This window comes from Melanotaenia boesemani, chromosome 18, assembly GCF_017639745.1.
Source record: "Melanotaenia boesemani isolate fMelBoe1 chromosome 18, fMelBoe1.pri, whole genome shotgun sequence".
Classification (NCBI taxonomy): Eukaryota; Metazoa; Chordata; class Actinopteri; order Atheriniformes; family Melanotaeniidae; genus Melanotaenia; species Melanotaenia boesemani.
The window spans coordinates 7,850,631-7,922,719 of NC_055699.1; the positions used below are offsets into that span (position 1 = coordinate 7,850,631).

General features: G+C 37.0%; 3 protein-coding genes and 1 pseudogene across 3 annotated transcripts; 2 read left to right on the forward strand and 2 right to left on the reverse strand.

The window, feature by feature from the left end:
* Positions 1-3,253: 3,253 nt before the first annotated feature.
* Positions 3,254-10,469, reverse strand: LOC121628693 (ADP-ribosyl cyclase/cyclic ADP-ribose hydrolase 1-like). The gene is made up of 8 exons (XM_041967914.1): positions 10,142-10,469; positions 8,403-8,529; positions 8,168-8,303; positions 7,592-7,674; positions 5,491-5,564; positions 3,917-4,003; positions 3,706-3,789; positions 3,254-3,627 (listed from the first exon to the last, which is right to left on the reverse strand). The coding sequence occupies exons 1-8, from the start codon at positions 10,312-10,314 to the stop codon at positions 3,570-3,572; spliced, it is 822 nt and encodes a 273-aa protein (XP_041823848.1). The 5' UTR covers positions 10,315-10,469; the 3' UTR covers positions 3,254-3,569.
* Positions 10,470-10,697: 228 nt separating this feature from the next.
* LOC121628691 (ADP-ribosyl cyclase/cyclic ADP-ribose hydrolase 1) lies at positions 10,698-17,921 on the reverse strand. The gene is made up of 10 exons (XM_041967912.1): positions 17,764-17,921; positions 17,349-17,462; positions 17,120-17,243; positions 16,279-16,405; positions 16,049-16,184; positions 15,042-15,124; positions 13,104-13,177; positions 12,857-12,949; positions 12,673-12,759; positions 10,698-12,291 (listed from the first exon to the last, which is right to left on the reverse strand). Exons 2-10 carry the CDS (start codon positions 17,452-17,454, stop codon positions 12,192-12,194), a joined length of 930 nt encoding a protein of 309 aa, XP_041823846.1. The 5' UTR covers positions 17,455-17,462; positions 17,764-17,921; the 3' UTR covers positions 10,698-12,191.
* A 4,849-nt stretch (positions 17,922-22,770) lies between these two features.
* Positions 22,771-31,097, forward strand: impa2 (inositol monophosphatase 2). The gene is made up of 8 exons (XM_041967913.1): positions 22,771-23,220; positions 23,583-23,716; positions 25,966-26,070; positions 26,327-26,372; positions 26,571-26,679; positions 26,821-26,929; positions 27,756-27,907; positions 30,095-31,097. Exons 1-8 carry the CDS (start codon positions 23,158-23,160, stop codon positions 30,211-30,213), a joined length of 837 nt encoding a protein of 278 aa, XP_041823847.1. The 5' UTR covers positions 22,771-23,157; the 3' UTR covers positions 30,214-31,097.
* Positions 31,098-36,548: 5,451 nt separating this feature from the next.
* On the forward strand, positions 36,549-50,283 carry LOC121629211 (annotated as a pseudogene).
* The last annotated feature ends 21,806 nt before the right edge of the window (positions 50,284-72,089 follow it).

Genomic DNA, 72,089 nt, shown 5'->3' on the forward strand with positions numbered 1-72,089 from the left:
GTGTTGAATAGTTTTGAATCACATCATGAATCTTATCAAATCAAATTGCATTGTATAAAGTCGAATCGTCAAATCATTAATGAATCGCATCGCATCATGAGCAAAGGTGAATCGCATTGTATTGACTGGGGTCTCATTGTATCGTTAATGTATCGTATTGCTGGCAGTGTATCGAGATGCATATTGAATGGGCCTCAGTGGTGGAGATTCACATCCCTAGTCCATAGGATTGCAAAAATTCTGTGGTGCGTCTTTAAATAAGTAAGATTTATTTAAAATAACTGTCCAACTGTCCTTTGGCTGGTTCTTCATTCACATACTAGAACATTCTAGTCTATGTATAGTCTAGTGTGAATAGCTTATTTTAAGGTCACGAAGACATAAGGATTGTTATTCTTACATGATTCTACTCTAGTGAAAACATGTTTTCACTTTATTGTCATAGGTCACTGAAAAAAATGCAATTTAAGATTAAAATCTTAAATTGGTTAAGTTAGAATTCATTTATTAAAAAAAACATTTCTAAATATTTCTACTTTTGGATACTTACTTCAGCAGAGGCTTTAAACCAGAATGAAGTACCAGTATTGATTTTGCAATTTTCACAAGACAAAACATACATGCTCTCGAAACATGTTATGATCATTATGAGTTGTAATAAGTACAACAACTGCTGTCTACTACAGCACCTACTCTCACTTTTGATGCCCTTCTTTCCACACCAACTCATACAATTCATTATATGTCCCATCAGTGTGTCCTTCAGGCTGATAAAATTATCCCTCTTCATGAATTTATGGACCAGATCATTTAAAAACATCATCTAACCCAGAATATCAAGTTCAAACCTGTGCATTGAGCTGCTGAAATAATTAGATTATTTTCAATATTCACCACGCAAACAGTCCTGTAATCTATAGTGTCTACTTTGTTGAAGGAATGTGTGAATGGGTTCTCCATATAGCAACGATCAACGTTTGTCTCTGGAAAATTATACGAATTCTGACCCACAAAGGTACTCAGTACATGTTCACATCTGAAAAACAAAGTGGAAATTCTTGGTGGTTGAAACATGGAGCACATTTACCTTATTGCATAGTATTTAAGTTATTGTAGAGACAGTTTGCTGAAAATAATTGTGCTCAATCTTAAGATTGCTGATAAATTAAAGTTTAATATTTCTTTAAATAGAAATCTATTTTGAAGTCAGGAACACTTACCTTTGGCTCTCCTCTGGTAATGCCTGACATTTCTTTCAGAAAGTTGAACTGGGAAGTTCAAGGCAAGTTCAGCAGCGCTGATGATAAAATCACAATGACAACAACGATGACTCCACCAGAGATGGCAAAGGATGTTTTTTGGCCCCATTTTAGGGCTGAACCATGGTATGAAAACTTTCAGGTTGCAATCGAGATTCACATTATGTAGGAGCACCTTATCAGTGGTCAAAACTGAGGTAGAGAGAGAGACCTGGGATTGCAGATTGTGAGATGGGCTGTGTTTAGTTGAAAAGTTAAAGCAAAGGTATGAAGGGAGCAGTGAAGAAGCCTGCAAGCAGACAGGGACAGCAAACCAGCTTTAGCATACAGTGTACAGTGATGTGTTTGTGATTTATACCCAGCAATAAATCTTACAGCAGCATAGTACACAGTATCCGGCATATATAATAAGGTTGCTCTGGCATTCAGGTAAAGTACATCTCAAAATTGCCTTTTTTTCTTTTAAGAAATGGAAGAAAAACATGATTTATGTCTGAAATAGATATCCAGTCTTACTTTTAGTTGCTTGATCAGGTGATCAGTGTGAAGTAAGTAAAAGTCAATCTGTCATACATCCCCCACACAAAATTAAATTGGAAACTTAATGGGGTTTAAGGGAGAACTTGAGGCAGTCTTTGAAACACTGCCGACCATACAGAATGATTTCAGGGAGGCAGCGGTCATTCACGCTGGACATGTATTTTGCCCAGTTTTTTTTTATCTTCACTTACAAAATTGGTATGTTTTTTAGTGTATGGTGAAAATAACAAGATGCAAACGCATTCATAGACTGTATCCTAGGTAAGCCACGATGGAGCCATGCAGGAGACTGGTCAGTCAAATAAATTCCTCACTGGTTCACCCAGTGTGTGGGGTAAACATGTCCAAAACTACTGAAAAATCCCTTACATTTGTGGGCATTTTTTTTTGTTGTTCCAGCCATTCAAACATCAAACTGAAAGGTTAGTTCAATTTGTTGTGAAATCATAAAAAAGGAAGGAAGAATTATGCTAAACTGTGGTGACTGTGGGATTAACAGAAACTAAGTCAAAGCGTCCCAAAGTTTGCAGTGATCACTTGGTTAAAGGTTGGAGCTAAAATAGCCTGTTGATGTTTGTTTACACCACAAATGAAGCAACAACGCTATAAAAATACCAAAACGTGTATTTAATAAGCAAATAAAATGCAGGATTGGTTATTGGACGTCATTCTACCAACTTCACCCATCCACTTATTAGGAAACAGTAGGATTTTTTCACATTTTCAACAACTTTGTTATGTAGAAACTCAACTGAAGTACAATAAACAGGCAGTTTGAGATTTTGAGAAACTGAACTGACTGGTTTCTCCTACTCAAAGATTAAATCTTTTTTGGATAACATATTGAGCTGCGTCATCACAAAGCAAATTTTTAGAGTATTTACTTTTAGAACGTGATCTTGCATCAAACCTTTTGAAGTACCTTTTAAAGTACTCACCATCAGTATGTAAGTAATTGATGATGAGGACTGGGGTTGTTACAAAGCTCATTGAATTATTGGACTGTGTTTTTTCGGTGTTATTTTATATTACATGGTTTGTGGATTGACAAAGCCCCTCAGTCTTCTTCAGGCTGATTTTTACAAAACAGGGTTGATACATTGCGCTTATGCAATGAAATTGATCTACAGCTGTTTTGCCAGTAGTGACTTATCCTGCTGGGTGTGAGTCTCTGGGCATTAGGTTTAAGGAAACTGCACAAAGACTTGTAGAGAAATGTCTTTGTTTCAACAAATAAAATAACAAGTATTTCATTGATTTTATTTTGACAATAATGCTTGAAATGTTTCTTTCTTCTTTCAAGCTTGGACCACTTAAAGTGACTTAAAGCTTGATGTGGAATAACACGGATGAGTCAGGGGGTGGTTCAGTACTCTGTAAGTAGTATTTGCAAACTTAAGTCTGTCTTAGGTATTTGGTAAGTGGAACTTTTTCCAACAAGTATTATTTAAAATCCAAAGACAGTTTTACACCTTGTGTGTTAACATTTTATTTAAAAATGTGGCAAATTTTGCAGCCAAAAAGCGCTGACATCATCGGTTTAAAATACAGAGCAGCACAAATAGTTTACCTTTCAGTACATTTGATAAAGACAAAGTTTCCCTATCACCACCATGTTGTAAAAAATGTATCAGTAGCATTATATAAAAAAACGAAAGGATAATTTCATATTAATCCAAACTGGTCCACAGGCCCCAAAACATTTTAATGTTATTTACTATGACTTGAGTGAACTGAACACAATGACCAGTCCTTCCAGAGCTGGTTACTTTACCAGCAGCTTTCACAGGGTTTCTCTGGGTGGGAGCTGCACTCCTCGATCAGAGACCTACAAAGAGAAGTCAGTCTGCTGTGAGACAACAGAAACTTGCATGTGATCGACTGCCTTCACACTTGCTCTACTCACTCAGGCACTTCTTTGCAGTTATATTTGATTCCCTTATCCAGCACCTTCTGTAACTCCTGTAAAGAGTCAGTTGTGCAGTTTACGCTGAAGAGGAGAGAAACAACAACTTTAGGTTGAATTTTCCATGTTGAAGTTAGACATTTTTGAAAGAGATGGTAGACATTCATGTGCTCGTCATATTTAAAACACACAGCCATTGAGAAAGACTTACACAGCGTTCTTCTGCATAACCAGAAGGACATTCAAGTTTCTCACTCTTTTGGAGTTAAACCGCTTCACCTCGATGCTGCCAAAAATACTGAAGGCAAAATTAACAGACCAGTTCAGAGAGAGAAATGTCATGATGAAAACTCAAACACAGCAAGACCTTTACAGACAGCCCAACCTCAAAGACCTCTGCAAATAGCAAAATTAACATCATACGAAGTGGAATTAGGCAGGGGGTTATCTGAAAATAAATCATTAAAATATCATGAGTGATTGTATTTGTTCTTATTCATGTATGTTATCATGAATCATCATTAATAATTATTTTTCTTCCTATTATTTGTTATTATCATTTATCATATTAATAATAAGAAGAACATACTTTATTAGTCCCAATAGGGAAATTAGTCATTTATTCATTTATTTGGGACAGTTGGGGGTTAAAGGGCTTTGCTTACTGTCCCAAGGTTCTCCAGCCCCAAGTCCACCTCTGTATCCATAGGCTACCACTCCCCCTACAACCAGCGATTTAGACTGAACTAGATTACGGTTGTATAATGAATTTGATTTAATGAAAATATAATTGGATTTAATTTAGTTGGACTTTTATCAAATGTGTTTGCTTTCAACAATTCCAAAGAAGTTTGGACTGAGTGTAAAATGTAAAAAAATGCAGCTACTCAATCGTCTTGGCCCTTCTTTGCCAGATGATTCATTTCATGATGCACCAACTGAATTCAGGCAGTGAAAATTCTGGCCAGACCAGTTCAGCACCTGGACTGTTTTCCCAAGAAGCCTTGCTGTTGTGATGAATGCAGTGTGTGGTTTAGCAGTGTGTTGCTGAAATATAAAAGACCTTCCCTGAAAGAGATGTCTGGGTGGAGCATATGTTGCTCTAAAACCTCTATGTACTTTTCAGCAGTGGTGCCTTCATAGGTGTGTAAACTGCTCATGCCATAGGCATTAATGCATTAAACAAATTTTGGTTTTGGATCAAAACCAAATTTGCAGTATCACCCAGCCCTATCGCTTCTGAGCCCATGAAGAAATTTCTCACAGAGAATCAAACCTATTTTCAATGCAGTGCTACCTGAGATGATAATAATCTAATTATGAAAACCGTCCAGTTTTGACCTTTGGCCTTGTCCCCTGCACACAGAGATTCCTTCAAAGTCTTATTTTACAGCACATTGAGAAATTTTTCTGAAATTGTTACAATTTTTAGATGTTGTTTTTCTCTGACTGGTGAAATTTCAAGCGTCAATTCTAAAAATTCCCAAATGACAATTAATTACCTAGTTTGAGAACTTTAACATCACTTTGTAAGGTTGAAGAGTTTCTGGAAATTGTGCTGATTTACCGTTTTATATACAGAAAGAGCTAATAAAGATACAGAAACCATCACATCTAGAAGGGTAAAAGTAAAGAGAAGAAGGACGGGCCATGTAATTAGCAGTAGGGCTATAAGTGTTTGACTGGAAAAACAACATCACAGCATATTGGGAGACATGAAATGTGGCGTACAGATAGCCTTGTTTCATCAGTTGAAGCTGCAAGACGAACAGAAGCAGAACCTACCTCCTCGAATCAAATGGTGTCATGATGGATCCATTCAGCATCACAGTGACATTACCACAGGCCGTATCAGCAAACTGCACACATGAAGACAGGATCTTTGAGGAAATGCATTTTAGATGTATTAAAAAAATCCCATTTTATCAGGTTAATATGCCACCATTTTGTAAAACACTGACAGTTTACCATCTTTGTTTCTTCTATAAAACATATATTTTTCATTTCTGAGGCAAAGCAATCAAACACTTAGACTCAAAATAAGTACCAAGCATTTTATGACCTTGATCTTTGTTTTAAAACACCCTGCTGTTGTAATCATTTTATAGATCATGGCAAATTATTTTCTAAATTACACCTACAAGGGGTTCCCCTATGCCTTGTTCAGGCTCTTCATTTTTGGTACGCACACCTCTGCTCTTTAACTTGTACATGGACACTCTTTTTCAAAGACTTGGAAACTGTAAAACTGGTTGTGTGGTGGGAGAGAGGCTTATTAACCATCTTTTGTATGCTGACGACTTAGTTGTCATGTCTCCTTATTCTGCCAGTCTGCAGCAGCTCCTCAGAATTTGCTTAGATTTTGGTGAGCAATTTGATAGAAACACTAAAAAGTCTGTTGTTATGATTATGAGAACAAGAAGGGAGCTTTCCCTCCTTTTTTTCTGGGAGAATTTGAATTAAATGTTGTGGATAAAGTGAAATACCTAGGTCATGTCATCAGGGATGACCTTCGTGAGACAGTAGAGACAGTATTGTAAATTGTAAGCACAGTGAAATATGCTGGCACGTAAATTTAGCATGTGCTCTTATAATGTTATTATGCATTGTTTACAGCTTACTGCACACCTCTGTATAGAATAGAAATACTTTATTAATCCCTTCGGAGAGCCCTCAGGGAAACACTGCCCACTTGTGGTGCAGCTACAGTAAAGCTAAATTTAATAAGCTGCGAGTTGCATTTAATGCTGCTCTTCGTATTTTACTGAAGGTCCTTCAATAGACGAGTGCCAGCCATCTCTTTGTGCAGAATGCTGTGCCCACTTTACATGCTGTTCTTAGAAAGTTTATGTATAAATTCATCATGAGATTGGAAGATTTTAAAAATGATATTATTGTGGTTTTTAACAATCCCTAAGAAAAGCAGTGTATAACTCTGGACTCTGGAGGCACTGGAGAAAGTACTTGTGTGGATTATAGATAAAATTTTATCTCTCTGTATTTATTTTTTTCCTGTTTTGTTTTGTGTTTGTTTTTATATGGACCAAAATGTGAACCTGAAATAAAGAACTGAATTGAATTGAATCACATCTTCAAAAGGACTGTGACTGTCTTTGACCAATAAACAACTAGCAACAAAAACAGTTAAGTGGCCTCAAATGATGCACACACTGAGGAATGATTTTACATCTGGAGCAGCTTGGAAAACAAGGAGATTTTTGGTGGAAACGTCTGTGAAAGGGAAATACTTGTCCTGTCAAGTCATGGTCTTAAACTCTCAGGAGATGTGACCACTTGGCTGGGCAAAAATGAAAAACAATTTTTTTTATTTCAGTTACCACAGTTATATACAGTTATATATTTTCTTTCAGCAGAATCTAGTGTTTCTACATGGTAGCTGAACATAGTTTTAGGATATACATTCTTATCATTATCTATCCTTATCATCAAACTGCAGCTCAAGATTTAACACTGAGTTTCTACATGTCACAGCAGTGTTTTCCTGACGAGGCCACAAACAGCTAACGGTAATCTGTTTTTTATATGTTGCGCACAGTTTGCTTTATTAGTGTTTCTGCGGGCCTCTCATTTTGTTAGGTTAAATGTGTTTAAATATATGTAAATTTATCAGGAGTAAGTTGTGTAACAATAAAAACTATCCAAACCAAACCAGGGCTTCTCTGAATGTGTGGGCTGCTGCACACTCAGGAGAGAGCTGAGCAATGTGGCTCCATGGAGACCGAGACAAAGCCCTATTGATGAAGAACCAGGCAGCACCTCTGTTTTTCCTGCTCTCTATCAAAAATCCACACGTACTACTCCAACCAGGACCACAACTGTAGTGCTGCCTTCAGGTGAAACTTATAAATTGCCGCATTTGACTCACTTCAGCTGAGGCTCGGTTCCAAAAGGAGCGAACGGTGTTGTTCTCACATTCTGTCCATCCTGGGCAGCCAGTGGTCAGTGTTTCTATAACGACAGGAACTAACTTTCAGCTTCAGTAAGCTGCTCATAGAAAACAAACCAAAAGCAGGCGGGTCTGGAAACAAGCAGTCAAAAATAAATAAATAAATAAATAAATAAAGAAAGAAAGAAAAGAAAACGTAAAATAACAAATCAGTGACATGAATGGACAGGATGTCACATCTCATTGAGGTAATTAATACAAAACTGAAGTTTGAGGGTCAAAGTTACCAGAACTGACACAGAGTTATGAGCCAGTTAAAATGACTGAATGGGAATAAACAAACAAACAAACAAAAAAAAAAAAAAAAAACTTTAAACTGTAATCTCTTATGGATTGTCAACATTTTGAAGACTCGAATTTGGCATTTGGTTGGAGATTGTTTGGTTTGCTGAAACAATCTGGGGCCATGTTTGGATAATAGGGTGGAGCTACTTCAAACTGGATTGAACAAAAAACAGAAGATGTCATAACAAACAAATTAGGGGGACATCTTACCATTGCTGCCCTCCTTTCCACACCAGGTGAGCCCATCCAAGACAGATCCGAGCAAAGTGTCCTCCATGGTGAGAAAACAATCTCTCTTCTCAGTGAAGCTGTGGACTACGTCCTTAGTTTTGCTCCAGAACATTGTCTAATACACAATTACAGTTATTAGTCACCCAGTTAAAAAAATCTTTACTGTGACACATTGTTCAAACTGGATAAGATTCAGCTTGTTAGAATTGTTTACCTTGTTGCATGAAGGTTTGAAGGGGGCTGCAGTAATGAGAGGGTCATAAGCCTCCATGGGAACTTGACAAGGGTCCCGGTTCACATATATTTTCTGAAACACTTCCCATATATTTTCACAGTTGTTCCTGAAAAATATAAGACACTTTTAGGGTTCATGCTAATTGTTATAATAAAAGCTAAAGTACAGATCTGAATTTGATGAAGGCTGTGGCATATTTGTGTACTTTTAATTTAAAATGTATGGATATAAAGGAGTAAAATATAGCGGATCTACAAACTTCATGTCTAGAAAAGTTATAGATTTGTTAAAACTGAATAAAAGCTTAAATCTGCATTTCATTCAATTGTTTGAACCTTTATTTAACAGACACAATTTCAAATAATTTATTTCCAGGATGCTTACTGACCAACTTCCTGTATTCAGAAAATTTTACTTTTGAAGCCAGCTATGTACCCATTAAAAGCAGGGATAGAGGAATGTTTACCACCATTATGTTCAAATACTCTTCTTTTAAATTGCACTTTTTTAATTGAACAGTTTAGGACCCCAACTGTTTTTAAGAGAAACTTTTATTTATGATGGTTGTTGTCTGATTTCCCTTTTCATGATACTCCACATAGGAGACAGGACTGGACTGCAGACAGGCAGTCGTGCAGAATGAGGTCTCAGACTGTCCTGCTGAAATAACCACGAACCTCTCAGGAAGAGACATTGCCTTGATAGTAAATGTGCCTCTAAATTTCTAATCTATTGTCCTATTTCAGTGGTACCTGCACACTATCATCCATAGGGACACTGATGCATCTCCCATCATATATGCTGGATTTTGTAAAACCTGATGTCAGTTTTTTTAAAAAGCAGCTGAAACCTGAACTTGTATGACCACAAAACATGTGTCCACCGTCTTTCTGTCTGTCTGAGTCCAGAAAACTCTGTGGTGAATCTGGACAAAGTTAAGTTTCTCTCTTATTTGATACAGATTTATGTTTTAATAAATATATATATATATACATATATATATATATATATATATACTGAATATATAAGCATAAATAAAATAACATTTCCATACTTCTCAGAAAGGGAAATTGAAATTACATTCCGATTCAAAAGTGTTATCACTTCATCAATCATTTGACAAAAACAGGAAATGATGAGGCGTAGCTTGCGTAATTGCAGTTGAATTTCCTTTAAACGTGCATGCTCAGCTACCTTTGATCTCATTTTGTTGTAACACTGTGCTGGCATCAAAAACTGGGTCAACGCACCCAGACCACTTTGTCCAAATTCTATCTCCAGTCAACAGTGGCTTTGGAAGCAGAAATGTGTAAAATATCACCCAGAAGCAGCATTATCATCAATGATATAGTGTAGATTGAGTAATTTTTGCAACCTTGCATTGTACAGATGCCTTGATCTGACTGAAATAAGAAACTTCCCTGACCTTAAACTGAACGCCTACGAGATTGAAATGTATTATCATACATCTTTCATTTATTTATTTTATTTTTAAAACTGTATGGTTGTGATAGCAGCTCTTGTTAGTAGAGTTTTCCACATTATTGTTGACTCCTAATGATCTTTGCAACTGAATGTCTTCAGTTAGTTTTTATTGTCAATCCACTCAAGACAAAGCAAATTAAAATTTATAGTTTAACCTTGGACTCTGGTATTAGTCTTATCTGGATGTGACTCCCTCATTCAACACATAAGCTGGTAAAAACAGCAACACTTACTCTTTGAACTTCTTACACCTATCCAGAAAGATAGTTTTAAAATCACTTGTTTCCTGGCGGAGGGTCAGACTCAACACAACGGCGATGATAATGATGAGAATAACAGCGACGCATAAAATGAGGCAGCATTTCCTGCGTCGCTTCCCCGAGCCACGGAACTCTCCACGCTCCATTGAAAAGTCTGAGAAACTATATGATTCCGAACAAGTGAGCTTACGAGCTGTTAAGAGTCGCTGGTGCGTCGCACGCGCTCGAACTTATTGGCTATTTATAGAGATGCGGAAACACCGTGACGAGCGTGAACTCAACAGGACGTCTTGTAGCCGTTTGGCTCTGCTCCCCTCCAACCAGAAGTGCGACAGGTTAGAGGACAGAGACAAAGCTGAGGTGCAATCACAGAAATACCACAATGTGAAACTACTCTGTTACAAATGAACGTAAAGAGACATTAAAATCCAAATCCACGGGTTCATTATGCAGAATGTGCAGAAAAAGAAAACCATAAAAGTTGTCATTGAACCATATTTATCTAAACTTTTGACTTGTACTGCTGTATAAATTTCTTTCCCTTCAATCTGCAGTTGCTGACATATTTGTTGACATTGTTTTGTGTTTATTATTTAGACGACTCACATAGGTAAATTAGAGGTAAAACTGCTCCAACTTATCCAACATTAAAATATTTTAAAGCATCATTTCATTGTCATTAACAAATTTGATTGCAAATGTTTTTCCACTTTCACTTTTTTTGTATTTTTACTTAGTCATTGATTTGTTCTTACAGTGGTACTAGTACTAGCACAACACAGTCGGCACAAAGTTCAAGTGTGGCCTGAGGAGTAAATTAGAGGAAAGAATATGAACAATGAGCATTAATTTGAAACATGTTTAAAGTCAGCATTAACTTCAGATTAACACCAAAGTTTGGTACGGTACAATGAGATCAAATTAAATGAAAAAATACAAATATTATGTAAAATATAGTAGCACCAATCAAGCATGTCTGTTTTCAGGACAGAAATAATTAAATGAATTAAATTTATTCAAAATACAATTGACCACAGTGTCCTCAGTCTCAGCTACAGCCAGAGCAATAAGAGCCTCCTTTGTGGCTCAAGAAAGAGGCTGTATATGCGTTATTGTGCAAGCATGAACACGTTTTCAACCCTTTTATTAAAAATGTTTTGTTTAGAACAAAAAAAATAAAGTTAATATTTTAATCTCTGGTTTGAAAAGCATCCTTAAATCCAGACATATCAGAAAACTCTGAAATACAGTTAAGTCCATAATTGAAGTCAGTGGTATTGTGTTGAACTTAACTGTAATGTGCATCTTTAGACAAAAGAAAAAGCTCATGTATGCAAATGTCTGTTTTAGTTAGTACTTGGCAGAATGTCAAGATGTTTGGAATTTTTCAAAAACATTGAAAATGAAAAGAAATGGCTGCAGGGGGGGGGGGGGGGGGGGGGGGGGGGAACCAAAGATCAAATCTTTATTGGAATCAGATAAATAATAGTGAAAGGTTAACCATTAAAATAAACCAGTTTGTTATTCCTGGCTTGTGACACTCTTGTGAGACAATAATGACACAAACCCACGCATTTTTCAGGACAAGCCAAGGCCTGCAATGTTTTCTTTATGCATTCTGTGTGTTGAGACAAACTGGTTCTCAACATGTTTATATGTTAAACGAGACAAATCTTTTGTCACACACAAAAAAAAACTATTAAACTACTAAAATGTTTTAATTCCAAGGCATGATAATAACAGAGCTGATCTTTGGTGAGTTTTCTTAAAATGAACTTACACTAAACTAAGAGATCTTGATTTCAGATGACAGATACTGTTAAAACTAAATAGGTTTCCTGTGTAATGGGATTAATGAAGTGATGTGCTTTAATAGAAGGGCTGTCAGTCTCTGAACTCTACTGTATTTCAGGCTGACAGTCTTTACAGTACTGACTGTTTCTTTAATCAACTTGTGGATTTACAATCAAAGTAAACAAAAGTTTAAATATCAGTATCAGACAACATCACATGTTTTGTTGACTCAGTTGGATGTAAGGCTCTTTTGTTGCAAAAGGGTGTTTGCGCATGTCTGGCAAAAGGAGTGTTTGGGGTCCTGGATACACTGAAGGATCATCAGGGTCCTGTGGACAAAAATAATTGGTTATTTCAGGTACTGCATCAAAAAGATGTTCTGTTTTTCTTTATCTTTAATCATGCAAGTTAACGTTAGAGAGGAAGTAAAAGTGTGCAAGATAGGTCAGGCAAAGTACTCAAACTGTGAATCTATGCAACATCCTGTGAATACAACTTCATGCCATGTGGGTTGGTCAGTAGATAAGTGTTGCAGCCTTACAAACAGAGTTTTGCTACAGACCTCTGGCAGTGAAAGCTCCAAATAAGTTGTCACATGATATTGGTCCCAATTCAGTTAAGGTCCTCTACATTGGAACTGACCAAAGATTTGATTATATTTCATTCATGAAACTTTCCAGAACTGCCCAGTGTGAAAACTCCTCACTTACGGGTCTCTGTCTGTACAGGTCCAATGGAAACCTCGGGACTGAAGGATTTGAATTAGGTCTACAATAGATCCTTTGCTACATGATTCTCTGTGGGAGAGAAAAATAAAGAAATATAAAAGTGTAAATAAATTTGCCTTGCTTGGGATAATTAAAATAGGTATTTAACATAAGTTGTCATCCTCACATCTGTGGCCCCTCCAAATTAGTCACCACCTTAATGTTGACATATTCCACCCTCTGTGGATTCAGGCTGTCTAATTCAACACTTCCAAACATGCTAAGGAAGGAGGGAAGGATGGAAGGAAAGAAGAAATAAATAAATAAAGAAAGAAAGAAAGAAAGAAAGACATAAAAATAAATGGATCAATGTGCATTATCTTCACAAACTGCTAACAGTCAACAATACATTTGCATCATTCATCCCTTCTTACCTTTTTCTATTGAAGGCATTAACAATGGACCCATTCAGTAATACGGTGATGTTGCCACATGCCATCTCCGCAAACTAACAAATGAGTGACGAAAATCACATGAGAGCAATATTCCACAGTGAGTTCTGTGTGATGCTAATCATAAACACAACACAACACAATATATATATATATATAATTTTTTTTTTTATTACTGCAACCATGCGCCATGTCATATTCTCTATTCTGGGTGTATTTCTGTGGCAGCATTATAGTGCCACTTGTAGGCCTGGCATATATGCTGCATCATTTTCAGTGGTTTTGTGTGTACACACATATTTCTTGAAAGAATTCTGTCTTTAAAGAAAAGTTTTTTAAACAAAATCAGGTCAGTCCCCATGTTGACGCACGCTAAAAGAAAGGGAATCAGACTAACTGGATCAAAACATAGCAGGCAGGGAGGCAACTGGACCAGAATCCTGATAACAGAATTCAGAATGAGATGAGTTTTGAAGAGGAGGAAAACAGAAGTCACAAGGCATGATTCCCAGACACAGAATAAAAGCAGGTATAATGACAATATCTTCCTTAATGAGCTTAGGTGTAAGTTTAATTTCATCCAGATGAAAATAAAAAAAAATTAAACTGAATAGGCCTCCTATGATTTCATGTTTTTAGACCTGTAAATGAAACACCATAATATTATGTTGCAACATTGATTTAGATCCTCTTATTACACATTTTCTGAAAGTGTAAGCTATGTATAAAATATGTACCTGAATTCATTCTCAGTAAACTGTCACAACTGCCCAATGATATTAAAGGGATATTCTCTGGAATGTACAGGATAAATGCTTAATGACTGACAAGTTTATATACTTTTATGTTAAATATGATCATATCATGCAACCCTTGTAAAGATCCAATAAATGTCTCATTAAGCCTGGACATTAGTGTGTTGCAGCCTCTGTAGGCCGTTGTATTACTGCTATCATTATACACCAGTTTGGGAACAATCAGATGGAAAAGTTTAGGCTGCAGAGAGCAAATTAAGTATGAAAAATAGCCTCAAGCTGACAGCTAAATACAACTATCTGGCCAAGGGGACAAGTTGGGGCCCCCAAATGGCCATATCAGCAAAGGTGAAGAGTAAATATTTCCAAAGGATAGACATGAAAAAGTCACTGTACAGTCTAATCCTTACTGGTATGTTTCAAATTGTGAATTGCTGAGGTATCATGACCAGCCAGTATTTATTTTTAGAGCATGAAATCTTAAATGTTACAGAGAAAAATATATAAATGAGGTATATCCACTGTAATTTTAACGTTTCATTTCCAAAGAATATATCATTAAGACTTTCCTCTGGAAATTCATAAATAGTTTTTCTCTCATTAATTTAATTACTTTGACGAATATATATATATATATATATATATATATATATATATATATGAGAGAGAGAGAAGACAAAAGAGCTTATTATTGATTTTAGGAGGAAGAAAGAGGATCCCTAATTAATTTTCAGATTGAGGTGGTTGAATCCAAGTACCTTGGTGTTCTTCTGGATTATAAATTTAATTTTAAAAAGCACACAGAGGTGGTTTTGCAAGAAGGCTCTTCTTTCTTAGGACACTTCGATTTTTTAATGTCAGCAAAAACCTTCTTTATGTGTTTTATTGGGGAATTTTAGCCAGTATTCTTTTCTATGCTGTTCCTGAATTGGGGGAGCAGCATTTGTGTCGATGATAAAAATGAGATCAATAAGTTGACTAAAAAAGCTGGGGCTGTGATCGGCATCACCCCTGACTTTGCACTTCACACGGACAAAAAAAACAAGGTCCTCTACTTGACGTTTTTAATAGTATTAAAAGCTCCTTTCGTGAATGTCTTGTCATTCCTCAGTGATGCTAATCATAAACACAACACAAGGTACAACATTTGAGAAATCAGACTCACGTTTTGTGATGCCTGCCTCCACAGGGAAAAGACCGGATGATTTCTACATGTTGACCACTCAGGACAAGAATTAAAATCGAAATCTGCATCAGATTAACAAATATTACTTCCTCACGCTGGAAACATGTAAAATGAACCACCTGAAGGAACAGCTAGCAGTCAGTTAGCTTATTTTAGCGGAGAGAAAAGGCCTGGAAAACAGCTAACTTGGTTAAAAATCAAACAAAGCACCACCTCTACAACTCAGTCATCATTTTATATCATAGTTAATACAACTTTAAACAAGAAAGCTATAGTTTTTTTTTTATTTACATTAAGCTGTTTATGTCTATTTATCAAGTTGCAAAGTGCTAGCATTAGGCCTACTAGGTTCACATTAAACAGGCTTTAAGGTATTAGATGTGCGGTACAGTATAAGTGTTTGAAATCATAACAGAAATAATAATATCAGTAAATTAGCATCCAGTGTAGTATTTATAATATATTTAAAAATAAATATCCTAAATTTTGAAGAGATGGTCTTATGTGGCAAGCTAATGCTGCTAGTGAACTAGCTTGTAACTGTGACAATGCTTTGGTGCTTTAAAGGAGAGATAGGAGAAATAAGTTAATGTTTAATTTAAGTAGTTTAGGCTATTTGGGATAATTACGGAGTTAAACTAACTGGAATGGTTACATACAGGTATACAATATCAGAAAACTTGTCTGGAATTCATATTTCTGATATAAAGAAGATAATTTACTGAATGTCAACCAATGTGACAGAAGAAAATTTCTTGTCTATAAAACACTATTCATTTTTTAAATTATTATTATTATTATTATTATTATTATTATTGTTTGCACTCCTTTTGTAGAAATATTTAAGGGGACAATCTCTCTTAGTGTAACTGCTCACTTTGCAAAATTTATTTATGTCCCCTGTCAGGGGTTTATCTTATCAAGAATCAGCATCGTGTTTTTTTTTCTGAGATCTTTGTTTTGTAACACTGAGAAAAGAGATCTACCAGAGTCCGCTTCTTGGCCACACCAAATGAGGTCGTTGAACATGTAACCAACCAGCGTGTCCTCCAGGGTCCAGAAGTGACGAAAAACACCTGCATAGCTATGCATCAACGCTCTGGTTTTACTCCAGAAAAGGAACTAGAACCATAAAGAAAAAAGACAGGTTAACATAAAGATTATTGAAATACTGTAATATTTCTTGTTATGATGCCAGAATCCCAAAACCTCTCACCCTATTGCAAGGCCAGATTTGTGGCATCACATTAAACATGCGATTATAATGTTCCACTGTCACATTACAAGAAGACTGTTTAACAACTGCCTCCTCAAAATGTCTCCAAATCTTTTCACAGTCATACCTACAGAGTAAAAAGTGTACAGTAGTTATTTTAATGTGTCATTTTTATTCTATCTATCTATCTATCTATCTATCTATCTATCTATCTATCTATCTATCTATCTATCTATCTATCTATCTATCTATCTATCTATCTATCTATCTATATATATATATATATATATATATATACATAAAGAATATGCAATATAAAGTAAGGACAATGCACAGGCTTTTATGACATAATGTTTCATAATGTGAAGCAAAAAACTCACTTGGCTCACTTACATATGTGAAGACTATATATATACATGGCTTTTGTTTGTTTTTATAATGTTCTTTTTTTATGTTTTATTATTGTATACATAGTTCTGTTGTACCCCTGGAAGAATAGCTGTGGTTTTACTCCAGCTAATCGGGATCTTACTAAACTAAACTAAACTAAACTAAACTAAACTAAACTAAACTAAACTAAGCTAAACTAAACTAAGCTAAAAAAAAAAAAAAAAATAAAAAATAAGTCATTCAACTCCATTCATTGAGGATTACATCAAAAAAGGCTTTCATGTGCACTTCAATAAACAACTTATACACTTCAGCCATTGCAAACTAAACCTTCGGCGTCCGAGTTCTGATGCTTAACTGAGGTATGATTGTTGTGTCAAGTCGGTAAATGTACACACTGTCAAGTTTAAAATGTTGTGCCATGACAGAAGATAAATGCAAGGTAAATTACCTTGAGTTGGGGTTGACTACTGTGGTGTAAGTAAAGCATCTTCCAACCACAATATGTTTAATGTTGGGGGTTGTTCCAAGCTGTGCATGCACTTGCACAGGACAGAATTGAGGCATAATAAACCCTTTCAAATATGCACAAACAATAAAGAAAGAAGACCTTATTCACAATTGAGAATGGTAGGGGAAATAAAGTTAAAAAAAAAGGAATATCAGAGGAAAATACTTACATATTGTGATGCTGATCATGGCAAAGAAAACAAATGTTTCAGAAGGCAGGATGTTCACACCCTGGAGCACTCCACTATTCCTCAGAAAAGATACGTGTTTGTTCATGTTTTAAACTGTCAATGATAAACGAAAAAAACCGTTACACATCCTACACACTAAAACAAGTGCGTGGGATGTTATCCACAAAAGGTCCTTTCCCTTTGTTTGTGGTGAGGGTGTGTATTTAAGTACAAAGCTGACAGTTTGTCAGACACTTGCAAAACATCCACGGAAGCATTTCACTAGCTAACATTTGGGAGATATACCAAAAAAACTACCAATTCTTTAAACATTTGTAATTCCCGATTACAGAAGACAACATATGCAATCAAAAAGCAGATGAATGAGCAATAAATAAAAAATGCAGATGCTCACCATTTTCCATTCAGAATATTAAACTGCAACAGATGTTTCCATGACTGATGGTAAAGGCTTGGCTCCAAGAAGATTTCGGCTTTAATTATCCCTGTTGTGGCGTAATGTGATCTGTCCTCGCTGGACTAACCGTGGACATGCCAGAGAGGCTAATGTTCATAGGTCTATTGGCCTCTCCTTACCAACCCAGAGACATCCTTAAAGAACAGCTTTTTTTTTTTTCCTGGCCTCCTGTTGCAAAGAGAGGATCCACATGACACCCATTATAGTGCTTGGTAGGAATTTCCCTGAACAAAGTACATGCTGTTCTCTAGGACACTGTGGACAACATCTAAATTCTCTTACGACATAAACTTAATTATAATAAGCAAAATATTAAAATAGAGTATGTGAAGCTTCATTACTTTACAAGCTCTAATTTGTACATGACGTGCATTTGTCATTAGTTTGTTTCTCATTGTCATCCCATTGGGTGCGACTAAATTAGATTTCAAGTGAATAGAAGCAAGATATACCTGTTTTTTATACGAATTTCCTTTTTATAAAGACACTGCAATCAAGCGTAAGATCAGCAACAGAGGTAAGACTTCAGGCAACACTGGGATATTGCAATTCTAGCAGCAAATTCTGTAATAATTAACAGCTTTATATATATTTTTTTTACAACTTTTTTTGTTTAGTGGAAATTCAAATACTACAATAGCCTGATTTGTAACATCAGGGTGAAACCTTTATAATGTGCTGAATTTAAACAGTTTTTAAACAAATCCTGGAAACTTACAATAACCTCATAGCATTAGTTTTTAGCTTTTCAACAATTATGGTTAATTATACATTGCAGTCATCTACCTATAATTTTAGCTTACTATTTCAGCTATTTTGGAAGCTATTTAGAGCTCTTAAAAAGTTAACTAAAAGCTAAATGTGTTAAAAGTAGCTAAAAAGTTCATTGTACACAAGCAGTTTTATTAGCAACAGCTTCTAACAAGTCAATCTCTCTGTTGACTTAGAAATTCCTCTTTACATGCACATACATTACCTAACAATTTCAGTTGTTTACAGCATATTTAGCTGAAAATATCAACTTTTTTTTTTATATGAAATACCTAATATTTTCCACCAATTATATCTCACTGTTTGCTAATAGTTTCATTATCCATATAAGTTTCAAGTAAACTATAAACTTTAAACTATTTATATCTATTTATATAGCTTTTATAAAAAAAACTTAAAGCAAAGTAAATTTCATTGCTGGTGCTAGAACTGCATGCAAAGTATGACAAAGTGCAAACCAGACAATAAACACTTTAGGTACTGTTGTGGAGTACTTTCTGACTCTTGATGCCATGGTGGGGTTTATTTTGTGGAAGCAGGTGTTGTGGAGAAATAGTCTGTGGTGGCATTTTGTAGTTTATTGTCCTTAATACCATTCTATAGTTTTGTGAAACCATCGTCTGGTTGACAACTTCTCCCCTCTCAGTGCCATACAGTTGTTTCCCCTTTAGTGTACTTGGTGTCTTCATTGCCATTTCTGTGATATGATGATTTCATCATATGAGGATCTTCTTCTCTGGATCATACTATTTTGTAGTAAATTGCTTTAAGCTTATGATGTGACAAAAATCCTTTTAGGTAAAAGAAGAGCTCCGGACATCAGCTTTATGTAAAAATAATTATAGTTTATTACAAAAAGTGACATCGTAAACAGATATGGATCTCTGTGAGGTCTCTGAAGCCAATTGTAGAAAAACCCCCAGACCAGATCTGTAAGCCTCTCTTATATAGCTTTCAAACAAAGAACATTCCTCAGTCCTGCATCTTCCCATCATAAATCAGACACAAGTTTACAAATAGGATGTCGGTGTGTTCTTTTCCGAATGTTATGTTTATATCCTGTGCTAGGAACTTTTCTAATTGCAGAGTACAGTCCTTTAAGACAGACCCTTATAAGGAAACAATCTACTGTACTCCTAGAAGCTTGTCCATGCTTGGATACTTGGATGCTTACAGCTGCAATGAAGTATAGTCCTGATCTATATATTTTAAGTAATTCTAATTATCAAATGTTGAGAAAAAGATACTAAAATACTTAAGACTAGTGAAGCAGATTATAACAAAGATAATTAAATTATATTCATGATTCTTACAAAACTCTTAATTACTTCATATAACATGCTTTGATTCCAGACTTAGTTGTGGTTTGTCTTGGTTTAGACTAAGTTAGAGTAAAGTAACTATCCCTAACACAATATTTGCTCCTACATCAAGTATTGCTGCTGCCACCTTGTGGCTTAAAGAGGTTTTGTATATTTAAAGGCACCAGCACATCACTTTGTAAAACCCCAAACAATCTAAGGCGCTTATTTGTGTCTGTGCCAGATTTCATGGTCACAAATGTACAGCATGACTACCTATTATAAGGACCTTATTGACACATGTAAAAAATATAGAATAAAATAAAATGCAACTGTGAGACATTTCTTTCACTGGTAAAGTCATAACATATAACAATCGTTCTTATTGCATTTACAGGTCAGTATAGAAAAAATGATTAATGGTCACTTAATTGCTTGAATGCTTTATTGCCTGATTGATTTAATTCATTCCAGACATGTCAAAATCATTGTATGAAATATAATACATACCAAAGCAAACAAACAAACAATCTTTAATACAAAAGTAAAACTATGTATACATAAATACACATACAGATACAGTACATACGTGCACATATATACATATGCATACATGCACATCTATATGTACACAAACACATACATATACACCTATGTACACATTTGTACAGAATCCTTTATATATAAATAAATTATTCTGTTTTATACGAGTGTACACAAACTAAATAAATTAATGAATAAATCTCTGCCCACTATGCATACACCCACATATATACATACATAGCCCCCACACATACAAACGTATAACAATACATATCTATACCAACTATTTCATTCATGAAAAGTTAACTCAAAATCCTGACTCAAATACTGCTGTCACCGAACTTACCAGTGTATTATACTATTTATTATTATTATTATTATTATTATTATTATTTCTAAATGAAGCATAATTGGTTTCTATACTGTTCTGTGAAAAGACGCATTATGTGACTGAGAGCTATTGTGTAGGGGAGACTGGGGACAGTTGCAACAATTTTTTAATTTCTCTCAGTTAATCAGAGACCATTTGGATTAGACGTGCCAACTTTTTATATGTTGAACTTACATCTGTCTACTATTATCCCATACCATTTAAAGACGAGTACATATGACATATCGGTCACAGTATTTATTTGAATGGAATAAGTCAGATGTTGCAACTGACCCCAACCATGGGGACGGTTGCAACACCAATCAGGGACGGTTGCAACATTTTAAAAATACAGTAAATTAACTTTAGTTTCGTATTTTGAAATTATGTATGGTTTTACAATATTGTTTTATGATGATACTTTATAAAATTAATCAAATATTAGTGGAGTTATGTTTGTTTATGTGTGGAACAAAGGCCTACCTTGGGTCAATGTGCAGATGTTACAGATGCTATTCAATCTCTCCATATTTAATTGTTAGACAGGAAGAAGAGAACAATTTGCAATGCAACTTTTATTGAACATGTATCTATTGTACAAAACTGCAACTGTATAAAAACAGATTTTTGAACCTTGGGTTTCCTAAAAGGTGAACAGATACCCCAAAATGACACAGCTTTTAAACAATAACCAACCCTCATTCCCCCAACATATCTGCTGGCTCAATGATTTTTTAACTGGTTCATTCTGAGTCACAGTTGTGGTATGTGTAAAAATCACCTCCACCTGTGCAATCTTTATGTGCCCAGGACTTGCACATCCAGCATTGCAGCCACACTTCCCTGGATTTCAAGTAGCTTTCCAGGCACACAATGCAGACATGCAGAGTCTGACTCTTCTCTCTTTCTTTTTGGCTGATCTTTTGTTTTCTTTACACTTGTCTTTGTGGTTTTCTTTTCTCCGATTCTTTTTTTTGACTTCTGCTGATGATGTTTGATGCTTCTTCCAAAATACTGAGGGGAACCCCTCTTTCAGTAACCTTCTTCCTTACTCGTGGCATACTGAATACCAACATAATACATTTAAAATGATTATTTATTATTATAATTATTATAATATACTATTATAAATTATTAAATATATTATTATATTTTAAAAAATACTGTTGTGTGGTCTGTTTTGATATGGCTGCTTAGGTTGGGGACAGTTGCAACAACTTGTTGCAACTGTCCCCAACCTGACAACTGTGACAGAACATCATTTGCTAGCTAGACACACTGTCCTTGACGCATGCTAACAATGTGACTTAGAAGTCAACAAAACAATGATTCAACCTAATTAAGTTTTGATTAATTCATACAAAAGGCCAGGACAGTATGACAAAAACATAGCAGATGAAAAAGATTACTTTCATACCTCCAAAACAAGTTTTTTTCCATAAAATGAAGCAGCAGATGTTAAATGTGACATCTGTGTTTCTGGTGGGGGGAGGGTCTACCTGAGCATGTGCAGTATAAGTGTTATCACTCTGGCATGTTTCTGATTGGAGGAATAAGACTTGTTGCAACCGTCCCCTGTTGCAACTGACCCCACCCAGTCTCCCCTACCTATAGATATTTTACTTATTTTAAAAGGTTAAGATGTAACACTTTACTGTTCCTGATGCCCTGGAAAATGCCCCTTCTGAGTTTTTTTTTTTTTTTTTTTTTTTTTTTTTTTTTTTTTTATCTAATAGTCTCGAATGGGATGGAGTGGAAACAAAAACTCACACCGGCATAGATAACTCAACTTTTCTTCCGTACAAGACGGTAAAAGTTGTGCTACGCTATTTCAGTCCAAGAGCTAGCGCTTTACATCCGAGGGAACTTATTGGTTGTTGTTAAGACACGTGACGGTATTCAAGCCAACGAACCAATGAAATGACCAATGAAAGTGAGCGTTTACATTAAGGCCCGCCCATTTAAAGCTGTCAATACTGTCTTCAGTCAGATCGGAAGTGTATGGATTTAGCTTCGGGGCATTGAAAATCTCAAATACTATATCATTTTTTAAAAAAGCTGTCGTCGAAAATATTACTCCATTGCGTGAGAAAACTGTCAGTGTTATTTTTATAGCTACAGCTGTCATTTAGTTCACCGCTCTTTTATTCCTTCTCTGTCATGTTAAGCTGCATGCTAACTTGGGGAGCTAATGCATGCTATCTAACTGATGCTTTAGCTTAAGTCATTGAGTGAAAAGCTCTGCTCATTCTTGTATCCTGCACGTATTGTTACAACACGAGCTGCTGCGAATGAAAGCTTTTTCCTACAGGTTTTTTCATTAAATTTGCTACCTTCTGTATCAACATGAGTGATCCTTGGCAGGAATGTATGGACCTTTGCATAGAGGTGACAAAACAAGCTGGGAAGGTAAGGATGCACAAAAAATAACCTAAAAATTAAAGAATAAAGTTAATGCCCAAATATTTTTTATCTATTTAGCTAAGAACTGTTAGCATGCCTTAACCTTTAAGTTTCTTTACAGATTTCTTTCATTCTGGGTGTAATTTGTCAGTCAGTAAACTTCTGCATGAGGATGTGTGCATCTGTGTTGCAGTCAACACAGCAGGAACAATGAACCCATAAAGAAAACACCTTTTCATCTGTGACTAATCATTGCCAACAATATGTCACACTTAGCACATACCATTTCAAACTAATTAAAGCAGCAGATGTAGTCAGTCATCCAAATAATCCCCTTGCTGTCATTTTTGTGTTTTTTTTTTTCCCAGATGATCTGTGAGGCACTACAGAAGGACATAGCTGTCATGCAGAAGAGCTCACCGGTTGACCTGGTGACCGAGACTGACCAGAAAGTGGAGCAGCTCATTATATCGTCCATCAAGGAAAAGTACCCCACACACAGGTAGTTCGCTTCACTGGAGTATCTGGATGTGTGGGGCGACACATGATAGCGTGATCAAGTTTTGAGAGTTTTCATTCAATCTGACAAAAGTAAAGACCACGTTTTCATGATAACTTTGTTTAAAGTTCCTCTCATTTTACTTACAGTGAGAATAATAGTTAAGGATGAGTCTTTACAGCTTTATTCTTGACATTGTTCCAGAAAAAGACCTAATTTAAATAAGACACATAATCAAAAATAATATAAAACATCTTCAGTAACTTAGGGTCCTTTTTTAAGTATTGAATTCATTCAGTTATCTGGTAATATTGAGATCTAAATGCTGCTGCAAAATTTTCTCCACTGCTTTGGATAACACGTTTTAATAAGAAATTGTATTTATTTGTTTCACGATGATTTAGCTCTAAAAGGTAAATGTTCCAGGTTTGAGAAGACTGAAATTCACATTTTAAATGTTATCTAAAGGTAAATACAAATTGAAAATGTAGTCCATACACAAAATTTGTCTTTGGTACATAAATCTTTTTTCCCGAGGTGTGTTTATGTGGATGGAATATTTTCTTCATTGTAGATAGATAATGAGCTTTTATCTTGTTCGTTTACTGTCAGATTAAGTGCCATTTTCCTCCTTTGTTCCCATGGCAACAACTCAGATGGCCAAGTCTTTTTGCATGTTTACATACATGCTAGTTTGTAACAACATCAAGAAAGGGAGACTACATAAAGAGCTTTGAAGGTCACTGCTTTACAGTCCTACACAGAAACAGCTGCTAGCTTTACTGGTTTAGGATGAGACCCCTTTAGACTTCTAGTAGAGAGAATAAAGTAGTTGTTGCTGCAGATGGAAGATAATTTTTCATGCTAAGGTCTTTGAGTGTTCTGCTTTGCCTGCACATTGAGAGGAGACAGCTGTAATGAGCTCACCAGTTAGTGTTGTCAGAAAAGTTGATTGCACACCGAACTTTTTCTAGAGGTTGCACATTACAGCAAATGTCTAGAGATTGTCAAGATAAGCATTTTTTTTAAAAATAAGTAAGTATATAAAAACTTATTCAGAATGAAATGTACCCTTTCCAGTTTTTCTGGAGGAATGTTGGCCCATCCTTTTTACACTGTTACAATGCCGGCAAACCCCCACAGCGTTTCACTCAGGTTGAGGTCTGGCCTTTGAATAGACCACTGCAACACCTTGACTATTTACTTTTTCATTCTGTTGTAGATTAGCTGCTGTGTTTGGGATAATTGTTCATTTTCATGACCTCGTTTGAACCAAGCTTTAGTTGTCAGATGGCCTCACATTTCAATCTAGAACAATTAGTTCATGGTTCACTCAAAGACTGCAGGGTGTCCAGGTACAGTAAGGCCAAATACTCATCCCTCCATTACTATGTTTGGCAGTTGGTGTGAGATGTTTTTGCTGTGATGCTGTGTATTATAACCAAAAATCTCCACTTTGGTTTGTCAGTCTAAAGAACATTGTCTTAGACGTCTTGTTTTTTGTTCAGATGTGACTTTGCAAACTTAAGCTGTGCTGCCATTTTCTTTTTGGAGAGAAGAAGCTTTTTCCTGTCAGCCTCTCCAGAGAAGTCAGACTTTTTCAGTTTTTTTTTTTTTTAATTACACCATCATGAACATTTAACATGCTAACTGGGGCCTGTAGAGTATGAAGTCTGGCTCTTGGCTTTTTTTTTTTTTGCTGTTTCTCAGGCTGAACTTGCTTATGCATCTATTCTAGGGAAGATTAGCAAGTGTCTTGAATATTTTTCACTTGTAAATAACATGAGGAAAGTGTAACATCCTATATTACAGAATATTGATCACAATTGCCAGTAGCCCATAGTAGACACTGTACTGCTGGTTCCTCTCAGTTCCACCAGGCTTTCCCTAAATATATAGAGGTCAAATATTCCAGGGTTGCCAGCTGCCCGAGTGAGGAATACCACAATGAAGGTGCTGGTGTGGAAGGGTGTCTCCATTCTTTAACAACAACTTTCCCCCTCAGCATAATTAGTCTGTGTTTATTCATTGAGAGGTGGGCACAGGTGATCTAATGCAGCAGGGTCCCCCAGAATAAACATTGGGGGGTAAAAGGGATTTTTCTACTGAGGTGTATATAGCAACCAAAACTGCTGAATTTTAGAGCAGCACCAGGTCAACTCTGTTCACTTTGATCAGTCTAACTCAGCAGTGTTATAATCCGTCAAAAGTACCATTTCTTTATCTTTTTCCCCCTGTACTTTATTTCAAAGCTTCATAGGTGAGGAGTCAGTAGCAGCAGGAGCCCCCAGTGTTCTAACCAACAATCCCACATGGATCATCGACCCCATCGATGGTACCACAAACTTTGTTCACAGGTACTGCTTTTATGCATGATTATATATTAAGAATCTCTGAGAAGCCTGTCGTTGCACTGGATTTGTTTTTTATCTTTGTCCCTTTTTAACTATTTTTATCTTTTAATTAGCTTCCCTCTTGAATTGTCCTCTCTGTCAGGGATAATTAGGCAACCCATATGAAACTGAACTGATAATAGAAACCGATTCCTCTGAGTTTGGATCTAAAGGGATTTCATTAAATGGATGTTTTATATTGTACATTTCTGTTGGGCAGGTTTCCCTTTGTGTCCGTATCAATCGGTTTTGCGGTGAACAAAGAGGTAGGCTTTAATGTATGCAAATATGTTTTTTCTGCTGTGATTTCTCAATTATAAGAGACATTAACCCAGTTGTAGCCTCATGAATTTATAAATGGCAGTGCAGTAAATTTTTCCTCTTATACAGCTGCTGTTCTATTTTTAACTCTCCGCCCACCCCGCATAAATTACTGTGTTTTCTGTGCTGCTTCTCCATCCCAGATAGAGTTTGGGATTGTCTACAGCTGCATTGAGGACAAAATGTACACCGCACGAAAAGGAAAGGGAGCGTTCTGCAATGGAGCCCCGATCAAAGTGTCTGGACAAGAAGGTGAATACTCATAATCATGCAAGCTGTTAAGAGTTGCATTTATAAATAAGTCCAGCAGGTGGAGCTAAAATCCTTTGCTTGTATTAACTTCCTCAGAATTTGTTTGTTCAAGAAAAGATGATTTTATTTTTGTTTCTACAGATATTACCCAATCTATGGTGCTGACAGAAATGGGTTTCAAGAACAATCCTGAGCACTTTAAAACAATGTTGGCCAACATCAAGACCATCCTTGCCATCCCTGTTCATGGGTAAATGCAAGTTTACTGTGTGAACAAGCTGATGGTGACTGGATTTAAGTGGTTTTACTGCTGGTATAATTTTTGATAGTCTTACAGCAACACTGTAAAATATAATTGCACCACAGTGGGTCTTTTCCTTTTAACAACTTCAGTAATAGTCCAGCAGAGGAGGGTCCAACAGCAGACCTCATTCTTTAGGCTCTTTCTCTTTAAGCCAATCACATTTGAGCATGAGTTGGTGGAAAAGTGGTGGAAAATTGAAGTTTTTTTGCACTTCACTTACTTTGTGATGCAGTCTGTCTATTTTGTCGACACATTTTACATTGGATTTATATTTCTAGTCTGTAATACATTTAATCTTATTCATATGGCAAACATTATTTATTTCTGCTCAAATCCAATTAACCCAAAGCTCAAGGCCTGAGAAGTGAGATCTAGTTTGACCATGTTGGTTTATTGTAGCTGCAGCTTCTTATTTAGCTACAGCCTTAAAAAAAATGTAAAAATGCTGGTTAACTAGCCACTGATATTTTGTTCTCACTTAACTCTGACCTTATATAACATTTCCTGTGGCCTCTCTTAACATTTAAGGCTTTGTGGTCTTCATCCTATGACAGTAGGAGAAAAAGTAAGAAGCGGATCAGTGACAAAGATACAAAGAGTGACAGTAATTTAAATCACTACCAAATTGTTGGACTCTTTAATCTTTAAAACTTCTTTATTGCTAACAAAATAATAAGAATGTGAGTGAAAATGATGTCGGATGTCTGGAAAATATGCAAACTCTTTCCAAAGCTGCTGGAAGCTTGAACAAACATCAGATTTCCATCCACAGAATCCGCTCTCCTGGCAGCGCAGCTGTCAACATGTGCCTGGTAGCGTGCGGCTCAGCTGACGCTTACTACCACATGGGCATCCACTGCTGGGATATGGCCGGAGGGGCGGCGGTTGTTACTGAAGCTGGAGGAGTCATCATGGACATCTCAGGTGGGTTACTAAGAAAACAAGAGCTCTTCAAACGACACCTCCGTTGAACTTTTCAAAGGCTGCTGAGTCACCGGCTGAAATGAAGCAGGGAAGGATTGCTGGAGGAGATTGCTGTACGAAACAAAGCAGCGAGAACCGGCTGCTGCTCTCTCAGTAGAAGCGCAGCTGAAGTTATTGTAAATTAATTATTTATTGTTACCAGTAGTTCTCAGTATTGGTTTTTATCCTTCTTTCTGCTCATAAATGGCCGTGAAACTGAAAAAAGGAAAGGGCAGCTGATGTCTTTGTGCTCTGAGCAGATAATTGTGATCTTAAATTTGGGCCACAGTGCTGCCGACACACCATTTATCCTCATATTTGGTATGCTAAGAAAGAATTAGGAGTAAGAAGAGTAGCAGAGAGCTCAGCGTGCTCCTTATTTGGATGATAAATGAAGAAACAAAAATGGTATCTTGTAAAGTATGAAATGTATTGAATGTTCATGATCTTGCAAATGAATCTACCATGCCTCTACCATCTGCATTTACTTTATGCTTTTGAATTCAATCTGCTTGTCAGGACCTTAGTACAACTTCTTGTGCAAACAATCATCTTAGAGTGAGTGCACACCAATTGTTCTTATTGAGTGGTGTAATAAGAGTTTAATGGAGGAGAAAATTTCCACTGGCTCATAAAGTATGCACCGGTATGCGTTGGGTAATGGTGTAGATAGTGTTTGACTTCAGAGTCAATAAGATACAGCAGTCACCTTCACATTGCTTCTCTGTGGTCTAATTGTGCAAAATCAACGAATTATAACATTACAGAATGTTTTCTAAATCAAACACTAAACTCCATAAGCTGATATGAATGGTTATGGTTAGGGCTGCAACGACAACGAATTTACCCGTCAACTATTGTCAGATAAAAAAATAAAAAAAAAATACAGAGTGCGACATCATGAGAAATTGCACATGCACAATAAAGTCGGCCAGGGGAAAAATATGGCTGCCGACCAGGGAATAAAATGGCAGCAGAGGATGTCAGAAGTCTGAAACTTCACGTTAAACTTACAAAATAAATACATGTGAGATTTGTAAATCGGACCTTGCGTATCACGGAAGTACGTCTGCAATGCTCGAACATTTAAAGACGAGGCACGTCGGACTAACTTAACAATCTTATGCAAGATTTCAAAGCTGAAAGTGAAATAAGATCCATTTATAATAATCAGGAGATACATAATCCGATTGGTCGACTAGTCGTTTTAATAGTCGGTAACTAATCGACCATCAGAATAGTCATTAGTTGCAGCCCTAGTTATGATCATGTTCTGAAACCTGTGGCAATCCCTTGATCCATGGGTTGTAGCTGGGTACAACCTGCAGGAACTTTGGACAGGGTATGCTGCAACATTATAAAGGAACGGACCGAAGCAAGCTTAATGCTGCCATCACAGAGTAGTCATGTGACATAAGATAAGTAGGGAAATTAAATGTGGTCTGCAGTTCACATACATCAAATCACACTCACTTTCTTACAAAGAAAAAAACTGTAGAGCTACTAAAAAACACCAGCAGCACGGGTTAATAAAAACCAAGAGACTTAAAATTGTGCCTGCCGGTAATCTGGTAGTATCCCCTTGCATGTTTAACTGAAGCTTGTTCTGGTGATACCACTAACCTGGCACTAATGTTCCTTCTCTTCACCCTTCCTGATGCATGCCATTATTGCAGTACCATGAGAGAATGTCTGCATGTGACATGTATTGGAGTTGTATTGGAAGTCAGTGGTGTAAAGGGTGAAGAGGAGGGTCAGAGCATAGTCCCCTGTGAGGTTCCTGTACTGATAACCACAGTGGAAAACACAGTTTTCTCACCTCTACACATCCATGTCTATCAGCTTCTGGAAAAAAGAGCATCATAACTGCACAGCCCCCCCACATCCAGGTAGGACAGGACACAGGGGAGGACATATAGAAGACAACATCATCATCGTCATCATGGGGTATATCCCTCTGTAGCGTGGAAGTAGCCATAGCTGTTGCTGGAGGTGAGGTTGCAGCAAATGTATTTGGACTGCTCTACAAGAACAGCACCAGCTCTGGAAACTTCCTCTAAAGCCTGGTCTTCTTGCTCCTAAATTGTTTGTTTAACTAAATGCAAAGACAGAAAGATGTTCTCATTATTGTTTTTCTGCTTTAACCAGGTGGACCATTTGATCTGATGTCTCGCAGGCTGATCGTAGCCAGCAGCAGGGCGATAGCTGAGCGCATTGCCAAAGGGATAGCAGAGTTTGATGTCGGCAGGGACGACACAGACAGCTAGTAAACGTCGCTGCTTTTCTCTGCTTCCTCAAGTCACGTGACCACCCTTAGCTGTTTTCTTCCCAACAGGTCTCACGTCCATTTTTGCCTTAAGAACTAAAAAAGTTGCAATTACAACTGAGGAACAATGAACAAGCTTGTTAAATATTAATGTTTTAAGTCTTCTTTTTAAGTGTATTTCAGCGCTCTGACATTTCGATCCTTTTGTGTTGTACCATGTTTGATTAGATGAGGTTTTACTCTGTTGTTTTGAATCACTCAGCCATTTATTTACTTTTTACTAAAGGAACAAGATAAAGTAGTCTCACTGATAAAATACCTCAAGGCAGCACTGAAGATTGTAATTTTAAATTAAGCAGTTTTAAAAACAATGTAATTGTGGAAAATAATTAGTACTGTACATGGTGATTAATGCAAGTATATGTTCACCAGTTAATGAGTACATAGAAGTACTGTGCTGCATAACAGCTTCTTTTCAAATCTTAAATAAAATATAAAGATGTTGGGGAAAGGATAAAAAAAAGTGTCAAGGATGCATGTTTGATGTGTTATTTTAAGTGTGTAATAAAGAAAACAGTTAAAAACTACTATAAATATCCTTTTTACTCCTGGCCTGTCATTGTTTTTGCATAGATAAAAGCATGCAACTGCAGCCCTGAAGAGACGAATGTTGGCATGCATGCTCACGTTATTGTCATAAACTGGATACATAATAGGTTATTGGCAGCATAACTGAACTCGGAGTTTGAATGTTTCTGCAGGAAATATGCTGAGGGAGCAAATTGCAGGCTCCATAACTAAATATGGGGATTCAGTGTCATGAGTCTTCCCTGCCGAAATATGTAAATGAGCCATAAAAAGGGAAAAAAATTTAAATAGCACAATAAAATCTGTCAAGACGCCTCTTGTCTTGTGTTGCTTCATTCAGACATGCTTGTAAATTCTGCTCTGCTGCAAGAAAACAAAAGGCTGCTGTGCCTTCTTATGTCAGTTTCAACTATTGTGGCAAATTTCTAAATTCCTCATATCTTCCCAGAGGCCTGAATCCACGATGTGTTACTTTGACCTAGAAAAGATATATCTACTAACTAAAAGGATGAACAAGAAAAGTGTCTCTTGTGGCAAACAGGGAACCAAATAAACAGAAAACACTGAAATGCTAGTGGGAAAAAACCCTGCTGTTGTGATTTAGTAAAGATAAAAGCTATTACACCATGTGGAATGCTCTGCTGCATTTCCCTGCCCTTTCAGTCGGCGCTGCAGTCGCCTCCCGTGCACAGCGGCCGTCTGACATCCCATCTCAGGCTTGAATGTACTATGAAGCAACCCAGTCTTCTTCCTTTTGGACTTTTATAAAAGTTTGTTTTTTTCTGATGACCACAAAATTGATTTAAAACACTTTAAATTTCAATGTTGTTGCAGAAATTAGCGATGCACGTCTGTCTGCAGCAGGGAGTGCAGAGAGTTTAGTTCACTTCCATTTTTGTCAGTGGGTCTGCAACAAAATCCTTCCAGTTTCCTGGATATTTAAATTTTAATGTTCTTTCATTGTGAACAGAGTCATTAATGACACAGCTAACTCTGTCCTCATATTCCAACTTTGTGACTTGACTTTTAGCGAGAGGTGTCAACCATTGTTTTTTTGCAGAGACTCTGGTTTCCTGCGACATACCAAAAATGTGCTCCTGGAGAATGCAGACTCCAAAACTACTAACAGAAGAAAATCTTCTTTTTGTACCGTTTCGTGCCTTTCTTTGCTCTGCTTATTGTCAAGTTGTCTCATCAGGTGTGTTAGCAATGTCAGGTAGTGATAAATACCCAAAGAATAATTAGTTGATGTGTATTTAAATTTGAATTCAGGATCCTCAGAGGCTGTTAGTGAAATGTCTGCACAGCCATTTTACTGGCTGGCAAAGGAATTAGCTATTTGTTAGGTTTGTTAGGGTACAGTAGCTGTAAAATGGGATCATTTGATCAAAGGTCATTTAGACACCCCAGATTACATTTTATAAGTGTAATTGGATTAGTTACATGTTCCGCTGTAGTTTATTTTCCATTTTAATTAATTCTCTGCATTACACTGAGAAAAATCTAGTGGGCAAACCTGCAGATGTCGATCCCTGCATTGTACTGGTATGTATGTGTGTATGGTCAGTTGTCAAATTTTGGGAATTTTAATACTAATTCAATAATTGTAATTCCTGCTTGTGCTCTTTGAGTAATCGGGAACAGCAAGCAGTAACAAAAGCACATAAAATGGGTTGAAAAATATGTCTGTGGTACACCTGTATCTGTTAGCACTGCTTTTGTTGGAAGGATTTTTTTCTGACTTGCCATAAATGCTGGAAGTACAGTACAATTGAACTTTCGAGCTAAGTGAAAATATTCTTAAAACAAACAAAAATAAATAAATGTATGGGGGTATTTTTCTATCTTTAATCAAGAGCATTATTGTTTGCTTTGAGAACAAGATTTCTGGTTTGTCATGCAAAATAAAAATAGAGCCAAACTTCCAGGACAGGAAGCAACTTTATCTGAGTTGTGACACAAATGACAACAAAGATCTGGGACTGGATTGAGGAAACCAGGGACTATTTATACAGAGAACTAATGATAAACAAAGGGCAGATGTGGTATTGGGCTAACTGAATCAAGATTTGTGAGCAGTGAGCAAAACTACACTGCTAAATAGTTGCAACATCCATTAGGATACTCATGCTAGTTAGAACACAGCTCATAACTGTGAGTTGACTTTTTGTGATAGATTTACGTCTTGAGCATGTGCACTTTCAGTCGCTTTTGTTTGGATGATAGGACAAGTAATGTAAGTCCATTTAGCAGAACCCTGTAGTAATACTGGCAGGTTGTTAACAGACACCCTGCAGCTCTCCATCGGAAGAATTCCCACTTGCCGCAATAAACCATTGGCCTGAAGCTTTCCTCAGTGCTACTGTACTGAGCGAGCAAATTGGAGGCCACCTCCCTGCTGGTCTACACGTCCTAATTACCTCATGTAGAACCATGCAGATCTTTACTTCAGTAACTGTGGATTTTATTTTTGGTTTGACTCACCAATTTAAAGTATATGCATTTAAAAGAATGGGTCAAATTTATAGTTGGAGTCCTACAGTTTCTGTCACATATTTTATATTTATCTTTGCAGTGACCACCCACTGATCACTACTGACTGCCAACTCTTGTTATGCTGTAGTCATGTTGTCATTTTGTTTACTTTACTTGTTTGCAACCACATTTTTGAAGTACCAAAGTGATTAAACTTGAAGTTTAAAAACTTTTAAAACTTTCTAAAAGGTATTTAGAAATCTGACTACAATTTTAAATGTTCATAACTACACTCAAATAGGCTCATGTTTATTTTACTTATATACTTATCTTTAAACCTTACATAGCCTTATAGTAGGGCTATAAGATGGTCAGGGTCAGTTTTGACCAGGACCAAAAAATTTCTTCAAAGTAGGTGTCTGGGTCAAACTTTAAACTGCAGATCTATTTAGAATGTCTAAATAGCTTTTGTCACTTTAGTAAATGCACAATTTATCCTTAATAAATGGTATGAACTTTCTCGAACTGTTAGAATATACAGTATAACCAATTTCATCATGAACGTTGTCTTAATAGCTAATTTTTTCAAAGATTTTCTTGGCTCTACTGGCCTTTATTATACAGTTAGTGGACCGAAAAGGGGGTCAGAGAGAGAGAGAGGTTTGGACATGCAGCAAAAAGCCAACTTGTGGAAGAGCTGTAGCCTTTGTACATGAACTGGCTGTTCAACCAGCTGACCTAAACACCACCCCTCTATTATTAATATTAATTCAACATTTATCACTTAGAAGCCAAAACAAATAATAAAATGTTTATTATGAGCTAGTCTGTCCAGGTTTTGAACAACAGAAGTTACATCTCCTTCTTTTTGGACCCTTGTGTTGATTTCTTGTGTTTTTATTTTTATTTATTTATTTAAACATCTGCTTTGCTGCCTGCTTCCTACCATCAGTCATCTTCATCATAGGGGCTGTAAATCAGAGTTTTCTTCCATACTGTCTACCTACTCAGACACACTCTACTCCAAATTGCTATCAACCTCCTCCTCTCGGAAGATCAAAACTGGGGTTTGTTGCACATTACAGAAATACCATTCATATAACTTTATAATGTTAACCCCCCCACCATCATCCTTCCAACTCAAACAGTTTCAAATTTGTTAATTTTATTATTATTATATTATATAACAGATGCAGATATTGTGCCTGTGTCATGGCACCGTTTGACTTTTGCATGACGTCTGTTCCCTTTGTGCACCACTCATATGCTGTTTCATTATTTTAATATTTCCAGATAATCATCATGCCTCTTGAAAGACCAGCCGGCTTGTCTCTGTTTGCACACCGACAGTTCTTATGTGAGTGTCCAGGTGAACTCTGTCACTGTCTGCTCCATAAAAAAATAAATAATAGAAAAAATACACAAAAACATACTGTTTCACAGTTTCAGGATTCCCCTAAAACCTTCATCATCCTTGATGTGCCCCACATTGGCAGGTCTAAAATCCATCTAAATAGAAACAGATCAAATATGTTCCAAAACAGACTTAATGTCCAAATATTTGTAGCACTAATACAAAAATAAACAATTAGGATTTTTTTTTTCATTACTATGTTTTTTAATTTAGAAAACGTCAAATTTTCAGGCCAAAATAATGATATTTTGGGTAATATTACTGCTGTCATATATGACAAAACAGGTCAAATTTGAACAGTAAGTAAGGGTTAATGGAGGAGTCTGATCAGGCCACTGTTGCTAACTAATCAGAATAGACTGGGCCTTTAAGGAAGGAGGGCAACCTCTTTGACTCTGTTTGTTATATAGAATATGTAAATATTAAAAGGCACACTAGACTGTAAGGGTTAGTTGATGGGAATTTTAAGATTACCACTTAAAACCTTAACATGACTTACATCAACTTGCAGATTACCATGTTTCTTCAATAGTTCTTGGCCATAAACAAACACCAGTAAAAAGATGCAAACTTCATAGCTATCTGTAATATAATAGGCATCAGGCCACTTTAGTGTATTTATAATAAATTTATCAAATTTTACAATGCCAGATTTTTGCAAAGGGGCTGTTTGATTATTTCACTTGGGTTTTCTTTGCTTTTCTGTCCTTTAATCACATCAGGTTCAAGCAAAAGGCTTCTTATGAAGGATTTCTATCTAGTAAAAAGCTGAAGAACTTAAGTTTGACACGATTACAGGAAATGTTTAGTTTATAATTAGAGTTTAGTTTGCATTTAGCACCGTGCCTGAACAAAGCCTCACAAATTGCCATTAAAACAAGGACCCTCATATTTAAATTACTTAAAAAGAGGCTTGTTGGCTAGAAATGCCCTCATCTTCCCAACTGAACCACTGACCTTCAGCAACTTCAACATCACAGCGGTTCTCAATTATAGCTGTGATCCCTGGTACCAAAACAACCAAAACATCCGTCATCTTGGATAAATTATTCATAACGGAGCTGCCAGGGAGACAGCGGGACTGATGCATTTGTTTTGCCTGTCCTCTAGCTTCCCTCTGCATGTCTCTCAACATTTCTCAAAGCATTTTACATTTGGTGCACAACAGGAACAACAAGGTGACAACTGTTCTTCCAAATGCTCCCAGTCAAACACAACTTACATCACAGTTACACACAGTGATCTGAGACCTGGGGGATATTCCACGAAGCTGGATTAAAGGAAAGCTGGACTTATCTTGATAAGTCTGGCTCATTTAAGAGCGAGTTCGATTCCATCAACGTGCCCGCTGAGTAACCATGGTAACTTATGCACCAGAACTAGCCTGCTCGGGGGCAGGCTAATGTTCAAGCATAGCTGAGCTGTGTGTCAAAGGTCTGATACATACCCCCTAAAGAAAGTTCCACCTGGTAGAATGCTGCACTCCCACCCCTCATTCTTGTATAAAAGTAAAAAACAAATAAACAAACACTTATATCATTACTTTGACTGTCTTGAATAATCAGTAAAAAAGTGTTAGTGCCAATGTAACTAAAGAAAGGCAACTATAAACGTACTGAACATGAAGTTAAATGAAAAAGAACGTTTTCACAAACACCCAACCTCCAGTGCCTCTGGTTGGCTAACAGTAAAACCTGGATCAGCTGAGGCCTGTCCATACAGGCCTAGGCTATTTAAAGAGCGAGATAGAGAAAAAAAAGCTAATCTAAAGAAATAGACAGAGAAAGATATAAATAGCTACAGGATTCTTTTTTGGTTACCATGGCTTGGCCTTTTATTGATGACCCTGCAGAGCGCGCATGCTTAATTCAAAGGGCATTCAGGCCACCAGCCCCACGGGTTTTCAGGGGGAAGACCCCCACCAGTAGCAGTGGCCTCTGACATTGTGTTGGTATCTACAGTGCAACATATTTACAACTCAACAAGCTTTGAACAAATAGACTTCTTCAAAGGCTACCTCCCTCTCTGAGATATGTTCTTGTACTTTATTTTCACCTGCTGCAGGTACGCTTCGGCTGGTAAGATTGCTTCTGTTGAAATGTAACAGAGCAGAATTAATGTAGGTCGCACACACGAGGGATAATATATTCACAAAGTATGATGATGCATATTGATTATTGGGTTATTAATAAACTGAGCTGGGCCAGTATGTCTCATACAGCAGTGACATGCGGTCAGAACGAGCAAGTGAGGCAGGCAGTACTCTGCCTCACCTGAAAGGGGCATAGTTGCATGCTGTTGGATGAATAGTGAAATAAGATGCGCTTTTCACTTCTTACAACTGTAAATACTCCAGAGGAGTCGGTGCCTCACCAGCTACGAACCCCACCACATGTCACTGATCTCGATCCCCATTTTTTGTTCAGCTGAGAGAAAATGACAGATCTTGGCTTGCTCTCTTTTTCTGCCAGCTCCTCTTTTCCACCATCCACTCGTCAGGGCTTCTTATGTTCCTCAGGACCTCCCACATATTCAGGCTCGCTTGAATTAGCCTCAAGTAGATGCAGCTAAAATGTGTTAGTGGAACGGCTTGAGCCTTAATTCAGAGATGGTGTTAGTTCAAGGAAGGCTTTCCTGATACAGCCTGGCTTTCTTTAGCGATGTTCGTGGAATAACCCCCTGTACTACAAAGTAGTATTAACCATTATCGCAATTCTGACAGGCAAGGCAAATTTATTTGTATAGCACATTTCATGTTCAAGACAATTCAAAGTGCTTTACATAAAACATTACAGCAGGGTGCGGAAAGCAATTAAAGAAATACAATTATTGAAATAAAAGCAGGAGGAAGATGTAAATAAAATAGATAAAATGCAAGAAATAAAGTTAAAGGCAATTTTAAAACATGATTCCAGCTTAAAAGATTTTGACTTCTAAATAAAAACTAGTGAAATGCAGCAGGGAACAGGTGGGTCTTTAACCTTGATTTAAATAGTGTTTCAGCTAATCTGAGGCTTTCTGGGAGTTTGTTCCAAACATGTTTGCTATCATACCCTCTTGTAGTGAAATCCCAGTCACTTGAATTTTAGTTACTGTTTTTCTCTGTTCATGTGTGTAATGTAAAACGAATAAAGAAATAAATAAATAACAGGAAAAAAGAGAAGATGCACATGCAACTACAAGCTGTAAATCAAACTAGTTTGATTATGTGGAATCAATAATCATTTTTACAAAATTTTCCAAAACTGCCACTACCGTTACCAGAAATCAAGAAACAGTGAAATAAAAAATTTCAACACACCGTGTTACATGCCTGGTGTGAACAAAAACAGATTCCAGTACACAGGAAGTTTTACATAGCATACCCTCCCATAATTTAATTAGTACTACTCATGCATGTTTGTTTTAATGGTGTTGTTATGAGACTGTGTGCCTTTCACAAACATTTTACATGTATGTAAATAATATCCACTGAATTATATTTCTTATTACTAACCTACATTTTTATGAGACAATGTTACATTTTTAAAGTCTTCATTTATGCTGTTGAAGTGGCAAGAAAAGCAGGAGCGGTATGACTTGTTTATATCGTTTTTGGTGTATGCAAAGTAAAACACACTGAATAGCCTATTTGAGAATAAGTTCATTAGGTGGAGTTTCCATGTACCAATAACATCTTTGTTTTCAAACTTTTTGAACCAAGGCCCCCAAGATAACATACGCCCACCCCCACGCGACAACTTAGTGATTAAATGTGTGACGTATCAAATGAGTCATCTTGCAGTCATCGTAAATGTCAGGCTGGAAAACTGTCAGAATCATCATAAATAAAGAGGATAAAGTGGGTTTTGGTGGTTCACTGTGGTGAAAAGGCACCTACATACCCAGAATTAGCTTATCTAAGGGAGATAATGTCAAATTCAAATTTTTAATATGGCATACAAACTTTGTTTTTTACTTGTATATGTTAATGTGGTAAAAAAAAAATAATAATAAAAATAAGGCACTTATTTCAAAGTTTCATCTTATCATTAACAGTTTAAATTTTACAGCCTGGTAAAAATCCCATATTTATTTGATAAATGTAGGCTATATATATATATATTTTTTTACAATTATCTGGCATTCCCCTGAAATTATCACATGACCCCATGAGGGTCGTGACCCCCAGTTTGAGAAGCACTGCCTTATAGTTCTGGTCAAAAGTTTGACACTTTCCCATTAAATCAAATGGGTGTGTCTATAGCTTTGACTGGTAGTGTATAATAATGGTAATAATATGTCATGATTTACAACCCTTCCTTAGATTATTATGTTCTCATACTGTTTCATCTTTTAGATAGAACAAGCTAAAATTTAAAGAAAAATTTAGCACCAAATTAGCATGTTAGCTGTGTAAGAACTTTCATGGTTTTGGAAACATCTGTTACATATATGTAACTTTTTACTTACAGGTTCCCATTTGTGGTTGTGTTGATTGCATTTGCTGTTAAAAAACAGGTAGGACATGTCATATCATCCAAAAAATGTTAAGTCATAAAATGCTATGTTTTGTTTCTTTTTTTTTAAATTCCAAACTTTGCAGCATGCAACATTTTTCAAATTTAATCTATTTATAGTTGGAGTTTGGTATGGTGTGCACCTACTTAGAGGACAAAACGTATAAGGAGTACCAGTACAAGAAGAGGGAATGGAGCTTTCTGCAATGATGAACAAATTCAGGTGTCTGATGTGACAGGTACTATTTAAGTGTTATTAATATTTATACTATGTATCCTGCTCTTCTTTATGGACAGAACAGGTAAAATACTTGGTATAGTATCAGTAACTGCTTTGGCTTTCTCATTGTAGAAATGAAAAAGTCCACCATCATTTCAGAACATGGAACTGACAAGAGCCCAGAAAAAGTCTTTAAGATTTTCTCCACCATGCAAAAGATCCTCTGCATCCCAAGGCATAGGAAATTAGGATTGTATCAGCATTTACTGTGTAACTTCTACAGAAAATAAATAAATAAATAAAAAAACAAAACAGATGGAACAGTAAAGAACACATTAATTCCTTATAAATACAACCAAGGAATGTGAAATATTATATATTCTAGTTTTTTTTCTTTGTTTAAAATGTAAATCTGTACTTTCGCTATAATACACATACCACTATAAATTGAATTTTGGTAGATTTAAGGGGTAAAAACAATGGGCATAAAATAGAAATGCCCATTTTTCTGGAAGGTAAGATGCCTTATTTCTCTTGTTTTGACACTATGTGGATGATTTCTTTGGATACAATAACACTGAAGCAGAAAACCCCTGATTCTTTCTTTATTTCACCTTTTTTTTTTGTAACTCATCATTATCTTTTCCATTTTTTCTTTCCTGACCAATCTATCTTGACAGACTCCGTGGGTCAGGAACAGCTGCGACTAACATGCCTGGTAATGGAGGCTTTGTTTCAGATCAGGATCCACCGCTGGGACATTGCTGCAGGGGCAGTTATAGTCCAAGAAACAGGGGTGGGATGCTTCGAGATGTTGATGGTGTGCATATTTTACCCCTCTCCAATCACCAAATAGTAGCTTATTATACAGCATTAGAGGAACAAATTATTAAGAAGTTTAATTGTGGATTCTTTGGATTTGTCTTCAAAAACACTGACTGGCTGTGCAGCCACTCTTAATAAAGGCTTTGTTTGTTGTTTTAGTGGGGCTGTTGATATATTTTGTCTGAATAAAGTTACTGTGCCATTTTATCAAAGTTTTAATGCTTCACGGGCTTCTCTGCTGGCACATTTTGCACATTAAGACCAATTCAGCACCAACTGAAGGTTGTACTAAATTTGATTGCCCCCCCTTGTGATCTGTCTGTCAGATATTTTGATTGAAGTGGGTAACAGCTGTAATTTGGCACCTAGCAATTTTGCATGACTGAATAATTTGCCGACTTCTTCGGTCTTCTGACCATATCTGCATGTCCTCTTGCAATATAAGCTTTGCAATTTTGTTGTTGTCTAACTCTGTCATGAGAGATTATATGGTGTCTGCTTATCTTGAAACTGATGTAATCTTGATGGTTTTACAAAGAGTAAATGTTTGTTTCTCCTCCCGACTCTAATGTGTTATAATTTGAAAGAAATCAAATACTGCTTACAATCATTGTTAGTTATTGGCTTTATAAACTTTGCTCCTGTGGAATTTCACATTAGGAATTTACAATTAAGGTCAACATTTTGCTTGAGATGTGAGTTGCTGTTTATGCTCTTTATTATGCTCATATGAACATTCACCACTAGAGGTCAATAATGCATCAACAATTGAATTTGATCTTAAAGAAGCTTTTATTCTATTTGTAGAAATTCTTAGAATTGCTTAAAACTGCCGTGTTGCATGTTGTACTGCATTAATGATGATCTAGTGTGTTTTTATTCTTTTCAAACACCCTCAGTGGTCTCTACAATGAAAGCCACACCCAGTCAAAGACATCATTGTTTTTCATCTGTTCTTTAATCCATTTTCCAATCTGTATATGAACAACTGGCTTTGGCTGTAAAAGGCAAAAGGTGGAGGTGTGAGTTTAGAAGGAAAAGGTGGTGGCAAATAGAGAAAAAGGACAAACAACGGGAGCAACAGCAGCAACAACAGCAGGAGGTTGGGTGGCTGGGTAGTGGTGGTGGGGGGGACTGGGCTGATGGGGCTTATGAACATGTTTACATTGCTCCCTTTGAAACATAAATAACTGTATGTAATTATGCCCAACTCAGCTGCCGTTGATGTTGTGTATGATAAGATAAAAGTATTATTTACTTTCCAGCATCAGATGTGCAATATGAGGCATAAAAAAGAAGAAAAAATTGTATGTATTCATTTATTTTAAGGCCAAATCAGATAATGGTTGCAAATACAATACAACTTAACATTTGCTTGAACTTGCCCGAAGTACCAGATGGCTGGAATTTGCCTTTTAGGATTATACAGTAAATGCCACAGAGGTCAGAGAGCCATACGCAAGTTCATAAAAGTCAGTTTAGCATTTTTACTTGTAAATATGCAGTCTCCCCCCAAACTCCCTTGTTGTGTAAATTTTACCCTTTTAACATTCCAGGGCTGTAAGATCAACTGATCAGCGCAGAAATCACAAAACTCCAAGATGAATTTAGTAAAATGTCACACATTGTACAATCTCAAGCTTCTTGCTCACTGAGATAAACGTCAAGTCTAAATGGAAATGACTGATATTGACTAATTAAAATGAATAAGTTATATAATACTCATTTTTAAAAGCCATGTTTAAATCCAATGTTAGATGAAAGGTTTATAATATTTCACCTTGAATTGCATGGTGACACTTGCTTGTAACTAGCAATTGAGCAGTGATACACAGCACATAAAAAAAAAAAATGTAATCTAGTCTAATGTTGCTGCAAGCAATTATACAGACATTCCTAACCCCATCGCAATATATCAATGACTATATAAACAGCTCTGTTAGTAATTGGTTTACAGAAAGATAATGAGTTATTGATGACATGCAGTTCTTTTGTCAATAATTATATCTTGTTTAAAATATATTAACAGCGTCTTATCTACAGATAAGTACTGATAGATAGATAGATAGATAGATAGATAGATAGATAGATAGATAGATAGATAGATAGATAGATGGATAGTCAACAACACCACATCGAAATCAGAAGACAGTTATTAGAAACCAGACAGGCCCACACATATTTGAAGAAAATGGGCCCAGAAGCCTCCCTGTTTCCGACAACATGGTTCACAGCACCCACCATCTGCTCAGAGTCCGTGGCCATTACCTTTTCAAGATATCATTTTCAGAGCTTCTGCTCATGTTTAAGGGAACTTTTCTCTGTTCTCAGGAGAGATGCTATTGGTGGTCTCACAGACAAATTTATAGAGGCCACAACTACCAAGATAAAGCCAAGTAACTAATTTGTGGATGTTTGATTTTCTGACTAAAGACAAGTGTACAAAATAGTGCACCTATAAGGTTTTGGCAGAGTTGTTTCCTGAAGTTTTCATTGTGTTAGATGTGCCTCATTTATCCCTGTGTTACATGGGCCATAAAAATGCCTTAAGAGATGCTGGAGCATTATGTGGATAAGAAAGAAATTAGGGCTGCAACTACTTTGTTGATGGTAAGTTCACTGCACTAATATGATGCCCAGACAGGAATCCAAACCTAGTCAACACACTATGATTTAAGGCAATCATAAGGAGTAATTCTAAGAATTTAAGTATTTCACTGTGGCCTGAAAACCCTAAACAATAAAAACAATCACTTAAGCTTATTCTATCAATGAACTGATAAATGATGTGACACAGCATTTCAGCTCTACTCTCTATGCACCACTAGAGCTGCTGCCTTCAAATGCATCATCTTGACAAGCAAAGAGCTGAATCCATCGTTTTTGTATTTGTTATATTAAACATTTTCTTTATAATTAGCAAACCATTGTTTTAATACTTTGAGACAGAGACAAGTTTTGATTAAAATAAAGATAGCAAAAGTTTATAATGTCAAACAAGTGCTGCTCAAGTCAAGCCTTTCTCCTACAGATTGTTTAACTCTTAAAGCTAAATGATCAAAAATCCCCTTTTTTATTTTTAACCATTTAAAAAAGAAAGAAGAAATACTCCAGTGTCCAGGAAATAATTATGATGATTCTAATTATCATATTGCAGATTACAATGATTATAATGCAATCATCTAATGTGTACTGTGTACTTTTTACTAGTATACTGGGATCCATTGTTCTGGGAGTTAAGGAAAGCTATAAAGCAAAGGTCCAACATAACACAGCTGCTTGATTTCCCAATTTCATCCAGTTAACGTCTAGAATTGTGTCAGCAAGTGCAATGAAATTGAACACAGAAAAAAAGGGATCATCACAACCAGGAAAAGCCGCCAGATATCCACTGAGAGTCCAGGTTCAATTGAGCCAGAAGCAAAGCAGGCTGCATGAGACTAAACCTGAAGGTCCCATGGGTCAAGCATAAAGAACCAAAGTAAACAACATCCATGATCCAAATGGAAAAGCCAGGAACCCTTTAATTTGTGCTTGTTACCATTAGTTGTCATCATGAAGTAATCGAGTCCTGCAGTTGCTTTTTACCCATGATGTAAAGAATGCACTGTACTACAGAACAGCCAGTGATTTACAGAACAGCCCAGCAGCCTCTTGGTGATTTGCAGGTTTTATTATACAAAGTGAACTCCGCCAACATTCCTGTCTCTTGCTGTGCTTTTCCATCCACTTTTATTTGTGAGTTGGTTAAAGTCATGCTATGCAAAGCATCTGAAGGAAAGCCAAAGAAATTAGGTTGTCCTGGCTGTCAGCCATATTGACTTGGGGGCTCCCAGTCCCAGTTGTTTTTGATGCACTATTACTCCAATATAAATTTTGAGACACATTTCATCAAAGCTTATGCTGAACTTACGCTTCCTATCTGGAGCGATCGATGTTCATAACTCTCCTCGAGGAAATGAAGGAGCGGTCCGGACATTGTAATGAAATCTAAAACAGAGTTTTATTAGATGCAACGTGTGAGTGGTGTCTATCAAAAGCTGCTAAAAAGCGCTGAATCAATAAGGATATTAACATTACTTTCCCTCACAGATATAGACAAAATCAATGATGATAACCCTAAGTAATAGCGCCTTGAAGCCTTCTTACATTTATTTTAACGGATTTTTTGTCCCTGTGAGGTTTCCTTGACATATTAATTGCTTGTCTAAGTGCACCACTTTCTAAGCACTTTGATTAATTCTCTTTGTCCTATTTGTCTATCATTATTGATCTACTAAACACACACTTAATCTTTGCTTTCAAAAACCAGAGATTTAATTACATCTGCTGACACTATAGTTTTCATCTAAGAACTTTCTTACCTCACCAAACACTTGTCATCTGTCTTTAAATCTAGTTTTTTTGTTTTTTTTTTTTTGGTGGTTTTTTTGTGTGTGTGCAAGCGCAATAGTAAGAACACCTGTGCACATGATCCCAGTAGATTACCAACCCTTTTCTGTAATTCTCTTGTCTCTAGCCCTTGACTTCTTAGTGTCACTCCAGATGTTTGAGATGTAGGAAGGCAAAATCAGTATCACTGCCTGGTGCTTGTGTAGGCGTTAGCAATTAGTAGTTACCACCCAGGATGGGAGGCAGATAGTTCAAACTTCAGAAGGAAACCTTACTTATGAGTTGGTAATTTGACATTTAACCATGCAAAATCTACTAGCTTCACCTCAAACTTTGGCCTATATCATTGTTGAGGAGTAGTGGCTCTCATAGAGTTTCAAGTATTTATAATGCAAATAAATGTCTTTCAGGAGGTCATTTACCTAAATGTTAATTAATTTTTCTAATTTCAGGAATTTAATTGAATTTTAAAGGTTTCCAGCAGAAATGATGCCTTGCTTCTTTTCAGGGACTCAGAGCATGTGTTTCTACATCTTTCTGCAAAATTTACTTTCCTTTTTTTTGTATATTCAACAATACTTTTTACAAGGCTAAGCAAAATGCCATTTCACTCCTGATTAAGTGATATTCGCAAATGACTACCGAGCACTGCTTGAAAGAAAAAAGGGTTATTTCAGGAAATTATGTAGTTTTTTTTTTTTTTTTTAAAGGAAAGCTGACATCTTTTGGAAAAAATAATTGGCTTGGCACTGAGAGCCAGAGGCAGTCAGAGGAAATAAATCAGGAATTTCTATAACCTCCCCTTTTTCAAACAAACCTTTTGCTGTCTGGTTTCAAAATGAGGGGTGGTTATGGTGGGAATGGGTTGCAACACATGGGCATTGAGGTTGATAACCTTGCATAAACAGATTAGCATAACATAATGTACAACATTTACATTTACAGTATGGATTACAAAGTAATCAGCAAATTTTCTTACATCTAAATTAAAGTATGCATTTATCTTTGCTAAAATTGTTGCACATAGCTAGTTACCATAAGCAACCAGTATCAAACATGGATAATTAACGTTATTTTGGATGCACATCATGAAATCTATTGCTCAACCACTATAGTCCACCGTTACATACAAGTGCTTGATAGAGTATAGCTACATTACAACAGAGGGAATGTATGTGGCATCCTCAAAGATGTCACAGTACTGGGGTTATCTGAACATAGACATGTTGATCCTTTTAAAAATATATAAAACACATCTAAAATTGATATGAGCTGTTGCGCAATGGACAGATTTAGCAAGTAATTTGTGAAATACAGGCCGAAAAAGAAGGATTTGCCGGGAACAAGTTGTGTTATGTGTACTGACATTTTGGATAAAAATGATTATTGTACATAATTTTGTCAAAGCGTAAACTAAGTAGGTCATTTAGCATTTCCCACTTATAGTCTGTAGTTTCTCTAAAATTATATAACTGGGATGTTTTCATTATTTATCTGGCAATGTTTAGTTTTAAAAAGTGCTGCAAACACAAACCTTCCAGTGAAAAGTATAGACAAACTTAACCATTTTATTTAATTGAGAGCTAGTACTGTACTGTACATTGACAAAATAAATCTCTGCATCATTCCATGATATTTTCGCAGCCTTACCATATTTAGCAAAGTTACAACTTTTCTTGCTTTTTCTGTATTGAAGGTGGCATCTCTCTTCACTCAATGCTACTCAAACTAATAGCTCTTGTGTGAGAAATGTGAACTCAATAGGGAGACGCTGCTTTAGAAATGAATAAAGTGTAACCAAGAGAGTATAATACGGGCATAAATATAAAATATAGTACTGGTTAGGTGTAAGGTTGTAACTAATTTTACAAAATAGCTTATCCTGTAAAAATTTTAAAAGATTAAAAACTTTTAAAAAATTTCCTTTTTGTTTGTTTTTTTTTTTTTTTTTGGCTGATAAATCTGAACCTTGCTATTTTTGCCAGTTTGTCAAACACCTTTTAAACAAAAGTTGGTAGCATGCAAAAATGTTCTTCTGGAAAAAAAAGAAGAATAAATAAATAAATTACAAAGAAGAAAATGGGTAGTTCTAGACAACAAAACTAAATGGTTAAGGCACAAAAAGATCATGGACTGGTTTAAACATTACAACATTATACCATATTAACCCCTCATTAAAGAACATCATAATGGCATAACAACATGCTATATTATTTAAAAAAGATTTTCCCTTTTAATAAAACAAAACAAAAGGGTGTCAATTAGCCCCACATCTCTAGTGCAGGTGGTCCACAAGACCACCAGCAAGCCTGTGTCACCTTGTGTCACCCCAATTTCTGAAGCAGTCATCACTGCTCCCCCAGACTTGGAGGGGAAACACAGCACAAGGGGGGATATTAAACACGGTGAGTGACCACGGCTCGGCAGCAGGGGCGACCCTCAAGCCAGAGTATTCATGCATTTGAATAATCTATTGCACCAGCTCACACATTTGCATATCTGGGCACTTCCACGCCACCGGGGCACTATGATTCACTTCCCTCCACCAGACTGCTGTTATGAGTATGAAACAGGATGGATATTAAGCGTGTTTGAATGCAACTTCCCTCATGAATCCTTAAGGCTGTGTTGTAGAGGGAAAAATTCCTTACTGCAGAATTATTTTCTAGTTTTACTCTGAAACATCAACATCTGTAAAGAAGTTTTGTTCACAAGAAGATACCTGAAAAGCTTCTGAATGGTGAAGAAGACTGACATAGGTGTACATTTAACAATTGCCAGTTTGAGTGTAAAGATGGTTTGTCTGGTGTGCAATGAAGCAGCCCCTCATGCTCTCTGCTTCCCACCTACCTTTCATGGAACCTGTAATGGATACAGCTTTTGAAGGATTTAAGGATGGTCAGGCAGCTCACCTGTTAAAATAGAGTTAGCACATAAGTCTATCCTCTGTCAAACTTTGACAAGGCAAGCCTCATCTGCTGCAAGCAAATGATCTTGGGGGTAGTGAGGATATTTGTTGTTATTCAGTTTTGTATACATGTGCAGCACACAATGACAAGTAATTAAATCTGCATTCTTAACTTATGCAATGTTTTGACAGCTCTCTGTTATGTATTTAAAGTGTTTTCTTAACAAATGTGGAGTGTTGGAGCCCTGATATCCACCAGTGCGCTGCACCGAATCAACAGAGAGCAATTGGGAATGCTGTGTAGTCATGCACACACCACAGAGGTTATTGTGAGGATTGTCTAGGAAGAAGAAGAGCACAGAGGAGCTACAGAAATGAAAGATGTTAGTCTGCCAGTTTGTCACAAAAGCAGTATGCTCTTGTGTGATAGACTGGCAGACCGTACTAGCTCAGTATCCTTGGGGAAACGCAAGCTGTTGTAGAGTGACATTTTTTTTAAAAAAGCTCCTCTCATTTTCTGAAGGCAGAAAAAAAGTCACTGGTTCAGTGTTTTGGAGCAGACATGCATAGGTCTTGTTAGGCTGCTTGTGTTTGCAGTGTTTTATGGCCTGAATCGGACAGAGTCCACAGTCAACATTATAATAACAAAAAATGTTACAATGGATGGATCTTATCAGGAGTGTTTGAGCATGTCTGAAGACATGGCTAAAACTTCTGTATAATGACATCAGGAAAACATTGGGACAGTGCTGAAAGGTCAGGGCCTTTAACACTGGGAAAGCTTAAATCAATCTAGCCATATTAATCATTTTAACTAGTTAGCCATTTTGTAATGCTAAATTTGAAATGAAACTTCATAATCACTTATTTTCTTAACAAATGTGGAGTGTTGTGGAGCATGTCCTGGGTCTTCCTCAGGGTCTCCTCCCCATGGGATGTGCCTGGAATACCTCACAATAGAGGCATCCGGACCAGATGCCCGAGCCACCTCATCTGGCTTCTCTCGATGTAGAGGAGCAGTGACTCTACTCTGAGCCCCTCCTGGATCACAGAACTTCTCACCCTATCTCTAAGGGAGAGCCCAGCCACCCTGCAGAGAAAACTTATTTCGGCTGCTTGTAAGCCGCTTAGCAGGTGTGGGCATACTCATTGCCCCCCCGACTTGGTGCCTGTACATCAGGGTTTATGTTGGACAAGAGGGTTGCCTCCCTCCACCTTCAGGTGGGGGGATGGGTCCTGACTGTTGTTTGTGCTTATGCACCAAGCGGCAGTTCAGAGTACCCACCCTTTTTGGAGTCTTTGGATGGAATGTTGGAGAGCACTCCTTCTAGGGACTCCCTCGTTCTGCTGGGGGACTTCAATGCTCACGTGGGCAATGACAGTGAGACCTGGAGGGGTCTGAATCCGAGTGGTGGTTTGTCATTAGACTTATGTGCTCGTCATGGATTGTCCATAACGAACACCATGTTCAGGCATAAGAGTGTCTACATGTGTACTTGGCACAAGGACACTTTAGGCTGCAGTTTGTAGTTATATCATTGGACTTGCTGCCATATGTCTTGGACACTCGGGTGAAGAGAAGGGCGAAGCTGTCAACTGATCACCACCTGGTGGTGAGTTGGCTCAGATGGTGGGGGTCAGGCCTGGGAGACCCAAGAGTGTTGGGTGGTCTGCTGGGAACGTCTGGCTGTCAGAGTCCCCTGTCAGAAAGAGTTTCAACTCCAATCTCCAGCAGAGCTTTAACCATGTCCCAGGTGAGGCAGGGGACATTGAGTCCTCAGTTGTCCTCAAATGAGACATTTAGGACATTGGGCAGTTTTAAGTGTCTCTATTGTTGAGGCAACCACCCGGAGCTGTGGCTGTAAAGTTGTCCGTGCCTGTTGCAGCAGAAATCCCCAAACTCGTTGGTAGGCACCAGCAGTAAGGGAAGCTGTCAAGCTGAAGAAAGAGTGCTCTCAGGCCTTTTTGGCCTATGGCACTCCGGAGGTAGCTGATAGGTATTGGCAGCTAAGAGGAATGCGGCTGACGCAAAAACTCAGGCATGGGAAGAGTTTGGAGAGGCCATGGAGAATGACTTCTGAACGGTTTCAAGGAGATTCTGGTCCACCATCAGATGGCATAGGAAGGGGAAGCAGTGCTCCATCAACGATGTATACAGTGGGGATGGGGAGGCTGCTGATCTTGACTTGGAATGTTATGGATCGGTGATGGGAGTACTTCAAATACCTCTTCAAACCCACTGACACATCTTACAACGAAGAAGCAGAGTTGGGGTAACCTGGTGTTGGCTCTCCCATCTCTGGGGCTGAGGTTGCTGAAGTGGTTAAAAAGCTTCTCAGTGACAGGGCCCCGGAGGTGGATGAGGTCCGCCCGGAGTTCCTCAAGGCTCTGGATGCTGTAGGGCTGTCTTGGTTGACACGCCTCTGCAGCATCATGTGGACGTGGGGACAGTTCACCAGGGCTGGCAGACTGGGGTGGTAGTCCCCCTCATCAAAAAGGGGGATCGGAGGGTGTGCTCCAACTACAGGGGAATCACACTTCTTAGCCTCCTTGGTGAGGTTTATTAAGGGGTTCTGGAGAGCACAATCTGTTGGATAGTCAAACGTCGGATTGAGGAGGCGCTGTCTGGCTTTTGTCCCTGTCCTGGAACAGTGAACCAGCTTTACACCCTCTCAAAGGGCCTTGGAGGGGGCATGGGAGCTCGTCCAAACAGTCCACATGTGCTTTTTGGACTTGGAGAAGGCGAATAAACATGTCCCCCAGTGACTCCAGTGGGGGGTGCTCTGGGAGTATGGCGTGCCGGACCCCATTGTACGAGCTGTCTGGTCCCTGTACGACCGGGGCCAGAGCCTGGAATGTATTTTGGGCAGTAAATCAGATTAGTTTACAGTGAGGGTTGGACTCCGCCAAGGCTACCTTTTGTTACCAATTCTGTTCATAACTTTTATGGACAGAATTTCCAGGTGCAGCTGAGGTGTTGAGGAGATCCGGTTTGGTGGCCCCAGGATTTGGTCTCTGCTTTCTGCAATGATATGGTTTTATTGGCTTCATCGGGCCATGCTCTTCAGCTCTCGCTGGAGCGATTCGCAGCCGAGTGTGAAGCGGCACGGTTGAAAATCAGCACCTCCAAATCTGAGACCATGGTCCTCAGCCAGAAAAGGGTGGAGTGTTTTCTACAGATCGGGAATGAGGTCCAGCCCAAATGGAAGAGTTCAATGGGGCCTTGTTCACGAGTGAGGGAAGGATGGAGTGGGAGATCAACAGACGTACTGGTGCGGCATCTGTAGAAAAGCAGACTCTGCATCGGTCTGTTGTGGTGAAGAATAAACTGAGCCAAAGGGCAAAGCTCTCTGTCTCTCTCTCTTTCTCCATACATACATACATACATACATACATATATATATATATATATATATATATATATATATATATATATATATATATATATATAGTTTTTGCAGTATTGGCACAACAATGGTATCATTCAGTCCTGGGGCCCTTGACTTGGATGAGCAAACTAGTAGACTAGTTTTTTTAGTAGTTTTTTTATGACCAGAGTTTAAAAAAAACAAACAAACAAACAAAAGAAGAACAAAGAATAGAAAAATATGAAAACATTTATCTTTGCCTTATTTAAACATCAAAGTAGTAGAACTGCAATGTGCAAGAATAACCTTTGGTAAAAGATCATAGCTATCCAGACATGACACCCATAAGTATTCGTTAAACATCCTATTCAAAAACCATAGTCACAAACACAGCCTACATTCTGAATTGGGAAATCTTTTCACCAGGGTTTGGAGCTTGGGATTTGTTCCAATTCAGCAACAAGAACATTTCAGAGGTCTAACACTTGTAATTGGCCAACTGGAAGGCAGTTCCAGCTTATCCCAAAGGTGTTGGATGGGGTTATGGTCAGTGAAGTTCCTTTACAGCAATCTAAAGTATTCTTTTATAGACCAGAGTTTGAGCGCTCACAACTTAAGAAAGAAATTCAGCCTCAGATGTTCTATACACACATACACAATATGTGGAGATTCAAACTATCCTGATAAACTTGTGAAAACAGTATTATAAAATAATTAGTGATGATTTTAACTAGGTTATTCATCTAAAGCACTTGTTTACCTAACGTCTTCACAATTCCTTATTTTATTTTTTGAGCTCTGATGTCCTCCAACATCCTCATGTCTCTAGTGAAATGGTACCATCATACAACGCAAACACTATATCTAAATGTAAACCAGTGGTCAACACATACGGATACCCAGTTTATCATATACTGATTCAGGAGACTCAGGTCTTGTCTTGTCAGAAACCAATGTCTTGCATTACTATTACCTTATAGAGCCATTGTATGAGTTTGATCCTTTTAAAATTGATTTCACACTTTTGTTAAGCAAGTACATTAAAAAAGAACACAACATAAATAATTATACATGGGGTGTGACAATACACTCAGCTCACGAGATGAGATGACACACAATACTGGGTTCACGAGATGAGACAATATTTTCACATTACTTTAAAGAAAAACTAAAATGACAAAATATATGACTGAACAAACAGACTTTTATTTAACAGTCACAAAACAATGCAAGTACAATTTGAAATGTTTTATAACCTGCATCCACATGACCTAAGCACGAACTTTTAACTATTCAATTTCTTTCCACAAATAAAAACAAAAACATTATATTTTCTTTTAAAGTGCAAGCAATATGTGCAAAACTGTGACCAAAGTACTACTCTGTCCAGAGTGTAAAAAAGTGCAGACTTTTCCCCCCAAGCATTATACAACATGCTACAACTACACAGCCTAGCTTACGCTATGCTCATGTTCTTTTTCAAGAATATGAGCATTTCATGAGTATATTATGAATATGGGTATTATCTATGTCTCATGCAGTTGAAAATACACACTCACTTGGAACAGAGGTAGCAGGAACAGAAAGGTATGCTTTGGCAAGTTGAGAAAACCAAGGATATTTGGAGCAGTTTTTTGCTACCACTTCAGAGGGCAGCTACTAAGAGGGATAGAGGCCTCTTCAATTTTTCTCTCAGCCTGTTCTGACCTGTTGGACAGCTCTAGCTCAGAACGAAATCCCGAGCAGGTCCTCAAATGCTGTCTTTTTGGGAGCAGTTTCTATCATTTCAGGCTCCCTCAGGTGAGGGGCAATGTGCTCCACCTTCTGCTTCTTCGCCCTTCTCAGCTGTGGTCTTTAAACAAATGAAATACTGGTATTAAATTTAATAAGCTGCAGCCCTCTTCTCCCTCTCAACACACACTCACTCTCATGCTCTTATGTTTCTAACACACACACACACACACACACACACACACACACACACACACACACACACACACACACACACACACTCCATGAATCCATTACAAATTTTCAGTTGTTAATGGGAACATAAATTGAGTAAATTTAGTGTTACACACATACACAAAAGACGGAAAATAACTGAAAGTGATACATAGTATATAGCTGCATACTATACTAAACAATTGTTTCACTTTGTTCTGTACCCTCAGGAAGATGGCCTCACACTGGGTCTTGTCTAGCTGAGGTAGAGTCCGGAACCTTGGGTCCAGTTCTGTTCAGATAGTTGTATGCATCTCCACATTATCTGTCGCCTATATTCCTGAGGATTGCTGTCTTTGTGTTGGCCATGGTGGTGGAATCGGCATCATTTGGTGTCATGCTCTGTTCAGTCATGCTTTTCAGTGGCACAATGAGAGAAACTGTGGGACTTTCCTCCTCGCTCAGCACTGTGATGGCTGTCTTCAAAGGACGCAGCAGCTTCACAAGGTCTTTGGCATCTCTAATATTGTCAAGTGTATCAATGTTTTGCGTGTTTTGTCTTATCTCTGGGCTGCTGAGATCCGCTGCTATGGCAGCTTGCTGCTCAAGGTAAGGTGCAAGCATATCCAAAGTACTGTTAGATTGAGTTATTATGTCCATGATTAACTTGTGTGATAGCAGTTGTAGCTGATTCTGCTTGGACATTAACACCACGATAGGTGTTGAATTCTAATGAAAAAACATTAGACATACATCTCACCTATCCAAACAAATGAGTGATGCAGTAATCACTGAGGCTGTCTTGGGTTGCAGGCTTTATAGTGTGCGCAAAGCATTTAATGTGTGGCTCCAATCCCGCCTCGCACACGGCCACTTCCACATTACGTGCATTATCAGTCACAATGGCGATGCTATCATTTGGTCTTTCAAGTTCCCAGTCAGTCACTAAACATCAACTATGTTTGCTTCTGTTTGGGACTCGAAAACTGGGCGAGTTTGCAATACAAACCTTTTAATTTCCCAGTCATCTTTGATTGTGTGGGCTGTAATTGTGATGTAGCTTTGCATACCTCTCAATGTCCAACTGTCTGACATTATGGTGATGCTTTCTGCATCTTTCAGGATTTGTACAACCTTGGTCCTTGACTCTTTATAGTGGTTTAAGTTTAAGTTTAAGTTTAATTTTATTTGCACAAAATATTATACACATCACATAATATAAACAGAAAAAAAAGCTGTGCAGGAAGAGGCAAAAAGCCAGTTTGGCTTATTCGGAGCCTCCACCTAAAGCAAATTGATTAAAACACATAGATTAAAACAATGCTAATAATTAAATGAAACAGTAATGAAAAAAGAGAAAAAAAGAAAAAGAAAAAATATACAACATGTACAGACTTCTGCTTTTTCCATAGCTTGATCACGTTCACAATAAAACATTCGAATATGATGGGTATGTCAAATGCCACCATTCTTTAAATAAATTCTTAAAAGACCCTTGAAATTTGCTATAGTGGAACATTGCATTGCTAAATGAGAGACCTTATTCCAATATATTACACCTCTATACCGAATGAAGAATTGACCTCGACGAGTTAGATATTTTGGAGGATGAAGATCCCCTAACTGACGTGTGCTATATGAATGAACAGATGAATTTGCTGTGAAATAAATCCTAAAATGATCCGGAATTTTTTTTTTTGATTGCCAAACACTTATATATGAAAACACACATTTGAAAAATGTTAATCTCATAAACTGTCAATATCTTTAATTCCTGAAATAAAGGTACAGAGGATACACATGATTCTGATCGGGTGGCTGTTCTAACAAAACGTTTTTGTAAAAGTAAAAGCTTGTTTAGCATGGTGGGAAAAGTACTCCCCCAGACTATGTTGCAGTACGATAAATAAGGATACACAAGGCTATAATACAATGTGAGAAGACACTTTCTGGTAAGAAGATGGCTTACTCTCCTTATTATACCAATAGATTTATTGATCTTCCTAGTGACATAATCAATCTGCTCTCTCCAACTCAAACTCTCATCAATGAAAACTCCCAAGAATGTAGTGATTGATACCTGTGGCAATTCAGTCGATTCAATTCTGATTCGTGATGAATTCTTTTCGTACAGCTTTCTACCACCAAAAATAATAAAATTCGACTTTTGAATATTTAGAGCAAGCTTATTTATATTAAACCATACAACATAATGAGTTAGTCCAGTATTAGCATTTTTAATCATTGTGTCGAAGTTTGTGTTTGACAAAACTATGGTAGTGTCATCTGCAAACATAATTGGTGAAAATGCATTTGTGACATTAAATAAATCATTTATATATATAAGAAACAAAAGAGGTCCAAGAATGGAACCTTGTGGGACTCCACACTGTAAATTGACTTTGCTTGAAAAACACCCTTTAATAGAAACAAATTGAGTCCTGTTAGAAATGTAATTCGATAGCCAATTATAAGTGACACCTCTAAAACCATATCTGAATAGTTTAGATAATAAAATTTTATGATTTACGGTGTCAAATGCTTTCGATAAATCCAGGAAAATACTACAAGCGAATTCATCATTTTCGAGGGCTGAAGTAATTTTATCAACAAGATGGAGTAATGCCATATAAGTGGAGTGGTTTCTGCGAAATCCATATTGGTGATCATAAAGAATTGAATGAGAATCTAAATGGTATAGAATTCTTTTATAAACTATTTTTTCTAATATTTTCGAAAAACATGGTAAAATGGATATGGGTCTATAATTTGTAAAATGTGAGGGGTTATTTGCTTTGAACAGAGGAATTACCTTAGCGACTTTTAGCTCTTGTGGCACTACACCTGTTTGTAAAGACAAAGAAAAAATATAAAAGATTGGTTGTAAAATAAAACTTTTGACCTGTTTAACCAAAGATACTGAAATATTGTCATGGCCAGCCGAAGATGTTTTTAGCTGGTCAATGACATCACTTACTTCCTGCCTATCCAAGGGTTTAAAGGAAAACATAGTAGGAAATGAACCTTTAATATAATCCAAGGGATTTCCATCACAGGCTGGAATTTCATCTGTGAGTTTTAGTCCAATATCTACAAAAAAGTTATTAAAATGTTCGGCTATGTCCACTGGATTATCCAGAGATTCTTCACCGTCCAAAAAGACCCTGGGTAATTTCGGGGAAGCATCATCCTTTTGAAACAGCTGATTTATTATTTTCCATGTAGCTTTTGTATTGTTTGAACATTTAATAATTTTATTGCTGAAATAATTCCTTTTTGCAAGTCTAATAGAATTTGAATATTTATTTCTCCAAGACTTATAAACAGCCCGAGTGAGCGGAGTCGGGTTTGATAAGTATCTTTTATATAAGTTATTCTTTTTCTTTAATATCTTCATCAAATCAGTTGTATACCAGGGCTTCTTTAAATCTTGCTTGCGGTTTGGGACCACTGTGCGAGTAAAATGCATAGGTGATGGGATGGCATGCTTTGGTTCCAGTGTGTGGAGGAGTCGCTGAAATCCCTGATTTTCTAAAACAGAATACAGATGTCTCTTGTTATTGTCATGGCTCTGGCGCTTCACTCTGGAAGTTTAGGTGCAAAAACATCTGCTAGTGTTGTCTGGCCTTTAACAGTTTTCATCACAGGTGCAGCAGATTTTAGTAATGAGCTGTGGTGGTTCTGTAGGTGCCTTTGCATAGTGTTTGTGTTAGCCACAGCGTACATCAATATTTTCTTACACTGCTTGCATATTGTCTGTGTCTTGTCAGTTGCTCAATTGCCATTTATTATTTCCATTGGGTACCCACAGTTCTGCCACAGAAACAATTTAAAAGTGTCAGGGACACCTTCAGTGCTGATGTTTTCAGTCTCTGACGTCATTCTGGTTGCCCTCGATAGACTGCTGCTGCTTTCCTTCTTCTTGTCAGTTTCTGGCTGATGAGACGTTGCAAAAGCACATTACTGCCCTCTCACAGGTCACAACTGGAAATAGCTCACAGTCTGAAAGGCTTCTGCCCTGTACTCGCGAGACAGCTTTTCACTTAAACAAGAAATATTATCACGATTTAATCACGCTCACACCTCTAATGAAAACCTGTTTTCACACTCCATCACTAATGTCTGCAGAAACTCATCTCATATCATTGTAAATTCAGCAAGAATCCAAATGTCATTTAAATTAGTGTGTAAGAATCAATTAAATCTAGTGGTAAAAATGGGCATGGCAATGACTTCAAACACCAAGCACAGCTGTGAATGGACGGTGGCCCTCAGTGGCCAAAATTCTTCCAGACATAAACATGCATTTTATCTGCGAGTTAGGTGCAGTAGTGACTTAACTACAGGTAACTATGTCAACATTGTGTACATGTGTATTATTTTTTCCCGTGGTATTTTTAAGGTGTTACTTATCCCAAATAATGCACCTATCAAACAAAGCTAGTACTTTAAAACTCAGAGGGATCTTACTGCACACACAGAGTTGTTTGTTCAAATCATTCAAAGACACCATAGGAACAATTGTGGCACATACACATTTACCTTAAGTAAATTATGCTTGTAGGAAACTGATGAAGGATAGAGATGAGCAACTTAAAAAGTAATGAAAACCACACAGTTACACAGATCCTGCAACAGGCTAAAGCTAAAATTTTCATAGATGTTTGGTAGATTCACAAGTTATTTGGAAAAAAAGAAGATTGAGACGAGTAAACACCTTGAGCTAAACATAAACATAATTACAAACAAAACTATGCTATTTAATGAGTTTAATCCATTTTTTTGTGTAATGTTTAAGAGATAACTGTCATGTCACTCAATTTGATTTTACTGTCAAGCCTACTGATTCTGTTGTGCCGGTCTTTAGCATTAGTGAAATAACAGAGCTTGATGTAGCTAACATAATTTCACTTAAAAACTATAAATCCAAGGATGTTAATGGGCTTGAAACAAACTCTTTGTGACTGCATAAAGAATCAGTAGTCTGTTCAATAACACGTATGCTTAATTAGTCATTCAAGAATAATGTTGTTCCATCATCTTGGAAAATAGACACAGTCATCCTGGTATTTAAATCTGGAAACAGTTCAGATATAGCCACCTACCAAGCAGCCAGTGGTGTAGTCTATGTGATATGCAGGTAAACGCCATATACCCACTAGAAAAGGTTCCAAATTTCCGTATAACCACTAAAAAATACTTTGACTTTCCGGTTATAAATTAGCCACGAAGCCGGCCCGTTTAGACCATGAGGAATTCCGTCAAATGTTACGTTCAGTTTAGCTTGGCCGTCTGTCCTGATCCTGACCTGCGTTCCTCTCAGCTGGTGGCTGGTTGCTAGACAACCGTGAATTAAAGAGTAACGAGCGGATGAGAGGAAGAAGAAGGAGAAACTGCAGCAGCAGGAAGAGAAAAAGATACGAGTAGTTAATGGAGAGGAAACGTGGAGGAAAAAAAAACATGAAAAGAAAACAAAGTCAAATCACACTTTCAGTGTTTCATTAAGCGTGCTGCTACTTGTGCTGTTTCCACTGTTGATTCGGGGGACTCGCTGACAGTTCAGAAAGGGAGCCTGACCGCAACGAGGCTGCTGCAGCTTCTCCTGACGAGTGGGAGGAGAGAGAGTCACGGACGCTGTTGTCCAACCTGGGCCCCGTTTCAGAAAGTGGGTTTAGTGAAAACAGTTTGATAGCTCAGAGTTGGTCAACCCAGAGTTGCGCTTTTAACTCATGAGTTTGTTGAACCCGCTTTCTGAAACGAGGCCCTGGTGAGTGGAATTTGTGTGTTAAACAGCCGGTGATTGGCACATTAAATTATATAAAACTAGCTAACTAAACTGGTGGTTTCATGGAACTTAAGGGAGGTAGTGCTGTTCTCTTTCTCTCTCTCTCTCTCTGTGTGTGTGTGTGTGTGTGTGTCTGTGTGTGCGTGCATGCATGCTCATAGAAGAGAATTGGACCTGGCTGGCCTTGTTGAAGTGAGAGTCAGGTAGGGGAATTTAAAAACAGGCATCCTTGGTTAGAGAGGAGAAACATAAAGTTAGGTAAATGTTGGACAACATTTAAAGCTAGTAGAAACTATTTAAATATACAAAATTAATGCTATATTTGCATGTTATTATAGTTAAATAAAAATGAAGACAAGTCATAGTCATCTTAAATGTCCATTAATTAGGACACCTTGTACACCATCAAATAAATAACTTATTTGTCACATTAGCTATTCCAAGAGTGGAATATTTGCCTTTATATTTTTTCATGAATTTTTATTCAGTGCAGCTGTTAATCAGTTCACATCAAACTTTATTTATAAAGCATTTTTCTTGCCAACAACAACACAAAGTGCTTTACATAATGACAAAAATGTATGCATATTAAAGTAAAACAAGCCTTCACACACCAAAGTATATGACAAAACAATTTAAAAACACACCAATCATTGTCTCTCTCACTGTCACACAGACATCCACATACATGTGCAGAGAGCAGTCCCCTGTCCCTCCATTATACACAAACATGAACTCCCTAATTTCTGTTTCTTCGTACAAAAATAATAAAAGTAATAAACATCTGGGGGGGTGGATCTGAGTATACCCACTAGAATGAACTAGACTACACCGCTGCAAGCAGCATACTTTCTGTTGTTTTCAAGGTTGCTGAAAGGTGGATAGCAAACTTCTTAAAATAATGTCTGAAAAATGGTCACTCTCCACTACATCCTATGCAGTTTGGATTTGGAGCAAACCATTCTACAGAATCAGCAACCTGTCTTTTCATTGAAAAGGTTAAATGTGTGTGTGGGTGTGTGTGTATGTGTTGACAGTGTCAAATCTTCTTTCATTGATGTCCCTGCTGGTGTACCTCAAGGGTCAATTCTTGGTCTACTGTTATTTTCGCTGTACATGACTGGTTTACACAATCCATGTCCCAATGTTGATTTCCAAATGTATGCCAAAGGTGCTGCCATTTACACAAGAGCAAGAAGCAAAGACGAGGTGTCCAATATTCTCACCTACGTTATGGTTCACGTTGATGAATGTCTTTCTAAATCCTGCATGCTACTGAACATCAAAAAAGATCATCTTTAAGATGTATTTAAAAGCCAGTGGACATAAAGCACTCTAGGGTCTTTTTGAAAGGTGAAGAGCTCAAAATTGTAAACAAATTACAGTATCTTGGCGTGACATTCAACCCAACATTAAGCTTTAGGAATTATGTCAAAAGGCTGTCAAAAACAGTAAATTTTACCTACACAATTTTAAACAGATCAGCCCATTTATAACACATGGTGCTGCTAGAACCTTCCAATATGATCTATGATCCTCTCACATATAAAGTACTGCTTCACCAGCTGGTCCCTAACAGGTAAAAATACACTCAGGATAATGGAATAATTGTACAAAAAAAATAAATAAAAAATCCTTATAAGAGAACGCAGAATGATAAGAGAACGCCACTGTCATTTCACCATTGTAACATCTTAAGTAAATACAATGCTGAGCCCTGACCTTTTTAAGAATTTTAAACATGCATGTCTGATTTATAAGGTGTCACATGGACTGGCTCATGAATTAACAGTCAACTCAGGCCCAGGTCCTCTTCTAGGGGGGCTGTGAAACTGGCCACAGAAGAACTTCCTTTGGACAAAATACACTTTCTGTGAAGGGTGGTAAATTCTGGAACACTCTACCACCCTCAATAAGAGAATGTCCCACATTTCCAGCTTTTAAAATACAACTTAAATGCTGGCTAATAACAAACCGGTTTTGTAAATTTTTTTAATGTGTAAATATTTTAAATTCTTAATGTAATATTTCATGCATTATTATTTTATTGTACAAACATTCTGTTGTTTTATTGTACTATATATTCTGTCTTTAAATGCCTAGGGACTACAGATGCAAATTAGCTTTTTAGCTTTAATCTAGCATGTTTACATCTGTTGCTATAGGTGTCATTTGCCTTTGATTTCGTTACATATATATACATATATATATATACATATATATATATATATATATATATATACATATATACCTTTAAGAATAAAAGTGAATAAGCAAATATGTTTTATAGACACTATAAAGTTAAATAATTATTACAATATTTTAATGAGCAGCACTTGTGATGACAAAACTTGCTTTTATTTCCTCTAATACCCTTTCTGTCTATATTTTAGAAAATGCATAAAGTGAGTTAACATTCCAGATTGTTTAATGTCTTCAGATGAAATTTTTGTTTTAAAAAATTGACCATGTCCATTATGTTTCTATTTGGTTCCTTTAGGGCCTATTTATGCTCCCTTTAGATGTGTAAATAGGTATGTCAGTTTCAGATTCACCTCCAAGTTCAGACATCAGTTTTAGACAACAATAAATATGGCAACAGTGGAGGAGATCATGATTATGTTCATTTTTAGAAAGAAAAACAGAGGCAGCATAGTAGACAATGTTGGTCTGTATGGCCATTAAATACGTAAAAGCTTCTTCTTCTTTGTTCCTTTAGCTGGCCGCACATAAGCTCAACACTTTCCCTGCTGTTTCTGGTGGTATTACTCCATTTGCTGTGTCATGGTAGGCATCGGGAAGAGCTATGAAAACAGATTAAGAAGACCCTACCTCCAGCAGAAAAGTTCAACTATCTCAGGGTCTTGTTCATGAGTGTGAAAAGAATGGAGACCAGTGGATCAGTGTGAGGTCCGCAGTGCTGCGGATAGATGATGGCTTTCACTTCAAAGTACATTGTTTAGTTCTTCTACATCGGGCATTCTATGTTAGTCAGACCCAGGTTTCGTGTAAGGGACGTTTTGCATCATGCTTATTTTACATTCTGTATGATACTGTATGATAGATGAGTTAAAAGACTAACCTCAAAGATTGTTATCCCTTTCCAGAAAACAAATGTACTGGAAAATCATCTTTGTAAGTGAAACTTGTGCAAAATGTGCATGTTTAATTCTAGACATACAAATACAGCATTGCAATCAAGATGATTTTGTAACTACAGAAACTTGTGCTGCTTTGTATCATTAATTAAATCAACTTACACCAATTTTGAAAGTAATTAATGTGTAAAGTCTCCTGGTAGGCTCCTGGTATATAAAAGAAATGAGGAATCCAAAATTCTTGCATGACTTGTGCTTCTCTGCTCGGTGTGAGAGAGCATTTTGTTCTCAGATCTGATCCCTCGCGAACAAATTCGAGTAACAATATGTGACAAGTTTTATATCCTCGAATAAAAACATTGCAGCTTTAAAATCTTTGCTCCTATGTTATTCATGAACATTGTGTCATTTTTCATTGTGTTTTTCTTTTTTTCTTTTTCGTGATTGTGTTTTTTGCCAGTTATTCTTTGACAGCTGGGGGAAAAATAAACTTATTCAGAAAAAAAAAAAAAAAAAAAAAAAAAAAATAATAATAATAATAATAACAGTGTGAAAAACAAATCAGGTAAAATATTCTCAAGCATCACCCATGAAAATTATCCAACTATAGCAAACACGGTGGGTGCAGAGACAGTGTCCAGGGTGGAGGTCAACTGGAGAGCTAAAGGAAGAAAGATCCTGCCCCACTAAATTGCTTCTTTTCCTCTGTGCCCTATAACTGTTGCTTAGATACTGCGTGATGTTAATTAACAGTTTCATCATTCACAGACTGTGATGTTAATTGTAATGTCTCACACTTACATGCTGTTGCATGTTTTAAGTCATGATCTTCTGTTGTTATGTATGTCAAACGACAAATAACTTCAAATTCTTATATCTCTACCCATATAGCAAATCAAGTGTGTTGATTGATGGAGAAATGATGCTTGACTTATAACCGGACTTATAACCTCTGCACATACATCTTCCTTGCATGTTGTTTTTCAGTTTGTAACACCACATGATTATGTAAAATTACCATGGTGCATTATTTCATCCCTATATTTCTTGAAAGCCTGTAAAGTTCCCACAGGACCTGAGCTCTTTAAGCCATTAGAATAGCTGGACTCTTGCATAGGAGCCTGCTGAAAAAAGGGAGGGGAGCTCAATTCAAAGAGCAGACTCACCAGGCTGATCTTGCAGGCTAATTGGCCTCAGGGTTGGTGCACAGTGTTTACCAGCAGTCCTCTGGGAGCTGGATGAACTGGTAGAGGGGGAAGGGGTGCAGTGGCTACCCTACTGTCAACGCTAGCTCAAGGCATGGACTGCTAGTTCTTATAAATGTCCCCCACTGTGCCTGGTCAGGACTCAGGCTTTAGTCGTAAGACAAACTAGGAATTTTTCAGAGTTCATGCAGGATAAAGTGAAAAACACAGCTCCAAAAGATGCAAGAAAACAAGCAAAGGCTTCGGACCACTGATTGTGGGAGAAAATGAGACTTTTGTGCTGCTTTTGGAAGCTCATCAAGCAAAAGGTAATAACATGAAAAAAAAATTTTTTTTTGAAACATGTTGACTTTGATCCATTACACTGAATAATCCTTAAGTGACTGTTAATTCTCATAAATATTTCCCTCTTTTTTTCTTTTTAGTTTAACAGTAAGTTAGTTTGCTAACTTACTTTAAGAAAAGAAAAAAAAACTCTGATAAAGAAAACCAAATTAGGTATTCAAGTACCTTGTATTTGATTCCACTTTGTCAAAAGATTATTTCAGTATCTCTTCAGTTATGAGCTGCCAGCAACAGCTGGCACCTACTACCAGGGGTTAAATCGGGCTGGTGCATTCCAGGGCTCACATAAGAAAGTGATGCACTTTTGCTATCATGATTTTCAGTTCTGAATAATCAAAACAATATAAATATATTATTAAGCAAGTAAAACAAATAAACTCCTTTGTGTTTTTCTATTTTCTGTTGTGAGAGACCAGACGCCATGAAGTCATGTCTATCTCTCCACAGCTCTAATTAGACAAAAAAAAGGTCTTCGTTTTAGGAAATATTTCACTAGTTATTTAAACTACACCGGAGTGAGTTTATCAGAATGTAGAGGTCATTTGTGATGTCAGTATAGCTAACAACTATTTTGTTTTAAAAATGTTTTTGTATCACAAAACAATAAAAACAACATCAGCTGCATATGAGTCCTCTCTTTGCATTTAAGCAGCCGTTTACAACCGTGGTATTATTTCAAAGTTTTGGCTTATTAATGGTCTTCAGTTTTGGTTACTTTTTTCTTTTCATCTGCCCTTTCTATTTCTGGGGGGTTTTGATCTTTGTGTATTTTGTCTTAGTTATTTTAGGTTTCTTTTAAAAAAAAAATATTAGTGAATATCTTACTTGCACTCCTGTTTGTTTTTATTCCGGTCTTTAGGGGAAGTGGGCTGACCAGATAACCAGCACCCAGGGAGCAGTTGGGGGTCAAGGGCCTTGCTCAGGGGCCCACAGTTGTTCACACTGCCCAAGTGGTTACCTAGAGGATTCTGTATATATATATATATATATATATATATACTTAAAAGTAATTAATCTAGTTAATTAAGGCTTCTTAATTAATTAATCTAGATTAATCACATTTTAATTGCATAACAACATTTGCCTCAAAAAGCAACTCTTTTCATTCATATAGATTTTAGTGGACAACTGAATCAAATATAAGGCACAAATTGATATTGTAAACTCAAGCTCTAGTAATGTCTGGACAAATTTCTTTAATTGTGTTTCATTTAGTAGAAAAGAAATAAAACATATCCAAAATGAACAAACCTAAAGTTAAAGGGACATTAAAATACTTTAACTAGCAGGTCCAGTTGTTCTCTTATTAAGAGTCTACAACATGCTACAGTACTTTTAACTTTTAAATGTTACTTTTCATTAATAGGCATTCATATCTGACTATAAGCCAGGCCAGGATCAGCCAGTGTCAGCTTTGAACGTTTCATTTTTTTCTGGTCATGGAGCAGGGGTGAACATCTCCTGCTCTGACTGCAGCTGTGAGTGTTAATGGATGCCGAAGGGGTGGGAGCTTTGCTCATTGAGGAGAGGTAAAAGTGCTTTCACGTTTCCAAAGTCTCCAAAAACACCAGAAAATGTCTCTAGATGTCACTAGTCATATATATATATATATATATATATATATATATATATATATATATATATATATATATATGTGTGTGTGTGTGTGTGTGTGTATGTATGTATGTGTGTGTGATCTTTGTCTTGGCTATCTATTCGATCTCCTTTTCCACTTTTCCTGTTTTGATTTTTAGCGGGGTTTTTTCCCCTTAGTGTTGTTTTTATTAGTAAGTTTCCTCATTTTCCTCATCTCTGAGTGTGGGGATCTCACACTTCTAGAGCAGAGAGGCTACCTTGTCCAGGTACTCCTGGTTAGCCTTTTTGTGTGAGCTTTTCAAATGGACTTTCAGATTTGTATTTTTTTCCCCCTTCCACAATTGTATTACCTGCTTCTTCTACAAGGCACTTTTATCTTTGACATGGTCATAATGACAGAAATCCCAAATATGACTCTGCCGCTTTTTTCCAACTTTCTCCGTAGCCATCACGCTAGCTGGCGTGGGCGGACACGCTGTTGACATGTGACATCACGTACCTTCAGGTGCCTTATGATGCAGACACCTGGCATAAATCTGGCAGAGCGAAGTAAACAGATTTCATATCAACCCCGAGGACTTATGTATGAAAAGAATTTAAACAAAGGACATTTTTACAATAATTTTAGTTCATTTTAGTTCGTTTTGTAAACACTCAATACAATTTCAGTTAGTCATGTTTTTTTAACTTGTTTTTATTTTTATTTCAGTTAATGAGAATGCTTTTTTAATTCTAGTTTTTTTTTTTGTTTGTTTTTTCCTTTTTTTTTCGTTTTCGTTAACTACAATAACCTTGCTGGAAACTAGTGAAGCGGCAGCAGCACAGGGGTTATGTGTTCATGTCTAGATGTGCTCGTTAAAAATCAGGCAGCTGCATTTTATGCAAGCTGGAGACGTGAAATTGAAGACTTACTGAGCCCAACCTGAAGGGCATTACAGTAGTCTAGTCTTCTACTTACGAATATGTGGGTCGCCTTCTCTAGGTCTTGCCAACTGAGAAAGGGCTTTACTTTGACCAAAGGATGACGCTGAAAAAGTGTGTTTTAACAACAGAACTGATCTGTTTATCAAATTTGAGCCCACTGTCAAATGTTCCACTGAGATTTTTAACATAGGTAGTTAGAGTACTACCGTTTGTGAAAACATTAAAGAAAAGTGACGTACCAAACAAGTGCAAAAAGTTCCATGCCAACCACTGCTTAACATCATTTATACAATCCAGTAGCTTAGTAAGTGCAGTATTTTCATTTAGTCTCATGGGCAAGTATTTTTGCTAATCATCAGCATAAAAATGAAAAGACAGATTATGTTTTCTTATAATTGATCCCAGAGGTTGCAAATACAATGAAAAGAGAATAGGGCAGAGAATAGACCCCATATAAGAGGGATGCATGTGAAGAGTAGAGATCAAAAGTCAGTTAGTGGGGGAAAAAATAAGGAACAAAATCCCTGCAATGACATTTAATCTGACAGTACAACAATATCATAGACAACAAAGAAAACAGAAATGTATGTACAGAGCTGTAACTGACTAATGATACATGGGTGTTGAGTGGACACACCTGATTAAACACAGCTGAAATAACTTATGAATTAATGAAAAATTAGATGTATGAGGTACCACTGAGTTACAACTTTTACAGCCTCAATGTTTAACAATCCACATGAGCACATTTCCAAACTTTCTCTAGTGTAGGCATTAACACTGCACTCGTCTCTTTTGTAGCCAAGTTACCAAAGAGCTTTGGATGTAGAATTTATAAGATGAAGTTAAAGTTATCAGTGCCCTCTTACTGAAAGATAGTGACGGTTCTGTGCTGGTTGGAGTGTTCAAATCACTGTTCTGAGTCTGGTTTGAACTCCAAAGAACAAGTCGCTGGTACTTAAGCAGGGTTTATTAAGACAACTGAACTTTACAGTTTGCCCCTTATGCACACTGGAGGTCGTTGGGTGTGGTTCTAAAACAGAAATAACATAATATCAGCACCTAACTAATCATACAAACATACAGGTACAATTGCAGCATAAAGGCACAAATACGCAGGGTTTCCTACATGAACAAACAGCTGTGTCTGAATTTTAGTCAGTTTTTAAATGCCCCCAACGATAATGTAAATCAGTTCATTGCATGTTGGGAAATTATGCAAAGGTATTTGAAAGATGGTTCTTGACCAATCAGCACTGCGTGACATGCGAAACATTTTCTGAAGTTGAGCACATTTGGTTTGATTATGTTGATAATGTTATATGCTCTGTGATTTCCCACAGTCTTTCCTGACTGAATAGAAAGCCTCATGGGAAGGAAGGCAAACAGAGTGTCAATAAATGTGTTCATGGTGTATGGCATTCAAAGTGATTGAGACTAATCAATTGGAGATAAATGCCATGTGCACCAAAAGAATGCAAATACTTTTTTTGTAGTTTTGGAATCAAGGTGCCACTTCCCTTGAGAAAATATGAAAAATATCAAACAACTTTTCTTGTTAAAATCTAGTTACATATGTCAAAGGATCAGGTTTGTTTTTCCACTTCTGGATTTTTTTTCATTTGTCACATCTGTTCTTCTCAAACAGAAATCTGTGTAAAAAAACAGCCTGCAAATTAATGCAAATGTGCTCCTTTATTCTTTTGGATTTGTAGCATTATTCAGTAAGTTCTGGATTATGATTTTTCTCTGACAGCTCAAACTTATCCTCAACAGAAGTTTCACTCACTAATTTAAAATTAGAGGTGCAAGAGCAAGCTTTGGACGAATAATGGCGCAGACCTGTGCTCCAGGATGCTGAATTTTTGTCTTTTTTTCCTTGTTTGTGTGACAAGTGAGTCCACTTTCTTGTTGCTAATACCCAATTAGGGAGATGATTATTGATTGAGGTGTTGAAAGTTGACTGCTAATCTCCCTTCTGCCAGACTGAGACAATCAATAGGTGAGTGTAATGAGCAACCTTGTTTCTCACTCCTAATAAACACAATTAGATTCACATTGAATACATATTTGTTTTACAATAGATGGAGGACTCAAGGTGGGCTCATCTATTTGATAGTTTAGCAATATTGAACACATGACAAAAAAACAAGTTGCAATTTTAGCTAATACCAATGCTAATGTCATCAAAGTGCACACATTTCTGCCAAAACACATTTCTGGACACTGTTTTGCTGCTTAGCATGATCAGGCTTATCCATAAAGGCACTTCTTAAGTTTCAGTGCTTGAATTAAAAATTTTAAAACCCTTGGGTGCTCATAAACAAACAGTGATTAAGAGTGAAGGTAAGCTAATGCCACCAATTGCTACAGAACAGCGTGATTATAGCTAATTACTTCCAGAAGGCAATTTTCTCCCCTCTTACACTTTGTTTTACCAACTTTGTTATGATGAAAGTGGTTCTAAAATGAATGACTGTTGCTGACCCATTAAGGCCATCTAAACAATTAAACAGAGTAGTTGAGGGACTGTTGTTGAGAGGAAGACTTTCTCTTTCAAGGACAATACAATTGTTCTTGACATATGGGTCCAGCCAAGCGATTAGAGTTAATACCTTTTGTGAGGCATCTGTTTGGTTTTCAGTTGCTATTTTCTTGTGTCTTGGTTCAACATTCTTTCATCGTGCTGTGAAATACATTTACATACAAGCAAGGAAAGTCACCTGTTTCAATGTGCAGAGAAAATGTCATGTTTACCTCCTGGTTGTCACTTTCCTCTAAAAAGATGCAACACTGTGTTATGATGCAGTCTCCATGGGCCATACTCTGTTTTTATACACTGTATTAAAATGCAGGAAAACTTTAGAAAATGTGACTCCAACTGTAACACATTAAATTTCAGACTTTTGGGATTCATGGCAGTAATATAAGACCTGTCTACACATTGATAAATAAAGGCAAGGGGGGGTTAGCTTGCTGTAAAGGAGATCTAGAAACTCTCTCAAATGCAAATGAATACCCTGTAGAAAGGGTGGTCCTATCACAGTCATGATATGAAGTAAATATACCCTCTATCAATTCAAAGGCTTTATGTATCAGGTCTAATGAACAGTCATCTGGTTTTTGTGCATCTCAACTGCTTTATGGTAACTGAGGGCACATTCACACCAGCCCTTCTGATTTGAATTGTTTGTTTGTTTGGAAAGTCCAGTAGGATTCAGGAGGTGTGATGTGGGACAAAAGAAAGGAACACTGTTGTACCTACAAAAGTAAGTCAAAGTCCACTTCAAGTGAATCTAATACAGGAAGTGGTCTATAACCATAAGGGGATGAAAAATACAATGCAGGACAGTGTGGGTAAACGTAACCAAAAGTAAACGTTATTCAAAAGACTAGTTAGCTTGAGCAAGTGTCGTGTGAAAGCAAACTCGGAAACCCCAATCATACTGAGTCTAGCAAACTTTTAGATATGAATGCACTCTAAGAGGGTCTGTAATAGCCAGGTGCTGCTAATCAAATGCATGATAAACTGATATCACAAAATGCATATCAGTTATACTGTAGTAGAGGTTTTGGCAGTTTGCAGCATCATGGCAAAAACATACGTTATGCCAAGGAGGATAACATCAGCAATGATCTTAACGAAACAATTTTTGTTGCTCATCAATCTAGAAAGGGTTATAAAATTATTTCCAAACTCTTTGTACACAATGATTCATCCATGGTGTGATGGACTGAGCAGTGAAGGTCAGTATGGCACAGATTTAAAGTTCAAAAAAGGAGTTTTTATTTTAACCCAAAAAAAGTAATCCAAAACAGTTTACTAAATAAATGAGTAATCAGGTCCATAAAAGAGGTCAACATAACAGAACTCTACTTAAATAACCTGTGGCAGAAAAAACTCCAACAAACAAATAAAACAAACTGACCTAACAAATGAGACACAAGGGTAAACTTAAAATGTGGCTGATCAGCCCAAACAAAAGACACAAAGGGGTAACACACAAAAACCTAACTAAGCTAACAAAGGAAACCCAATCATTGACATATTGCTGCTAAACCTAAAAGTTATTGAATCAATGGGGTGTATATGGTGTATATTGTAACTTAGTTTTTATAATAAGTTGTAGAGATTTAGCATCATTAAACATTAAATATGTTTAATAAAATTATTAAATTTGAATAATTTCAGAAAATTATGACTTTTGATTACCTCAGGAGCACCACCACACAGATAGCTCTTTGCTAATCTAATGGCTGTGTGAACACCATTAGAGTACTAAATTAATTAATTTAATTAATTAATTAATTCAAGCTAGTCAAATCAATCAGTTATCAATCAATCAGTCTCAGGACGCTAATAATGTGAATTCTGAAGTCGAAGGGACCCATAACATGGCTCAAAAGAGGAGTTCACAATAACCAGACCAGTTTAAGATAAATATGAAATATTTATTACTAGTCTAATCATGCATGAATGAAAAGGAAATATTTACAAAGGATTTCTTATGGGAAAATGAATCAAACATTGTAAAATGCAGAATATGGTGTTCAAACCAGAATCTTATTTCAATGTAATGTGTCAGAATGAATTAAATGTATGCAAGCAATGAAACAAAAGTTAATTAACCTGCAGTGTTAATTAAACTAAGGTTTAGGTCTGAAAAAGGATCTCTGAATCCTAAAAGAAAAAGAGGAAAAACTGAATCTCATCTGTTTAAAGCTGGAAGTTTAACTAAGATGTAGAACTACTAAGTTCACTGTCAGACAACCAATCATTCCTTGAGCAGACAAGCAGAGAATTGACCCGAGCAGGACTCGTCCGGTTTTGTTTGGATCGAGCCGACTTACGACCGTTGTGGTGACTCTCCCGGGCAAATGAGGAAGTTGGCACAGGTGGTTTGCATCCCAAACGTCTCCCTAGGAGGCCAGAAGATGTGTCACGTGGTGGTCCGAAGGTTTGGATCAGGCAGCTCTGCGGATGTGGACTCTCCCCGCTGCTCGGCTGGTGGTATCGATGATGGACAGTGAAATGTTTGCAGTGGTAGGCAGGAGAGAACAGTCCAGCTTTGGATCAGTCCAAAAAGAAACTCTGTAGAACTGGTTCTGAAGCTTTGGTCAGCCTGCGTTAACCAGTTATCCAAATTAAAGATAAAAATCTAGGATCAATATGAAGTCCAAAAGATAAAAGCATAACTAAAGAAAAGAGAAGTATCAGCTGAAAAATGGAATGAACTACGGAGTTAATCAGTCAAAAAAGGAAAAAGAATCAATCATGCATCTTGAATGCAGGCCCAAAACTTTAATATCTGTAGTGATGTTCTTCACATCACTTAACTTAATTTTCCAGCGGCATCTCTCGCTCTCTCTCTTGCGTTCAGACGAAGTGTCCTAACTCTGGAAAAGAGCTATGTCTGACGAGGGGGAGGTTGAAGACAGAGCTTGAAGAACGGACTCGAAGAGCGAACTGAACCCTTTGTTCTGAGTTCAAAAAGTGTTAGTTTGATGACCCGCCCCATGAAAGGATGGGGGACCATTAGCTTGACCAATAAACAGTCTTGTGGGCTGGTTTTGGGTCAGATAGCAGATGTAGAGCTGGTCTGATCATTTTGTAAAGAGTATCAAATTAAACATTTTGTGAATATATCTGCATGTCCAAGCCTTAAATGAAACATCATCAAAATCATCAAAAGACAATAAAATAGTAAGAAGGTTATATCTCAAACAAACACAATAATAAAATTTCAGATCACAAATTAATCAAGCTTGTTGATTAAACTTTGTACAAAATGATAAGGATTATATGCATGTGCATGGTATCAAAATGAAATACATATGTATGTATATATGTATATTTAACTTAACCTAAAATAATGAGCATAATCTTTTACTACTTCATACAAAGTCTTTTGTCCCCCACTTTGGGAGTGAGAGAGACCGTTTGTCTGTAAGTATGAAAATCCTCAAAGATGTTTAATTCAGTCAGGATTAAACAAAAGTTCCAATCTTTATTTTGAAGATGCTGGAATCCACTACTATGTACTGTTTCTTAAACTGTGTACTGATCTATAAAACTTTAGGATTGAAAGAGTATACTTTCTGTTTACCATGAGAAACATCTTAAGGCTTTACTAATCAATATTTTACATGAACAGTAGGTTAATGGATCAAATTATGTCACCTGGACAGACAAAAACTACTTCTTATAGTGTATCAGCTTTTTGTTGTTTTGGTGGTCCACAACTCTGTTGCTGTCCTTTGTGTACTCTTGCTGTGATATTAGTTCCAAAA

Bases quoted from the DNA above. Each gene is read 5' to 3' on its own strand.
- LOC121628693 (XM_041967914.1), bottom strand. From the start codon at position 10,314: ATGGAGCGTGGAGAGTTCCGTGGCTCGGGGAAGCGACGCAGGAAATGC. The intron at 8,304-8,402 runs GTAAACAATTCT...ATTGTGTATTAG, and splicing joins TCAAACCTTCATGCAACAAG to ACAATGTTCTGGAGCAAAAC. The intron at 7,675-8,167 runs GTAAGATGTCCC...CTGTCGTTATAG, and splicing joins TGGAAAGGAGGGCAGCAATG to AAACACTGACCACTGGCTGC.
- LOC121628691 (XM_041967912.1), bottom strand. From the start codon at position 17,454: ATGAACAAACACGTATCTTTTCTGAGGAATAGTGGAGTGCTCCAGGGT. The intron at 17,244-17,348 runs GTAAGTATTTTC...CATATTTGAAAG, and splicing joins CATGATCAGCATCACAATAT to GGTTTATTATGCCTCAATTC. The intron at 15,125-16,048 runs GTAGATCTCTTT...AATCTGATGCAG, and splicing joins TGGCCAAGAAGCGGACTCTG to ATTTCGATTTTAATTCTTGT.
- impa2 (XM_041967913.1), top strand. From the start codon at position 23,158: ATGAGTGATCCTTGGCAGGAATGTATGGACCTTTGCATAGAGGTGACA. The intron at 26,680-26,820 runs GTGAATACTCAT...TTGTTTCTACAG, and splicing joins CAAAGTGTCTGGACAAGAAG to ATATTACCCAATCTATGGTG. The intron at 26,930-27,755 runs GTAAATGCAAGT...TTCCATCCACAG, and splicing joins CTTGCCATCCCTGTTCATGG to AATCCGCTCTCCTGGCAGCG.